This window comes from Pelobates fuscus, chromosome 13, assembly GCF_036172605.1.
Source record: "Pelobates fuscus isolate aPelFus1 chromosome 13, aPelFus1.pri, whole genome shotgun sequence".
Classification (NCBI taxonomy): domain Eukaryota; kingdom Metazoa; phylum Chordata; class Amphibia; order Anura; family Pelobatidae; genus Pelobates; species Pelobates fuscus.
The window spans coordinates 70,959,968-71,032,056 of record NC_086329.1 but is presented as its reverse complement, the minus strand read 5'-3'; the positions used below and the strand labels follow the sequence as shown (position 1 = coordinate 71,032,056).

Below are 72,089 nucleotides of genomic sequence, written 5' to 3'. Positions count from 1 at the left end.
TCCACTAAGGGATCTATAGAAGTTTGATATATCCGTTTTGAGCACTCCTGGCCACCGTACCAGCTCATCAAGCCCCCTCCCCCCTGTGCTCCGAGACAACCAATGAGGACTAAGGGCGGGCTTTTTAAACTTTACTTGCCTGGGGAGCAAGTTCCCCCTGACGAGCCTCTAATCCAGGCGAAACTCGCGTCGGGTTTACACCGACATCATCTTGACATTGTCGTCTACTTTCCGTCATTCCCCACTTAGACTCTATTCCTCCAAGTATCTGACGATCTGGTCTCAGCACTTGCCTTACTAAAGTTTATCTTGGCTGTTTAACAGCCCTATAGGCAGATAATAGACCGAGCGTGTTAGCTGAGGATACTACCTACCGATCATACTTAATAATCCTTTCAGAACTTAACGTTTGGGAATCTAACATATCGACCAAGTTAAATTGGAAAGTAACTATCATACCGATCTGGGTACTGATTCATCTAAACTATTCCACAGTATATGAATTGGAAAGTAATTATCATACCGATCTGGGTACTGATTCATCTAAACTATTCCACAGTATATGCAATATCTTTTACCTATTTACTATTGTGCCGCTCTATTGGCATACTCTCTTTACTATAACCAGTGCCCATGAAGGCACTATTCCTATTCTATGTCTTTCTAAATCTATTTATTGTGTCATATGAGCTATACTTGCTAATTTAAGCACTGTTAGCGCACTGATAGATCGTACGCTTAAATTGTATGTCACACAGGAGTAACAGATAACATCACGTATCGAGTATACTACCATTGCAAACTAGATACTGTGATTATATTGTACAATCTGATACATATAATCTTATCAAGCACGGTGAGTAAGAGACCACGCAGTAGACCTAATAAATAACTGTCCTTGCCAGGTGTTAATACCGCACGATCGTATATGCACTTAACACCCTTCCAGCACAGGAGTAACCAAGCACGCAACAGTTTTAACCAGTTGTAGTGCCCTGTCAGTACTAGCTAATTGCAATACTGACAGATATGTTACACTTTGTTTAGCCTTCCGATACTGTAATGTTTCTATCTGATTACACATTGACACTTGATACAATTTTGCGAATGAAGTAAACCAAACTCCAGCACAGGAGTAACCAAGCACGCAACGTTTTTATTCAGTTGTAGTGCTCTGTCAGTACCAGCAAATTGCAATACTGACAGATATGTTACACTTTGTTCAATCTTCCGATACTGTAATGTTTCTATCTGTTTACACATTGACACTTGATATTATTTTGTGAATGAAGTAAACCAATAGGTCTAGGATTTATTTCTCTAGTGACTCCTAGTGGCCAACAACTATAGTGTCACATTACGCCTAATGATCCAGTCAACAGATCTTATTTTCACTTATTAGTGATCCTGACTGGTCATCTACGATATTGCTATTATTACACTGTAGGAATTGGAATTAGCTTTACTTTTTTCTAGGCACCCTACACTTTATTTAGCCTAGTCTCCTCTTACCCACTCCCCCTCCCCTTCCCCTGATACCCTTTCCTCCCTTCCAACCACTTCGGTCTATCATATTGGACTAGACTAGTAGTTATGGATAGGGTGGAGTGATTATTCTTCTGTTTGTGCTCTAGTTTTTACACTATGTTTTTGTGTTATTAATAAAGTATTATTATTTTTCGACTACTCTCCTACCTTGGTTTGTATAGATATACCTACCTTGTTGAGTGACAGACGTCTCCTTCCTCTTCTCCGAGTTTCTTACTGTATCTACTCAATTATCTCCAAGCTAAAACTTATACATTTTTATACATTTTATAACTTTAAAACTATACATTCATCTTCACATATTAATAATCAGCATACTTGAAATATGAACATACTCAAAAATCATGCAAATCCTTCCATTATTTCAAAAGTTAGTCGCAAGTCCTTTGTGACCGACCGCAGGCACATTTTCATGCCCAAAACAGTTCCATGGATTTGGGCTGTGTGGTCGGTCTATTTTACAACGAGAAAATGACTAAGTCCCATTCGAACGAGCGTTCGCATCTTCGAACGGGACTTGGTCTCCAGCCGCGGTGTCGAAGTAGGTATGGGTCACCTGACCGCGTTCGAATAAGTTAAAATGGCCGCCGCCACGTGTTCGTTTGTCGAATGGCGGCCTTGTCGACGACTTCGGCACTTCGACTGCATTCGAAGTGCCAGTTTAAAAGTTGTAACACTACTCCAAAGTATTTAAAGGGCCAGGAACAGCATACAAAAATCCATTATGCCCAAATATAGTTTGTAAAGGGCAATACATCCCAGGGCCATAGTCGCAGGGCAGGAGGCTGGCAAACCGGCCCCTCCAAAAACCAGTGGCAAGGTTACTTTCGCCACAGTATGGCCGGTGCCGATTTGCAAAAATGCCAGCAATGCAAAGGCCGCTATTTTTTTTCTGTGCTGTGCTCTGTTCTCAGGTGATGTGGATCCAGTGGGGTAGCAGCAAGAGAAGTGCACCCTGTCCATCCAGGTATCCATACTAGGTACCAGTGTTTATTTTACTGTAAATGCATGTAATACTTTATTGCCGATTTGCAGTACATCCTGAGGGGAAAACGTATTCACATAGGATCCTCCTGCTGTCCTGCCTTTCAACTTTTTCTCCATCTCCCTGTTGTGCTACCTGGCTCCTCCTTCCCCATCCTTCTGCTTTCCTGCCTGGCTCCTCCTTACCCATTCTCTTGCTTTCCTGCCTGGCTCCTCCTTTTCCATCTTCCTGCTGTCCTGCCTGTCTCCTCCTTTTCCATCTTCCTGCTGTCCTGCCTGGCTCCTTTTTCCTCATCCTCCTGCTGTCTCATTTTTCCCCATCCTCCTGCTGTCTTGCCTGAATCCTTTTTCCCCATCCTCCTGCTGTCCTGCCTGGCTCCTTTTTCCCCATCCTCCTGCTGTCTTGCCTGAATCATTTTTCCCCATCCTCCTGCTGTCTTGCCTGGCTCCTCCTTTCCCATTCTCCTACTGTCTTGCCTGGCTCCTCCTTTCCCATTCTCCTGCTGTCTTGCCTGGCTCCTCCTTTCCCATTGTCCTGCCTGGCTCCTTCTTTTGGATCCTCCTGCTGTCATGCCTGGCTCCTCCTTCTAGATCCTCCTGCTGTCTTGTCTGGCTCCTGCTTCCCCATCCTCCTGCTGTCCTGTCTGGCTCCTCCTTTCTCATTCTCCTGCTGTCCTGCCTGGCTCCTCCTTTCCCCATTATCCTGCTGTCCTGCCTGTCTCCTCCTTCCCCATTATCCTGTTGTCCTGCATGTCTCATCCTTCCCCATACTCCTGCTATCATGTCTAGCTCCCAGTGGAGTCTCTAGGATTCATTTTTATGGGGGGCACATGGTGGTCCAGGGACAAAAGTAGGGGGGCACATTTAACCCCGCCCTCGCCGCAGTGTAACCCCGCCCCTGCCGCATGTTAAGCCCCACCCCCGACACAATGTGTTGTTGTTTTTTTAATAATCCCTGGTGGAGGATTTATTATTTTCCACCAGGGATTATTAAAAAAACAAACACATTTCCCTTGATACAGTGCCATAGTTGGCACTGTATCCATATACACACACAGACTGCGGAGTCCATACACACACAAAAGCTTCCTCACTAGCAGGCAGACACACACACAGACTGCTGAGTCCATACACAGACTGCTGAGTCCATACACAGACACACAGACTGCTGAGTCCATACACAGACACACAGACTGCTGAGTCCATACACAGACACACAGACTGCTGAGTCCATACACAGACACACAGACTGCTGAGTCCATACACAGACACACAGACTGCTGAGTCCATACACAGACACACAGACTGCTGGGTCCATACACAGACACACAGACTGCTGGGTCCATACACAGACACACAGACTGCTGAGTCCATACACAGACACACAGACTGCTGGGTCCATACACAGACACACAGACTGCTGGGTCCATACACAGACACACAGACTGCTGAGTCCATACACAGACACACAGACTGCTGAGTCCATACACAGACACACAGACTGCTGAGTCCATACACAGACACACAGACTGCTGAGTCCATACACAGACACACAGACTGCTGAGTCCATACACAGACACACAGACTGCTGAGTCCATACACAGACACACAGACTGCTGAGTCCATACACAGACACACAGACTGCTGAGTCCATACACAGACACACAGACTGCTGAGTCCATACACAGACACACAGACTGCTGAGTCCATACACAGACACACAGACTGCTGAGTCCATACACAGACACACAGACTGCTGAGTCCATACACAGACACACAGACTGCTGAGTCCATACACAGACACACAGACTGCTGAGTCCATACACAGACAGACTGCTGAGTCCATACACAGACAGACTGCTGAGTCCATACACAGACAGACTGCTGAGTCCATACACAGACAGACTGCTGAGTCCATACACAGACAGACTGCTGAGTCCATACACAGACAGACTGCTGAGTCCATACACAGACAGACTGCTGAGTCCATACACAGACAGACTGCTGAGTCCATACACACACACACACACACACAAACACAGACTGCTGAGTCCATACATACACACACACATACACACACACAAACACAGACTGCTGAGTCCATACACACACACACACAAACAGACTGCTGAGTCCATACACACACACACACACACACTGCTGAGTCCATACACACACACACACACACACACACACTGCTGAGTCCATACACACACACACACACACACACTGCTGAGTCCATACACACACACACACACACACACACAGACTGCTGAGTCCACACACACACACAAACAGACTGCTGAGTCCATACACACACACACACACACACACACACAGACTGCTGAGTCCATACATACATACACACACACACACACACACAAACACATACTGCTGAGTCCATACATACACACACACACACACACACACACATACTGCTGAGTACATACACACAGACTGCGGAGTCCATCCACAGACACACACACACACACAGACTGCGGAGTCCATCCACAGACACACACAGACACAGACTGCTGAGTCCACACACACAAACACACAACCTTTCTCACTAGCAGACAGACACACACACACACACACAGCAGCAAGGGTAGTTGCTTAACTGCGGGGGTGGGGCTTATGTGCAGGAGGCGGGGCTTGGTTTGAGGGCGGAGCTTGTCAGTGCCCCAGCATCTTTCCACAGACAATACCCAGCACTGCATTCCCTCGGACTGTAATAGACTGTTACAGTCCGAGGGAATAGAATTTAAACACATGGCCAGCAAGTTGCCCTTTTGGGGGGGCACAGCATGATGTAGGGATGCCCCACCCTAGCAACGCCACTGGTAGCTCCTCCTTTCAGTCCTCCTGCTGTCCTCCTTGAATCCTCTAGAGGAGGAATTAGAAAAGGGACAAAAGGTGAAGTTCATATGGAGAAATTTATGGTGTGGGTCAAAATATGGAGCAAGTTAAAGGTGTGTCTGTGTGGAGGGGATATGAGAAAAGGGGCAGAGGTTGGTGGGATATGAAGAAAGTGGAAGGCGTGTGTCTAATGAAAAGTCAGCTAATACGATTAAAATACTGTTGAATGTCTGATTATATAAGAGAAGTTGGGGGACGGGGGACTGAGAAAGGAGACACAAAGTTTGGAGAATATAGAAAAAGGTGAAGGTTTGAGGGCAGATTATGAGAAAAGGGACAAAAGGTGTGGGGTGAATATGGAGGAGGTTTCACCAAAATGGGTATAAATACCCTCTCCTAAAGTGGTCACAATTAATCAATTAGAATAAATGAAATAAAACAATTTAATTAAAACAACAGAAATCCAAATACTGATATACAGTCAAATATAAAAACCATGGTGTAAAGAAATAGTAATATATATATATATATATATATATATATATATATATATATATATAAAGGTATATAAAAATTATAAGAATAAACAAATCTTGGTTAAATTGCCCACCTTCTGTCCGGATTGGAGGAAACTGACTCTATTCCAACCAATCACGGACGTTTCTGTGGGGGAGTGTGAGGACCTCCGGCTGAAATGATTTATCCCTTATCAGTGACGTCAGCGCGCATGTGCGTGCGTTCATGCACGTGACGTCACTTCCGGGAATCTGAAAGTTCCGTATTCACCTCACTATTCAGTGGTATCTTTCTTCCAGGTCACATGGGATTTGATGTCATTTCCTGTGGCATGGAGTCTTTGTCCGATTTTCTTAATCCATAAAACGTCAAACCGCCATTTTGCTGAAGGGCATAGTGTTGGCAATGTTTATGTCCATGTTATTGTCCATGTTCTTTTTCTATTATTAACATAATATGCTCATATTTGAGCATTTTAAACAAAAAGAATGCAAACTGTTAGTAGCTGATAAATATATATTAAAAAGATCATTTATATTAGCCCCACTAAAAAACCAACAGAACATGTATTAAATGGTTCTCATCATGATGATTTATCACCACTAGGTGTGCTATGTCTATAATACTGGAAATGGCATCAATATTGGAAATATATAAAACAATAAGAATATGAAAGTATATCAATTCTTATTAAAAAATAAATAAATAGATAAAATAGAGAATATATATCTGTGTAAAAAATTCCTTTAAAAATATTTTTCAAACTTTTCAAAAATTCTTTCTTTAAAAAATATTTTTTTTAAAGTGTCTCGAAAAAATTCTTATAAAAAGTGGCATATTTCAAAATCATCATTAAGACCATAGTGTTCAAATTAAAAATCCATTTCATCTCTGTTTGTCCAATTAATTTAATGGGATCACCACCTCTCCAATTCCCAATTTCTTTTTGAATTCCCATAAATTCCATTAGATGTGGATTACTGTTATGATAGTTTTTAAAATGTAAAGATACACTATGTTGTAAAAACCCATTTCTGATGTTCCTAACATGTTCCTGAATTCTGGTGTTAAGGGTTCTAGTCGTCCTTCCTATATATATATGCTAGCCCACAGGGGCATGTAATCATAGAAATTACCTTGGTTGAGTGACAAGTGATGACCTGTTTAATTTTAAATTTAGTGTTCTTTTCTTGTGGATGGCAAAAATTTCTCACTACTCTTCTGCCATTTTTAGAATTTTTACAGGCTCCGCACATGCCACATCCATAAAAACCAAATTTTTCTTTAAAAAACTGATTTGTCAGTTTTCTTGATAATATATGGTTTTTAACTAAAGTGCTTTTAAGATTCAGGACACCTCTATATACTATATCTGGTGTCTCAGGGAGTATTGGATTCAGAACTGGATCATTCTTTAATATTGGCCAATATTTATATATGATCTTTGTGGCGAAACCAGCTTCGCCACTGTGAACTGGAGAGGCCTGGTTGCTAGCCTCCTGCCCGCTGACTATGGCCCCTGGACATGTTGCACTTTAAAAACTATATTTGGGCATGTAATAATTTATATTGCTGCTACTGGCCCTTTAAAATCAGCGATGGACATTTTGGGACTACTGTCCCTTTAAGACTGTGAAGCATATTCTATTGTACTGCCTGTATATTGTATATGTATTCATGTGTTAAGTTTAACCTGGGTGATATGTATGCAGCATTCATCTGATTGTTCGGTAGAATCACTCCGTTCATTATATTGAGTGAAACTACCGAACAACCAGACCACCCAGGAATAAGTGTGCCTCCAATTACAGTTTGCAACAATGTTGCAAACAGGTAATTGGCAATCCATGTAATGTATTCTTTGTCCTCTGGGTGGCCGCCATTCGGGAAACAAACACGTGGCGGCGGCCATCTTAAACTACCGAACAGCGGTGTTTTGCCGTCGAGTGTCTGGAACTGAAATCGGACACTTGACTAGGCAAACACCGCTGAGACCTCCATACTCCCAGAAATTCGTATAGAAACTACCGAATGACCCGCCGTTCGGTAGAAAGAAACATACGAACTAGGGGATTCATGCGAATCCCCCTTAGTCTCTATAACCCAAGTAATTCGTCTGTTTCATTCCCTTGTTTGTGACCGACCGCAGGGCCAAAATGCATGGAACTGTTTTCGGATACTTTACCCATGCGGTCGGTCAAATCTTTGGAACCTCATATCTCCCGAACCATTCATCCGAATGACCTGATTCTTGGATATGTTGTCCCCCTGAATAAGGGCTATCAGGGGATACCTGATTGGAGGTGTAGCATATGTATTTGGGGTACATCCAGGAATTGGGGAAAAGGGTGTACGGTATAATTATGTTAAGTGCTAATCTAAGGGGAGGAAATGTAGGGGAGGTACATCCATGTGATTGGTTAAATTCATCCTCTCCCTGGGAGTGTCCTGTATGTACTTGTTTGTAATAAAAGCCAGACTGGGTGTCCCAGTCCAGAGTTCTTGCTTAACCCTCAAAGCGATGTGTCGTCTCGGTCTTTGGGGGAATGGGATTGTAAGCTGACTGCCAAGAGTGTAAGCCGATGTCTGCTTTTCTTGTTCAGCTGTTCCAGTGTTCGTGTGGTTCCAGTCGGGAGAATGGTGTTTGCAGTAGCTGCCTGTGCATCTGGAAAGGGGGATATCGCCTAAACTGGGTTTTATCCTGTTGTAAGTGAAACGGTCCGTTACAATCTTTTTGAGGCGTCTGCTATTATAGTTAAAATCGCAAATAAATTGTAATTCCTGTGGTTCAAATCCCATGTGACCTGGAATAAAGATACCACTGAATAGTGAGGTGAATACGGAACTTTCAGATTCCCGGAAGTGACGTCACGCGCATGAACGCATGCACATGCCCGCTGACGTCACTGATAAGGGATAAATCATTTCAGCCGGAGGTCCTCACACTCCCCCACAGAAATGTCCGTGATTGGTTGGAATAGAGTCAGTTTCCTCCAATCCGGACAGAAGGTGGGCAATTTAACCAAGAGAGAAGCAGGAAGAAGTTACCAATTGATAAAGCCGGGAGGAATCGGCGAAACGCGTTTTGGACTGATACCAGTGTTATGTATGTATTTCATGATTTTAATAATCTGTAGAATAAAAGTTTTATTGCTAAACATACACCTGGTACATCTTCTATCCTGCTAAAGAGGGAAGGAGTCATCCCCTTAAAAGGACTCACGGGCTAACATACTCAGAGCCAGGTTACAGGCTCTGATCCAGGTGAGAAGCAACCTTCACCTTTATTTGTATATAATTATCATAAGGATTTCAACACCAGGGCGAGTTTTCCCTGTTTTCTCTTTGCTTCTTTTGAGGAACACACTGCATTCGGAGTAAAGAACACCCAAATATCTTACATACCCCTAAGAAAACTGCTGGGGAGTAAGTGACTACTACTGAGCGCTACGCACGTATATAGTACAGGAGGGACCCCATCTGTGATTGATTGGGAATCAATGGCCATTTTTATAAAAAGGGGATATCTACTAAACTGACATAGGGCTCTGACTATTTTATTTTTAAAGGGCGCTTGTTTTTAATGTTATGTAAGTGCAGAGCCTTTCTATAATGAGTTATATAGTATTTTAACTATATTTTATTTTGACTGTAGCAACAGATATATATAATTTTATATGGCCCAAGCTGTAAAGCATATTTAGCTAGCTATATAAAAAGATGGATAAGTGGATTTTTAGGAACTTGTATCTTCAAGTACTGGAGAACTAAGATACTAAAGCATCCTATCATAGTGGACCAAAGAAGCATCACTAGCCAATCCAGTATTTATCAAATACCGTCACAATCCAGTTCAGGTGCAGACAGGACACACATTGCATTGGTGGAGGAGAAAACATATATTATAGTGTTCTGTTATAAAGAGTGGTCGAAAGAACTAGAATTGGGGCAATCATCATGAAACCACTGGAATCAGCAGGCATATTCTAATGGTGACTCCTCCCTTTTTCCATTTTTGTACCACTCTTTAGAACAGACACTTTGATAAATCTCTCACATGTTGGGTTGCAACCTAACTGGTATTTTACTAGCACAGCCGGTATTTAAGGTTGTATGGCCGGTGCCAATATTGCAGAAATGCCAGCAATGCAAAGGCCGCTATTTTTTTTTCTGTGCTGTGCTCTGTTCTCAGTTGATGTGAATCCAGTGGGGGAGCAGCAAGAGAAGTGCACCCTGACCATCCAGGTATCCATACTAGGTACCTGTGTTTATTTAACTGTAAATGCATGTAATACTTTATTGCTGATTTGCAGTATGTAGCGGAGTGCTGGTCTTTCACAGACTATCTCTGCTGGTAATCCAAATAAGGCTCAGGAACAAGTAATAAAACCCAAGAGAATAATATCCACGGTTAGTAAAGTAATCCAAAGGTATCCCATACATTTCCCAATGACTGGACGACACACAGCATCAGGAACAGAACTGAGGTTTAATTTCACATTCCCTGCTTTTAAGCAATCATCCCATGCAATGGAGACACCCACAGTAATTATTACAGTAACCAATAAAATACATGTTACCTCCCACACATCTCCTCCCCTCAGCATGACACATAATCCACTTAATCAGTGTACATTATCTCTCCAGTTCCTGGATGTACCCCAAATACATAGGGTACACCCCTAAATATGATACCCCCCTGATAGCCCTGATCTGGGTGAGCAACATACTCAAAACATACTCACCCAGATCGGACCAGGGGTTCGGGAGTTATGGAGGAGTAAAGTTTTGACTGACCGCACAGGCAACAGTAGCCGAAAACAGTTCCATACGTTTTGGCCTTGCGGTCGGTCTCTGTTCGTGGGTATAAACGGATGAAAATACCGAATGAAATAGCTGTTGCTTGCCTTCATGTGAATCCCCTTGTTCGTATGAGTCTTTCTACCGAACGTCGGCTCGTTCGGTTGTTTCAGCACGAAGATATGGAAGTCTGGAGGTCTCAGTGGTGTTTGCTTAGTCAAGTGTCTGATTTGGGTTCCAGACACTCGACGACCAAACACAGCTGTTCGGGAGTTTAAGATGGCCGCCGCCACGTGTTCGTATCCCGAACGGCGGCCACCCATAGAACAAAGTACGGATTGCTAATTATGGGTTTGTAACATTGTTGCGAATGGTAATGGGGGTGGTATATCCTTGGGGGTGGTCTGATTGTTCGTTAGTTTCACTCGTATAATAAACTGAGTGATTTTACCGAACAATCGGACGAATGCTGCATACAATGTGAATACATAACATAAGCAATACACGAAAGCAGAGGCGGCTCTAATTAGGCGATTTAGGCGGCCGCCTAAGGCCTCGCGTTGATGGGGGCCTCGCGGCCGCCTAAATCACCTTAAAGCAGTGTGACAGGTCGGGTCCTCGGTCAGAGACCGAGGACCCGACACAGGAGGGGGCCCGGTGGCTTGCCCTTAATGCCGCCGGGTGCGAGGCCCCTCCAATGCCTGCCCGGGAGAGAGCCAGCCTCCGCCGAGTGCTGCAGACTGAGTGGGTCTCACGATCGCACCCAATCAGAGCGTTCCCGCGAGATCGAGACTAAACTTACCACGTGGTCTGCAGCTCTGCACCCAGCGGAGCTGCAGACCATAAGGGGAGCCCACCGGACCACCAGGGATACAGCCTGGCCGCCCACTGGACCACCAGGGAAAAAGTTAATCCTAAGGTATTTATGCCTCTGCTCCCCACCCGGCCCTCCTATCACCCTCTGCCCCAGCCACCCTACTTCCCCAGCCACCCCATCACCTTACCACCCTCTGCCACAGCCACCCCACCACCCTACTGCCCCAGCCACCCCACCACCCTCTGCCACAGCCACCCTACCACCACCAGGGCCGCCACCAGAAATTTTGGGGCCCCTAACTCAGCTCAGGGTCTGGGGCCCGCCTCCAATCCCGCCCACAGGGTCCGCCTCCAAATCCCGCCCACAGGAATACACACAGACACAAAAACACACACTGATACAAAAGGACACAGACACACACACACACACACAAAAATACATACTAACAGACACACATACTGAAACAGAAATACACGCATATAGGCATACGTACTGACACACACATACTGAGACATACACACATATACAGACACACAGGCATACATAGTGACAGATAGACACATACTAACATACATACATACAGACACACATGCATGAGGACTTACACACACATACACCGACATCACATACATACACACAGACATACATTAATTCATACTGGCATACATACATATAGACATACTGACATACTGACATACACACACAGACAGTCACAGACATTCTGACATACACACAGACATTCTGACATACATACAGACATACTAACATACACACAGACATACGTACAGACATTCTGACATACACACAGACATACTGACATACGTACAGACATACTGACATACAGACATTCTTACAGACATACTGACATACGTACAGACATACTGACATACGTACAGACATTCTGACATACACACAGACTTACTGACATACGTACAGACATACTGACATACGTACAGACATTCTGACATACGTACAGACATTCTAACATACATACAGACATTCTAACATACATACAGACATTCTAACATACACACAGACATTCTAACATACATACAGACATTCTAACATACACACAGACATTCTAACATACATACAGACATTCTAACATACACACAGACATTCTAACATACATACAGACATTCTAACATACACACATACATTCTAACATACACACAGACATTCTAACATACATACAGACATTCTGACATACACACAGTCATACTAACATACACACAGACATACTAACATACACACAGACATACTGACATACGTACAGACATTCTAACATACACACAGACATTCTAACATACATACAGACATTCTAACATACACACAGACATTCTAACATACACACAGACATTCTAACATACGCACAGACATTCTAACATACGCACAGACATCCTAACATACACACAGACATCCTAACATACACACAGACATCCTAACATACATACAGACATTCTAACATACATACAGACATTCTAACATACATACAGACATTCTAACATACATACAGACATTCTAACATACACACAGACATACTGACATACGTACAGACATTCTAACATACACACAGACATTCTAACATACATACATACATTCTAACATACATACAGACATTCTAACATACATACAGACATTCTAACATACTGACATACACACAGACATACTGACATACACACAGACATACTGACATACACACAGACATTCTAACATACACACAGACATTCTAACATACATACAGACATTCTAACATACATACAGACATTCTAACATACATACAGACATTCTAACATACACACAGACATCCTAACATACATACAGACATTCTAACATACACACAGACATACTGACATACGTACAGACATTCTAACATACACACAGACATTCTGACATACGTACAGACATTCTAACATACACACAGACATTCTAACATACATACAGACATTCTAACATACATACAGACATTCTAACACACACAGACATACTGACATACACACAGACATACTGACATACACACAGACATTCTGACATACACACAGACATTCTGACATACACACAGACATTCTGACATACACACAGACATACTGACATACACACAGACATACTGACATACACACAGACATTCTAACATACACACAGACATTCTAACATACATACAGACATTCTAACATACACACAGACATTCTAACATACACACAGACATTCTAACATACATACAGACATTCTAACATACACACAGACATCCTAACATACATACAGACATTCTAACATACACACAGACATACTGACATACGTACAGACATTCTAACATACACACAGACATTCTGACATACGTACAGACATTCTAACATACACACAGACATTCTAACATACACACAGACATTCTAACATACATACAGACATTCTAACATACATACAGACATTCTAACATACACACAGACATACTGACATACGTACAGACATTCTAACATACACACAGACATTCTGACATACGTACAGACATTCTAACATACACACAGACATTCTAACATACACACAGACATTCTAACATACATACAGACATTCTAACATACATACAGACATTCTAACACACAGACATACTGACATACACACAGACATACTGACATACACACAGACATTCTAACATACACACAGACATTCTAACATACACACAGACATTCTAACATACATACAGACATTCTAACATACATACAGACATTCTAACATACACACAGACATCCTAACATACATACAGACATTCTAACATACACACAGACATACTGACATACGTACAGACATTCTAACATACACACAGACATTCTAACATACATACAGACATTCTAACATACATACAGACATTCTAACATACATACAGACATTCTAACATACATACAGACATTCTAACACACACAGACATACTGACATACACACAGACATACTGACATACACACAGACATACTGACATACACACAGACATACTGACATACACACATACATTCTAACATACACACAGACATTCTGACATACACACAGACATACTGACATACACACAGACATTCTAACATACACACAGACATTCTAACATACATACAGACATTCTAACATACACACAGACATTCTAACATACACACAGACATCCTAACATACACACAGACATTCTAACATACACACAGACATTCTAACATACACACAGACATCCTAACATACACACAGACATCCTAACATACACACAGACATTCTAACATACATACAGACATTCTGACATACACACAGACATACATACACAAATACAGCTAATTTTTCTTACCTTTTTTTGCAGGTGGAAGGCTGTGGCTGATGGGAGTCGGCGTGGCTCCTGCGGGCTGCAGGCCTGTCCTTCTTGCCTCCCGCGCGGTGCTGAGGGGAGGGGAGGGGAGGGGAGGGGAGGGAGCTGGGAGGAAGTGACGGCCACTTCCTCCCAGCAGTACTTTGCGGTTGGGATTTTTTTTTAAGGGGCCCGGTCGCGCTATTGCACGGCCGCAGCGCTGACCGGGCCACTGAAGATACAGGGCCCATGGGGTGGCCCTAAGTGAGTGGGCCACCCGATGGGCCCCATCAGCATGCGCTACACGTGGGGCCCGGGCGGCCGGGCCCCCCAGGGCCGCCGGGCCCGTGACAACCGTTATGGTTGTCACCCCCTAATGGCGGCCCTGACCACCACTGCCCCAGCCACCCTCTGCCACAGTCACCCTACTGCCCCAGCCACCCCACCACCCTCCTGCCCCAGCCACCCCACCACCCTCCTGCCCCAGCCACCCTCTGACACAGCCACCCTACTGCCCCTGCCACCCTCTGCCACCGCCACCCTACCACCTTCTGCCCCAGCCACCCTCTGCCCCAGCCACCCTACCACCCTACTGTCCCAGCCACCCCACCACCCCTGCCCCAGCCACCCCACCACCCCTGCCCCAGCCACCCCACCACCCTCTGCCTCAGCCACCCTACCACCCTCTGCCACCCTACCACCCTCTGCCTCAGCCACCCTACCACCCTCCTGCCCCGCCACCCCACCACCCTACTGCCCCGGCCACCCTACTGCCCCAGCCACCCCACCACCCTCTGCCACAGCCACCCTCTGCCCCAGCCACCCTACCACCCCTGCCCCAGCCACCCTACCACCCTCTGCCACAGCCACCCTACTGCCCCAGCCACCCTACCACCCCTGCCCCATCCACCCTACTGCCCCAGCCACCCTACCACCCTCTGCCACAGCCACCCTACCACCCTGGCCCCAGCCACCCTACTACCCTCTGCCACAGCCACCCTCTGCCCTCTTACCACCCCACTACACTGTCACTGTCCTCCTACCACCCTCTGCCCCAGCCACCCTCTGCCAAAGCCACCCTACCATCCTCTGCCCCAGCCACCCTCTGCCCTCCTACCTTGCCACTACCCTGTCACTGTCCTACCACCCTACTGATGTAGAATTATTAAAAATCTTTATTGAACTTGTATTGAATTATTGTACTAACTCCATTTTAACCTCACACTGTGACAGACCCTCCATTTTGTCCTCATTACCTGACAGATTCTCCATTTTAAACTACATTACATGATAGAATTTCCCAGCAACATTTAATACAATGAACAGAGACTGTATTTTCTATAAAGACTTGACTAACCCAGGAATTGCTGAATCTCCTGTAGTTTGCAACATAGTATAATATGAAGGCCATGAGAACACTGTACTAATGAAATGTTCTATTCATAAGAGAACCTTGCACCTGATCACAAGACTGACATCACTAACCACGTAAAATGACGCCCAAGCCCCCCTTTCCACCGAGTAAACCTCATGCTAGGAAAGATGGCGCTTGAGCCATCCGTCCACACCCGTGTCCAGAACAATAGCACCTCTCGGTGGGTGGACACTTAGCTAACCACTTAGTTTTTGAGCCAATTAATCATATTGATGGGTGGACACTAACACAGACACTTAACAATTAATCCAATTAATGATGTTTATTTACTGATATCTCGATAATCAATGATGATGCAAAATCCCTCTTAAAAGGGCCTGCGAGCCCGCTCTTGCTTCACTTGCCAATAAATTTCCTCGAAGTTATTTTAACCTGAACTCCGTGTGTCAGTCTGAATTACTTCTGCGTATACGCAATCTAATTTCCTCTAATTTGGACAGGAACAGATAGACATTTAAACATCTTTGTTTATTTCTAAATTATACTATAACACTACCACCTCTGCCACAGCCACGCTCTGCCACAGGCACCCTACCACCCTCTGCCATAGCACCTTATACACACAATGCAACCCCTATTTTTAACTTTAACTGTTAGTGGGGGCCTCATGTTTGAGTTTCGCCTAAGGCCTCACAAAGTCTAGAGCTGCCACTGCACGAAAGCATATTAAACACACGGATTTTAAAGACAGCCTTAATGCGTTACACAGTACATCCTGAGGAGAAACTTATTCACATAGGATCCTCCTGCTCTTCTACTTGACTCCTACTTCCCATCCACCTGCTGCCCTGCCTTGCTCCACCTTTTCCATCCTCCTGCTGTACTGCCTGGTTCCTCCTTCTGGATCCTCCTGGTATTCTGACTGGCTCCTCCTTCTGGATCCTCCTGGTATTCTGACTGGCTCCTCCTTCACATCCATCTGCTGTCCTGCCATGCTCCTCCTTCCCATCCCCCTGATATCCTGCCTGACACCTCCTTTCCATCCTCCTGATATCCTACCTGGCTCTTTTTTCAGCATCCTCCTTCTGTAAGCTTTCAGCCACTTACCTTATTGGTCCGCTGATCTGCCGACATCAGGAACGGTTGGACCGCCGCTCCCATGCTGGGAAATGAGGCATTAAGCATCAGGGACGCCGGCCGCTATGCGCCCGCCCCTTTTAAAGAGGCGGCGCATGCGTACCAATGCCCTGAGGTTGGAAGAGCTCTAAACAAGAGTGCTCAAAGCACACATACCTTTTGGGAGCGTGGTTATGATAATCAGGCCCCCCATCATATAAAAGTCCAGTCTGCCCCAAAATCAGTGCCCTGTTGTGGTTCCTAGTGTATCTTGTGTCCTTTCAGAGCGTTCCTGTATTCTTTTGATCGTTCCTTTGTTGTTTGACCCGGCTTGCTCTTGACTATTCTGATTCTTGGTTTCTCTGACTCGGCTACGTTCCTCGCTATTGTGTATTTCTCTCTTCCCTTGACCTTGGCTTGTTTCTGGCATTTCTTGTAGTTTCTATTTTATCTGGCCATTCTAAGGAACGGTTTAAGGACTTTCTACCTGTCTCTGTTCCAGTGGTTTTCACTTTGCGTATTGGGTATTACCGTTACACGTGCCTGTTCTCCTTTTTCTCCATATTCCTTTTTCTTCCGGGCTCCTCTTTCCCCATCCTTCTGCTTTCCTGCCTGGCTCCTCCTTCCCCATCCTCTTGCTTTCCTGCCTGGCTCCTCCTTTCCCATCCTCCTGCTGTCCTGCCTAGCTCCTTTTTCCCCACCCTCCTGCTGTCCTGCCTAGCTCCTTTTTCCCCACCCTCCTGCTGTTTTGCCTGGCTCATTTTTCCCCATCCTCCTGCTGTCTCCTTTTTCCCCATCCTCTTGTTCTTTTGCCTGGCTCCTCCTTTCCCATTATCCTACTGTCCTGCCTTGCCCCTCCTTTTGGATCCCGCTGCTGTCCTGCCTGGCTCCTGCTTCCCCATCCTCCTGCTGTCTTGTCTGGCTCCTGCTTCCCCATCCTCCTGCTGTCTTGTCTGGCTCCTGCTTCCCCATCCTCCTGCTGTCTTGTCTGGCTCCTCCTTCCCCATTATCCTGCTTTTTTGCCTGTCTCCTCCTTCCCCATTATCCTGCTGTCCTGCCTGTCTCCTCCTTCCCCATTATCCTGCTTTTTTTGCCTGTCTCCTCCTTCCCCATTATCCTGATGTCTTGCCTGTCTCCCCCTTCCCAATTATCCTGCTGTCCTGCCTGTCTCCTCCTTCCCAATTATCCTTCTGTCCTGCCTGTCTCCTCCTTCCCCATACTCCTGCTATCATGTCTAGTTCCTCCTTTCAGTCCTCCTGCTGTCCTTCTTGAATCCTCTAGAAGAGAAATTAGAAAAGGGACAAAAGGTGAGAGGGGCATATGGAGAAATTTATGGTGTGGGGCAAAAAATGTGGCAAGTTAAAGGTTTGTGTGGAGGGGTTCCCCATCCTCCTGCTGTCTTGTCTGGCTCCTGCTTCCCCATCCTCCTGCTGTCTTGTCTGGCTCCTGCTTCCCCATCCTCCTGCTGTCTTGTCTGGCTCCTCCTTCCCCATTATCCTGCTTTTTTGCCTGTCTCCTCCTTCCCCATTATCCTGATGTCCTGCCTGTCTCCTCCTTCCCCATTATCCTGCTGTCCTGCCTGTCTCCTCCTTCCCCATTATCCTGCTTTTTTGCCTGTCTCCTCCTTCCCCATTATCCTGCTGTCCTGCCTGTCTCCTCCTTCCCCATTATCCTGCTGTCCTGCCTGTCTCCTCCTTCCCCATTATCCTGCTGTCCTGCCTGTCTCCTCCTTCCCCATTATCCTGCTGTCCTGCCTGTCTCCTCCTTCCCCATTATCCTGCTGTCCTGCCTGTCTCCTCCTTCCCCATTATCCTGCTGTCCTGCCTGTTTCCTCCTTCCCCATTATCCTGCTGTCCTGCCTGTCTCCTCCTTCCCCATTATCCTGCTGTCCTGCCTGTCTCCTCCTTCCCCATTATCCTGCTGTCCTGCCTGTCTCCTCCTTCCCCATTATCCTGATGTCTTGCCTGTCTCCTCCTTCCCAATTATCCTGCTGTCCTGCCTGTCTCCTCCTTCCCCATACTCCTGCTATCATGTCTAGCTCCTCCTTTCAGTCCTCCTGCTGTCCTTCTTGAATCCTCTAGAAGAGAAATTAGAAAAGGGACAAAAGGTGAGAGGGGCATATGGAGAAATTTATGGTGTGGGGCAAAAAATGTGGCAAGTTAAAGGTTTGTGTGGAGGGAATATGGGAAAAGGGGCAAAAGTTGGTAGGATATGAAGAAAGTGGAAGGCGTGTGTCTAATGTCTAATGTCCGCTAATACGATTAAAATGCTGGCTGTATACTGTTGTATGTCTGATTATATAAGAGAAGTAGGGGGACTGAGAAAGGGGACACAAAGTGGGGAGAATATTGAAAAAGGTGAAAGTTTGAGGGCAGATTATGAGAAAAGGGACAAAAGGTGTGGGGTGAATATGGAGGAGGTTTTGGGCAGAATGGGGAAAAAATGGAGGATAACACAATAAACGGGTGGTACGATACACAAAACGAGTTAAGACTAAAGATGGGATAAGAAACACAAAAGTGGTGTTAAGAGACACACAGGTGAAGATAGATAGATTTTTTTTTTCTAAAAGAGACTATCTAATGCACAGTTTACCAAACTTTGTGGTGCAACACATTAGTGTGTCGGCCACACAATTTGAGTGTGTCGCATAGAGGTGTCCGACAGGAAGGGGAGCACATTGCACAACGTTACCCTCCTGCTATCACTTCGTGTAGCATTGTCGAGCTTCTGTTTCCCCTACCTGGTCTGACAGGAATCGCTCACTGAGAGCACAGAACTGCGTGTCGGAAAAGGATGCATGTCTGAAAAGTGTGCCACCAACGTAAAAAGTTTGGAACGCTCTGCTCTAATACTGAGGTGGCCTCTGTTAATGTGCCCTGGAGAGGGGTCTCTCTATTATTATTATTATTGCTGGCATTTATAAAGTGCTGTGGGAGGTTTTGTGAGTGCAACCTGGTGCTGTGATGTGGAAAGTGCTGTGGGTGCAATATGATGATGTGGGAGCAATCTGGTGCTCTAGATGATGTTGTGCATGTTGCCTATTGCTGTGACCAAATGCAGATTCTACACTTTTATTTATAATTCAGTTATAGTGAATTAAAAGTATCCCAAAAAAATAGCTCAACTGGAAAAACTCTGCATTTCGGCTTTGTTTTGAGTTCAGCTTCTTTAACTTGAACATTTTAATTGACTTTAATTCTGACAATTCTTAATTTAGTGAATAACCCTGTCTGAGAAGCTTAGAGTGATGGGTGTGGACATACATTAGAAATACAGAATGAGATGGATTTGGTGGCTGCTGGTTCTAGGGTTGATATGTCTGTGGAGATCATGGCTGTAATGGGAGAAGATGGCGAGTGTTGTAGAAAAGGTTCTGGTTACGCTGTTACAGTTTTAGTGCGCAATAAGTATCGTTCTATCTACTGTCCTGATCAAATGGAACAAGCGCTATTTTTATTTATTAATGAACAAAGTTTGACATTTATACTCACTGAATATTTCCTTAGTAAGAAATAAATTGTATCTATTTTTCGATTTTAAGCGAGTTTTACCTAGATTTTAAAATAATAGCAACTTTCCTCTGAAAAAATATATATTTTAATAAGATAACTATCTTTGTATTCCTTTATTTCATGTAAATAAGTCAATAAAAATATCAACATTTCATTTCCATACAGGAAATTTCTTAGCGACTATTAAAAAATTACTATCCGCATTAAATAAAGGAACACAGAAAGAACACTAGTGCGGGTAAATACTACTATATACAGGCATACCCCACTTTGCATACACTCACTTTAAGTACACTTGCGAGTACAGACATACCCGCGAGTGTACGTAAAGGTGCCTCGCGAGTACAGACATTCCCACGCCTCTTCTGACCGAGAGTGAACAGGAAATGGAAGGTTCTATTCTCGCCCGGAGCAGCTCAGTTCAGTGTCTTTGGGCAAGAACTTTTCACACCTGACATGGCACAGGTTAATCATCTCAAATTTATAATGACTACTCGTAGCTGAATATATATATATATTTTTTTTTTCTGCCCCTACATTGTCCATATTTTGCAATTGGCGCCATCCAGTGAAAGGGTTTACTCTGCCATTTTTTATAACTATGACTTATGCATTAGCCACAATTCTGAGGATTCAAAGTAAAACCAGATTTTCTATGGGACTACGGTCTGGAGACTGGTTAGGCCACTCCAGGACCTTAATGTGCTTCTTTTTGAGCCACTCCTTTGTTGCCTTGTCTGTGTGTTTTGGGTCTTGCATGGAGCACCAGACCGAGGAAGACTGACAGTTATCTTGTGTTTCTTCCATTCGCGAATAATCGCACCAACTGTTGTTACCTTCTCACCAAGCTGCTTGGCGATGGTCTTGTAGCCCATTCCAGCCTTGTGTAGGTCTACAATCTTGTCCCTGACATCTTTGGACGGCTCTTTGGTCTTCACCATGGTGGAGAGTTTGGAATCTGATTGATTGCTTCTGTGGACAGGTGTCTTTAATACAGGTAACAAGCTGAGATTAGGAGCATTCCCTTTAAGAGAGTGCTCCTAATCTCATCTTGTTACCTTTATAAAAGACACCTTGGAGCCAGAAATCTTGCTGATTGATAGGGGATCAAATATTTATTTCACTCATTGACATGCAAATCAAAGTAAAACTTTTTTGACATGCGTTTTTCAGGACTTTTTTTTTTTTTTTTGTTCTGCCTCTCACTGTTAAAATACACATACCATTAGAATTATAGACGGATTATTTATTTGTCAGTGGACAAACTTTCAAAATCAGCAGGGGATTAAATTATTTTTTCCTTCACTGTATATATATGTGTGTGTGTGTTTAAACTTTACTTTCCACTGGGGAATGCAGTTTATTTATATTTTTAAGTATTTAGGGCATTTCCTCCTATACGGAGTATAGAAAGGCAGAGATATCTACAGATCATCTGATTGTTCGCTGTGACATCACTGTGACATCATCCTTGCTGAGCACAGTTCAGTCAGTACACACTGCTTAGACAGTAGTCACTGCTTAGCTGCTGTGGTGATCACGTGGCTAAAGATGGCAAATAGTAGAACCATTTTTTCCTGTTTTCCATGTGTATGCTGTGATGTAAGTAAAAGACTTGATTTTCTGTATAAGATTCCAGTTCTACATATAATTAACTGAGAGTTTTATTATGTTAACCAAATCCCCAGTGTAGTCCAGGATGGGGGATAAAGAGAATACAGATTGAACATGTTATCTGATTAGTAATGGGGAACACTGGGGAGGTTACACTCAGGTCTATCATTTTATTCTTTCTTCAATATTTAACCCTTTCATGGCTCCAGTTTTAATGTCCAAAGCACAGTGACAGCATATGGTTACTGTATCGGTTTTTGTGGTATGAATTCCTTGACCCTTATTCATTTCAGTTAGTGGTATGTCAAGTGAAAGTACTATATAGTATTGTTATTAGGATGCTTATACACACATATATCCTGTATATGTATATAAAAAATATATCCGGACTGAAAGACAGCATTGAGACACTAATACTAACAGCACAGGAACAGGCAATCTGCACCAGATCAATAGAAGCAGAGTCTACCACACCAGACAGGACCAGAGAGTCCTCGCAGACAATCCAGCACATAGTAACCACACTGAGAGCCACAAATAACTTGTGATCCTGTTCGTCTGGCAAAGAGACTTTTTCTGATTCTTTTAATTTCTGCCTTTTCAGGTCAGCGGAACACAAGTAATCGATGTTATCGAGCAAGGAGCAGGGGCACACCCAGGTACATTAAAACACCTTGTGTGTTTGTGTGTGTGTTATGTAAATATATAAATATATATTGGATACATATCACATATCCCATTAAAGTAACCAAATTACCCATCATTAACCTGCTTACACCATTTTTATATCCACTTTGTGACTTACTGTAGACTAGATGCTGCTATCATGACTGGCTTCAGCTATCGTGGTTTTACTTTTCGATGTCTGTCTTTCATTAACCTCGATTGAGTGATACTGTCTGCTGCCATTTGTAATTTTGATTTTATCTTATTAATTTGCAGATGGTCCCCAGATTCCAGTTGCTTCTGATAGTGATTCATGCTCCTCACCAGATGAGGACAAGTTAGCCACTTTTGAGAAACAACTCGAAGATGAGTTCAAAGTTAAGAGCGAAGCAGAAAAGCTGATAAAGGCGTATTCTACCGGCCGTTCCAAAGTATGTTGGACATATTTTATTTCATCTTAAAGATCAACTATATCTTTATTAATTTATATTTTAGAAAACTCCTTCCACTTTCTGCAATGTGTGACTTTTTCCCACTCATGATGGGTTCCTAGCTAATTTTAGTTGATAGCAGGCTGGGGATCCGGGAGCTGATGGACTCTTTCTGCTCCTGGATCGAACTGAAATTTAAAGACATCATTTTGTGGAGTTCTCCTATGGCTCTCTCTCAGCTGAAAAGTACAAGGCTCTTCCTTCCACTTTTTTAAGTGCAAAGATATACACAACTCTCTCGTTTTTTTTAATTAGTTTGATTCAATGTATTTACAGGACATATTGGGGGGTGAATGGATGGTAAAAGAGAAATAAGAAACAAAAACCATGGGTGAGAAAAAAAACATGGAAAGACATGATAGCAAAGGATATAAAGGATGTACAAGGAATAGGCAGCCATAAGTAAATACCATAAGAGTGAATGAAAGTAAAATACAGGATAAATTGAAACGTCCCAGAGAGCACATTCTGTCTAATTAGAAGGGGCTGGCATTTCAGATAAGGTAGGGATCAAGGTAAAGATTGGTAAACGAGTATTCCCTAACATCCTCTCCATCTACCATGATGTTGTCTTCAAATAGTTTGTTAATAGCGGAGGGGTACAATATGTTGATGTATAGTTTCCACATTTGCTAAATCCTTTTTGTTAGCTTTCCTTTTGCCGTTGTTGTAAATAGTGTGTCCGTTCTGAAAATGTGAAGTAATTTGGTGGTAAAGAGGGAAATATATTAAATCTCTAGGTGAAGACCAACAATAGAGGAGAAATGCAAGGAACATTACAGTGTTAGAAATACAAACCTGTATCCCTAATGCTGAGGTGCCCCTGTCCCTAGTCAAATACAAGAAACCAAGAGGGAGGCACTCATCTAAACATGCATACTTATAAGGGTGCTGCTGGGGCCAATTCATACAACATACAAGATCCAGCGCACTCACTAAACAATAATTTAAGTATTAACATGTAGCCGTTTTATTTAAAATCACCTTACCTAGTCAAAAATAATGGGGGATTAGTTACATTATATGATCATACGTTGCATAAGCCTGCCACAACTCCAATGTTTTTGCCTAGTTGAGGTGGATTAATCTCATAAGAGCATACATTAGGTTGCTAGATTAGGACCAGCCAAGAATGGGGTACATTGACGTTGTGGCAGGCTTATGCAATGTATGATCATATACTGTAACTAAATTCCCATTATTTTTGCCCAGGTTAGGTGTTTTTAAATAAAGCGACTACATTATATGAGCCTTGAGATTGCTATTTGGTGAATGGATGAGTGCGCTGGATCTTAGTCAAATACATGTCATCGTCCCCCTCCCCTCATGTGCAATACAAAATAATAGTAAAGTTTTGCTTACCTTTTCCACCTCTCTACATCCCGCAACATCAGTGAGGAAACGTGGCATTATTCTTGATGGTCCAATCCAATGTTCCTCCTGGGTTGCATTGGAGATCTGATGCTTTTCTATGAGCTTCCGTGACACATGACCGATTTTTACTTGTTGCTGTGGAAGCACCTCTAATCATTGTCAGTATGACAGCCTTTAAAGGTGAACTTAACCTAGCAATAACTTCTAAAAAAACCTGCAATGTTTTACATTGCAGGATTAAAAGGGAAAGGAACTCTGCACCCAGGCCATTTCACTGAGATTAAGCGCCTTGGTGACTTCATTGTCTCTTCAAAAGGGTTTTAAGGGACAGTGAAAATTAAACTTAGCTCATGTATACATGGCGGTGTGGGGTAATAAACCTAAACGTCCAGTCTTTGTTTATCTTAATTATCCATTTGATTTTTCTGCTTACAGGATCAGAAACATCTCAGTGATGCTCAGAAAATACTCCATGACAGCAAAAGAAAAATAGAAATTTTGCGCATGTTGATTCTCCAACATAAAGGTAAAGGTTCAGTGATGTCATATGTTCTGTGTATTGTGAATGTGGTTTGTGTTCTGCTCTCTTATAGAAAGCTAGGTTTATGGGGAAACATACAGCTCTTGGAAGTGTCAGACAAAGGGAATTCAGCTATGATTCAAATGTTATTTCTTGTATTATTTGCAAATAATGGAATCTCCCAAGAATATTGCACTAACGCGTTTCGACCGTTATGGTCTTTATCAAAGTGCTGTAGTGTGAAACAAATTTAGCGTTTAAATACATTAAAAAAGGCGCGCATTGTGATTTCTTCGCCTGTTTTTATATATTCCGTGATATGACATATTCTTATATATATGTAATCCTTTTCAATAATTTTTACTGTGTTAAAATTAGTAAAATATTTTATTCCAATAAGCTTCCCCACCAAAGTTCCGAATAGCAGTACAAAGCATGGATAAATATGTATAAAATGGATGTTCTTTACACTGTTTATTTACATTATGGACATGGTACAAAAGATATTTGAGAAAAACTCATTGATGCTGACCGGAACCAGAGTTTCGCTGGAACGCAAAGGGAACATGACCGCTGACCCGGAAATGCCCTGTGACACGCAACGTGACCGGAAGCCGGAAATTAAATGACGAGGAGTAACAGCCGGAAACCGGAAGTAAACCGGCGAAGAAATCACAATGCGCGCCTTTTTTAATGTATTTAAACGCTAAATTTGTTTCACACTACAGCACTTTGATAAAGACTATAACGGTCGAAACGCGTTAGTGCAATATTCTTGGGAGATTCCATTATATGCTATGCTATGCAAATAAAGTTTGTTCCTGTACTTCCTGACTTGGTTTTCATCAATTGACACAAGGGGATTCTGACAGAGATAAACTTAACCTGCCTTTCCAGCATTGCGGTCTCCAGGAAATTATAAAAAGGCGCTTATAGTCTGAGCCGCTATTTAAGGCTCAGCACCACGTGAGTGGTCAATTTTATATTTATTTCATTTCATTCATTTTATACAGGCTATACTATGTCCTTTATTTTATATTTTTAGGACATCCAAGACATATGGTAATATTGCCTGTTTAATATATTTTATCTATTTTATATTTGGTGTATAATTACTTGCTCTCACCATACTATTTACGATATTGCTTTATACACTTTCTGTGTGATTTGGAGTGACTCACACTTGGTGATTTGAGCACCTTTTACCAATATTCCTCCTTTTTTACTGTGTTTTATTATAACAGGCTATTTACCCAAGATTATTTTGACACTTTTAACGTAGCGATTTCATCGCCAATCTCTGCTAAATATTGGAGTAAAAGTGTTTTTTTTCTCTATTTTGGCATATACACCAATAACAACGGTTTTGTAATGTGTATTTCGTAAAGCTAGTGTGTGCTATTGTGTTCAGCTACATCTGCTGAGTATAACGATACCCCCATTGTATGCCTTTGGCACTATTCTGTGAATCTACAATGCCATATAAGAGACAAGGCTATTTCAGTTTCTATAATTAGAATTTTCATATAATGATTTGACGGGCCTATGTCTCATTTTGGAGTATTATAGCAGTTTGACTGTTTAAATAACCCCACAAAGGGCTTTCATTTGATAAAGCAGATACCCCAGGGTATTTTATATGGCGTATATTGTGCCCTAACTTGTCACCATTTTTTTACGAATTTATGCCAATGTTTGTGGTGAAAGGAAAAAAAAAATTTCTTACACTTGATATGTGTCACTGTCATAATATCCCCAAAAGTATGCTCAGTTACATCTTCTGAGTAAACCAATATGCCCAATGTATGACCTAGACACTATTTTGTGATGTTACAGTGCTGTAAACGAGACGTGACAAGTTCAGGTTTTTAAGTGTGAATTTTCATGGTGTTTTGATGTGTCCGTGTCCCACTTTGGAGCTCTTTAGCAGGCAAGCTAGCCTAACACCGAATTCACCAATTCCCCACTATTTTCCGCCCACCCCAGCTAGCTAAATATATAATTTTAAAATATTTTAATGAATTAATAGAATAAATATAACCCCTGAGGATTCAAAAAGATAAAAATTAACCCTCAGGGTTTAAAAAAATAAAAAGCTGATGACTGTAAAATGTAGTCCCTGCCAATTGACAACTGTAGTCAGTGATCAATTGGCATGAAAGGGGTTAATTATATTAAAGCAGGTGAAAGGGGGTGGGATTTAACTTAAAAACTTTTATTTACAGGGAGAAGCAGATCATCACTGATCCGTCTCCATGCACTTCACACTGGCCGCGGAAGAGTCAGAGGCTGTCAGAGCGATCACAGCTGCAGGGACAGTGCGATCGGGGGCTCCCAGTCTGCGTTGAATACCGAGACAGACCAGAGGAGCGTTAACCCCGCGATTGCGGTGATCCAGGGTTAACTTTAATAAATTACAGAACTTTTCCATCAAGGTTCCTTTAGGCAATGACAAGCTTGATGGGAAATTTCTGTCTGTGGTCGGAAAGCGGTTAAAATGTTTTGTGTTTGAAACAGTGCACTGAGACATATAGAAATATGTAGAGAAACCTTATAGAAATTACCCGTTTAATACTGTGACACCTGAAACTACCATGTCGATTTCCTTTTTACCATTAATATAATAAAATTTAATAATTTGTGTCCTAGAAACACCTACAATAAGTCCATTGGAGAAACGCATTGAGGAGTTGAGCCACCGATTTGCGATCGAGCGTGCCGTGGCTGAAGGAGCCAAACATGCCATCCAGAAATTGGATGGAAAGCCGCTTGTTGAGGTCAGTTACAAAGTGTATTCTCTTAACCATTTCATCCCCAGAATGAATAATGGGCCTCCAATGTCTGTCAAGGGGTTGGAAGTTGCAGTTTATTGGCATTAGCCAAGTAGCCATGGTATAGTATTATGACTTATAAAGCGCCAACAGAATCTGCTTTATGAATAATTTATATTCTCTCTTCTGAGACCTTAATTGTTTGAAGTCTTTATTGGTCCATTTGTTCTGTATTTTATTCTGTCTCTATGGTGCTTTATTTAAAATTCTCCCAATTGTTTAATTCCCATTAGTTTTATTAAAAGCCAATAGCATAATATCAATCTATGGAAATCTATGCTAACTAGTTTTTTCTTTTCCATTCAGCATTTAAGTTAAATACGGGTTTTTTTCAATAAACTGATTTGTAGGAAATAAAAATCTGAATTACCAAACTGAAACAAACCTAGATAAGCTCTGACTAAAGCCGAGATGGAATTTCTCCAGATCACTATTTTTAGTTTAAATATTTGCAGTTCAGATTTCAGACTTTAGTGATTAATCCTGAGTTTTATACATTGAACATGATGTGGAATTATAACACCCTTTATAAATACAGTGAAAGTATGAGCCACACTTGTAGGACTTGTGTGTCTAACCTTGAACATCAGCTCATGTTAGACAGCAGCTTCCAGATATTTTTGCCAGCAGATAATGTCTGTCGTTCTGTTGATCCTTTATCTTTTTTTTTCACTTTTTAACAGGCACAATCAATACTACAGGCGTCAAATGAAAAGCTGGACCTCCTTAAATATTCCTTGCAGGAACGAGTGAAAGAACTTCCTGATGGCCACCATAGGAAGAGTATAACCACCGAGGAACTGTCCCTTGGTTCAGTCAAATCCAAGTCCATAGCACTAACCGGTAAGTTGTTTTGTCTCTGAAAGATCTGGGAATAAACGAAACAAGAATATTTAACATTGAAATATCCGAGCATGTTTCCATCTGTGTGAAGTCTGACTGGAGGAAACTCACAGTTAGCCTACTGATATTCCAGCAGGATTTATTCTATGTGACGTGTATGCAAGTTTAAATGTGACCGGTGACATTTTAAATGATAACAATATGTAACTCTTAGCATCATTCTTCCAAATGTACTGAGCTAGCTTTCTGCATAACTTTTTATTGAGTGAATTAATAGCATAAACTAAGTAAACAAGTTAAGCATTACACGTTGAGGAATATTTTACTAATGGGAAATTAGATAAATGACTTTACTTACTCGGTCTAAGACACAGTTTATAATCATCTGAATATGTGAAAATGACATGTTACTGAGAATTTGCACTTTTTTGGTATTCTCATGAATTCAGTTTTACTTTTTTTTTTTTTTATTATCTTAGAGTCCCACTAAGTGTAAAGGTTAATCCAGACGTGGACTCCTTGTTCACTTTGCATAGAGGGGTTCCAACTTGTATAGCGTGGACTTGTTGCATTTTGGTTCTGAATTACTCCTGTGAGTGTTTAGAAATATCTAATAATGCAAATAGTATACGTTTCCTCTCTAATGGCACCAGTGAGATAAACCTTGTCTGACTACCAAGCAGGGACTAACTGAAGTTACTGAGTTTTTATCTGTTTGTAAGTTCAGTTTTGGTTGATTTATATTCTGATAAAGATGTAAAAGCTGCCTAATCATTTCATATTCTGTGTGTGCTACTTAGACCAAACACAAAGTTTTCTTTAACATCAATGTGAAAGTCTTATAGCCATTGTTACAATATTTATTCTGATTGTTTGACAGGTACTCTGAAAGTGCGAGTAAAGGGCTGTCACGGTATTCTGGAGAATGTACCTGGCAGACTAAAGGACCCGTCAGATGTTCTCCCTGGCAGGAGTCCACGTCGAGGAAGATTCTTATTAATGAACCGGATCAGAAGAAACAACCGTGGCAGCAATCAGAACATCCAAGAGACTTTTGACTTTTCTAGTACAGTGATTTTTATCTTATTAATCCCGTTATGTGTACAGTGACGCTCAATAACAGTGCTCAATATCTGGGGTATCGAACCTTTCCCTGCTACAATTGTTAAACTACATATCCCACCATTTACTGACAGAATTTATAATCATAGTCCAGTAACATTTGACTGGTCATGGTTAGACAAGGTCTGTATAGGAATCTTGGATCCTTTAACTCTGCAATGTTCCTGTTTGGGGAGAATGGAGGCGAAATACAAATATTATTATCTAATAGGATTCTCCGTCCTTCACAAAGACCCTGCCAATCAATCACAATACTGAAAGTGTTGTCAAGGAGATCAGTTTTACAAAACATATTTCCAGATATCCCTCCACAATTGCCTTTTTCCACCAAATTATTTTACAAATTCTGAATGAAGTGACTCTAAACTTTAAAAGTGAAGGAAACATTTACCAAAGATTCTTCAAGCTGGGAATCCTATCTGTCAACTTTATATCCTCCTCTAAACAAGTTACAAGTTGCCTTTGAAACATCCTCCTGGTCCATGGGGAGAATACTGGCTCACAACACCCCTTACATTATCGTCTTATCTAATCAGTAGACGAGATCTCGACTACTTTACTCATTGATGATTTCATTGTTTCTTTGGGATTGCGGCTTTACCATTCTGAGACTTGAACACAGCTCACAGCCTGACTTTCAATTTTATGCTCTGGACTTTCCTGATTATTTGTTAATGCAATGTTTTGGGTTAGTTTTCTCATCCATTTAATTGCCATTAAATATTATTAATACATGTATCTAACAATGACATTGTGATATATAACAGTACATTATTATGTAATCCTGTACATTCATAATAAATGCTAATAGTATTAAACAAATACAATATTACACAAACGTTACTGTATAGTAGAAAACATGGAATAGTGTGACAAAAAATATATAAATAAGATAGGCCCACCTCTCAGATCACCAGTAAAATCCTTGACATAATGTCATACCCAGGGGTGTATAACACAGGAGGGTCTATGTAGCAAACCTCATAGGAAACTGTAGCACTTCAATATATGTGGAGTATAAACTGCAAGAAAGCCTCCTTAATTCAGTGTGCCAAAACAAGGCTGCAGGGTGTTACCTCCTTAATCCAGTGTGCCAAAACAAGGCTGCAGCATGGTACCTCCTTAATCTAGTGGGCCAAAACAAGGCTGCAGGATGGTACCTCCTTAATCCAGTGTGCCAAAACAAGACTGCAGGATGGTACCTCCTTAATCCAGTGTGCCAAAACAAGGCTGCAGGATGATACCTCCTTAATCCAGTGTGCCAAAACAAGGCTGCAGGATGGGACCTCCTTAATCCAGTGTGCCAAAACAAGGCTGCAGGATGGTACCTCCTTAATCTAGTGTGCCAAAACAAGGCTGCAGGATGGTACCTCCTTAATCCAGTGTGCCAAAACAAGGCTGCAGGATGATACCTCCTTAATCTAGTGTGCCAAAACAAGGCTGCAGGATGGGACCTCCTTAATCCAGTGTGCCAAAACAAGGCTGCAGGATGGTACCTCCTTAATCTAGTGTACCAAAACAAGGCTGCAGCATGGTACCTCCTTAATCCAGTGTGCCAAAACAAGGCTGCAGGATGGTACCTCCTTAATCTAGTGTGCCAAAACAAGGCTGCAGCATGGTACCTCCTTAATCCAGTGTGCCAAAACAAGGCTGCAGGGTGTTACCTCCTTAATCTAGTGTGCCAAAACAAGGCTGCAGGATGATACCTCCTTAATCCAGTGTGCCAAAACAAGGCTGCAGGATGGGACCTCCTTAATCTAGTGTGCCAAAACAAGGCTGCAGGATGGTACCTCCTTAATCTAGTGTGCCAAAACAAGGCTGCAGGATGATACCTCCTTAATCCAGTGTGCCAAAACAAGGCTGCAGGATGATACCTCCTTAATCCAGTGTGCCAAAACAAGGCTGCAGGATGGGACCTCCTTAATCTAGTGTGCCAAAACAAGGCTGCAGGATGGTACCTCCTTAATCCAGTGTGCCAAAACAAGGCTGCAGGATGGTACCTCCTTAATCCAGTGTGCCAAAACAAGGCTGCAGGATGATACTTCCTTAATCCAGTGTGCCAAAACAAGGCTGCAGGATGATACTTCCTTAATCTAGTGTGCCAAAACAAGGCTGCAGGATGGTACCTCCTTAATCTAGTGTGCCAAAACAAGGCTGCAGGATGGTACCTCCTTAATCCAGTGTGCCAAAACAAGGCTGCAGGATGATACTTCCTTAATCCAGTGTGCCAAAACAAGGCTGCAGGATGATACTTCCTTAATCTAGTGTGCCAAAACAAGGCTGCAGGATGGTACCTCCTTAATCTAGTGTGCCAAAACAAGGCTGCAGGGTGTTACCTCCTTAATCCAGTGTGCCAAAACAAGGCTGCAGCATGGGACCTCCTTAATCCAGTGTGCCAAAACAAGGCTGCATGATGGTACCTCCTTAATCCAGTGTGCCAAAACAAGGCTGCAGGATGGTTCCTCCTTAATCCAGTGGGCCAAAACAAGGCTGCAGGATGGTACATCCTTAATCCAGTGTACCAAAACAAGGCTGCAGCATGGTACCTCCTTAATCTAGTGTGCCAAAACAAGGCTGCAGGATGGTACCTCCTTAATCCAGTGTGCCAAAACAAGGCTGCAGCATGGGACCTCCTTAATCCAGTGTGCCAAAACAAGGCTGCATGATGGTACCTCCTTAATCCAGTGTGCCAAAACAAGGCTGCAGGATGGTTCCTCCTTAATCCAGTGTGCCAAAACAAGGCTGCAGGATGGTACCTCCTTAATCCAGTGTGCCAAAACAAGGCTGCAGCATGGTACCTCCTTAATCCAGTGTGCCAAAACAAGGCTGCATGATGGTACCTCCTTAATATAGTGTGCCAAAACAAGGCTGCAGGATGGTACCTCCTTAATCCAGTGTGCCAAAACAAGGCTGCAGCATGGTACCTCCTTAATCTAGTGTGCCAAAACAAGGCTGCAGCATGGTACCTCCTTAATCCAGTGTGCCAAAACAAGGCTGCATGATGGTACCTCCTTAATATAGTGTGCCAAAACAAGGCTGCAGGATGGTACCTCCTTAATCCAGTGTGCCAAAACAAGGCTGCAGCATGGTACCTCCTTAATCTAGTGTGCCAAAACAAGGCTGCAGCATGGTACCTCCTTAATCCAGTGTGCCAAAACAAGGCTGCAGCATGGTACCTCCTTAATCCAGTGTGCCAAAACAAGGCTGCATGATGGTACCTCCTTAATCCAGTGTGCCAAAACAAGGCTGCAGGATGGTTCCTCCTTAATCCAGTGTGCCAAAACAAGGCTGCGGGATGGTACCTCCTTAATCCAGTGTGCCAAAACAAGGCTGCAGCATGGTACCTCCTTAATCCAGTGTGCCAAAACAAGGCTGCATGATGGTACCTCCTTAATCCAGTGTGCCAAAACAAGGCTGCAGGATGATACCTCCTTAATCCAGTGTGCCAAAACAAGGCTGCAGCATGGTACCTCCTTAATCCAGTGTGCCAAAACAAGGCTGCATGATGGTACCTCCTTAATATAGTGTGCCAAAACAAGGCTGCAGGATGGTACCTCCTTAATCCAGTGTGCCAAAACAAGGCTGCAGCATGGTACCTCCTTAATCTAGTGTGCCAAAACAAGGCTGCAGCATGGTACCTCCTTAATCCAGTGTGCCAAAACAAGGCTGCAGCATGGTACCTCCTTAATCCAGTGTGCCAAACCAAGACTGCAGCATGGGACCTCTTCCATTGTGCCAAACCGAGGCTGCAGTGGGAAACCTCCTAGTCCCACATTGTTGTCATGCTGTAGGTTTCCACGTGTTAGCGTAGTGAGACTATTCAGAATCAGGGAAATCCATTAGATATCTCAGTCTTGAGATTTACAAAAAAAATGGCGCTGCTCCAAAGTAAAAAACCAAGTAGACCGTTTTAGTCAGCCAACAATCTGTACAGGTGTTGCAATGTATAGCAAAGTAGTTTTAAAAAGAAAAAGAAGCTTTATACATTGCAACACCTGTTCAGATCGTTTGATGGCCATTGTTCCATAATAAGACATTTTTAACATTACTCTATACAGCAGCTCACAAACTACATTTTAAGTTGGTAGACGGGCCTTATGCCCTACAATGGCCTTATTTATCGTAAACTCACTTACCTGATTCTATTGGATTGGTTACACAAATTATTTATTGAAGACACCTCTGTAAAACAATTCTTCCAAATCTGTGGCCAATATGTATTTACAATAAACATCGCTATCCAAATGAAAATCAAAACCACAATATCGATCTATATCCTGTTCAAAATTTGTAGCAGGTCAACACCAAACTACTCTACCCACATATAAACTTGGACTCACTCATCGTACAAACTCCATTCTTTACATTATTTGTTAGACAAAAAAGACCGACAGCAGGAACATCATTTTCAACATGTTTTTAGTGAATTGGTTCTAGTGTTATTTCACATATATCTCTTTGCTTATATTCAGACTGTATTACCTGGCTGACTATAAAGTTGTCTAGTTTTTTATTTTCTTTTGCTTTTTTTACAGAATACAGGAGATTAGACTCCTTTGATGAAAGCAAACCTCTAGAGCTTTGTGTAAAGCTAATAGATGAACCTTTATATTGTCTATGTATTGACCAAAGCTACGTAGAAATGTTCTTTAAATTAAAATACTCTTAACCTTTTAAGTTGAGTTCCTGAAATTTCCTTACAGGTGAAGTCCGTACTCAGCTGAAGATCGATCATATTCCAGTGGGTTCAACAAGTTGGAAAACTGTTTCTAACCCATCCTGGAATAAGACATTTAAACTGGATTTAGATAAGGTACATATGGCATGCGTGTATTATTTTTTTTTTAGCTTGAATTCATTTTTGGCCCCAGGTAGAATTAATACGTTATAAATCTTCAAATCCTGTAAAGAGTTGTCTAATTGAACTCCTTTTTCTAAACCTTTTAGGACCTTAATGTGTCAGACAGTTAAAATGTAGAGTTGTTGAACATTGGGTTAGTTTATCTTTCTCTAGATATTGTTAAAGGATTTTTTAAACAATCTGTGATATATTGCATATTTTAGAAAACATTTGCCACCTTGACTTTTTATAACTTTTTAGTTAAAGGCATTCTGTCAAGCATTAACTAACCACGTTGTTTAATTGCTTATTTTCCCCAATAAACAAGCTTGCCATGTGGATAGAAAATTTATAGGTGCAAACTGATTTTATGTTTACATACCCACCACTTCTGGGTCTGCTTAATGCTCTGTACACCTGACCTGGAATGAACTGCGATTAATCTCTCAAAGTTAGCAAGTCCTGCTGTGTCAAGCACACACATGGAAGACTAGTAGTGTGGCTAGTAATAGGGCAAAGAATATAACACTTTAAACAAATTTATATCTATTCATTTACTAACCTCAATATATTGATGAAAAATAATTTTGTTTTTTTTTAATGTGAAAATGGTAACATGTGGTTTAAATGTGTGGAAATGGTTCCTTACGAAAACATGATTGGCCCAAAACTTTTTTTGTTTAAATAACTATTGTTCATTTAATTTTTACATAGTCTCGGGAGCTAGAAATATCCTTATATTGGCATGATCAGAGATCACTGTGTGCCACAAAGACTCTGAAGTTGGAAGAATTCCTGTTGAACCCCAAACAGGAACTGTGTCTACAACTGGAACCACAGGGCACCCTTTTCATCAAGGTGAGAACCAATCTCTGGCCACGATAAATTTATAGTTATATTTTAATGTAATAATACAGAAAACAAAAGAATGATTACGTTACACAACTTTACAATTAAAAGATAGTGGATTTTCACACTTAGTGAATAAGTGTATAAATATAAATCAAACTGTACTGAAGTGTAAACTGAAATGCACAACTTAGGTAACAATAGGTGATTTGAAAGCATTCCTTAAGTCAGCAATAGTAGTAACTTGGATTTTTAGCTTAAAGGGACTCTGTTTTCAATTCATGCAATTTGCCATTTATTGAATAAACCTTTGTATATACGTCATATTACCTACATTACCACTTATAGCATCTTTAGCAATCTTTGACTTTTTTAGATAAAGGACACTATATTAAGTTATAGACTGTCTAAATAAAGGGCTTCACTTATTGTGATTAGCTGTAGAAGAACAGATTTGAAGCTGTTTACTTTTCCATTTGTGTGTCTGTTTTTATGTTGGTTTGGCAAAATAAGATATTATCATTTACTTCCTGCAGTTAACTCTTTCACCTTGTTTTGGAATAGGTGACGTTTTCCAGTCCTTTCACCCAGAAAAGGCCAAAGCTTCAAACAATTAAGAAATTAATCTCCTCAAAACAAGGTAAGTGTATGTTTAACATGCCTCGTATTAAATAGCAAACTGCCCATGGGCCTTTAAAGGCATCTATCAGGCAGAAATGATTATTGATTGGTTACTGACAAGCGGCGAACCCTTGTACCCCAGTACTAGCCCCCAGTGTGATAGAACACATCAAGCTTGTCAAGCAGTGTGAATGCACTCAGTAACCAGTGTGGGGTTTCACATTTCATTATCTTACAGGTAGAGAAACTGATACATATACATCCATTCTAACAACCATACTGCAGGATGTACATCTTATAACATATACAGTATACACAGATTAAATTACTTATACCTACCTGAAGATCATCATTTTCACTGGATGCCATTCCCATTAACGACATTGGTATTATTGGTTATTGTAATATTATAAACCATAACTCACAATTAATACATTCAAATAAAGTTCTAGGCTTGGAGATTGTGTTCCTTCTTTTTTTTCTTATGCTTTTACTTTAGAGTTTTTGGATTATGATGTAAGCAATTAATCCATTATTGATCTCTGTGTATCATATACAATACTCAAGTTATGTTCTGTGCTACTTTTATAGAGGAGACCACCGAACCAGCTCCACTGGAGGATGCAGCTATTGATGCTCATTCGCTGCCAGAATCGGATACTGAGAGCGTGGATTCATCGGCGCCGGCTGTGGATACTGAAACGGAAAAGACCATCCAGCCAGCTCCAGAAGAAGATGTTGTTACTGACAATCCTATATTGCCAGTAGCCACTGAGAGCATGCGCCCATTAACACCTGATGCTGATACCATTACAGAAGAGACCTTCCAACCACCTCCAGTGGAAGCTACAACTATTGACAATGTACCAGTAGTGGACACTGAGAATGTGGATTCAACACTACCAGCTATCAACACCATTAGTACAGAAACTATCCAACCACCTCCAGTGGAAGCTAGAATTTTTGACAATGCTCCACTGCCAGTAGCAGTAGAGGACTCTGTGAGCATGGAACCATTACCACCAGCTATTGTAAGCTTGCTAGAAATGACAATCCAACCAGCTCTAGAAGTTGATTTAGTTACTGACCCTACTCCATTGCCAGTAAAGGACACGGACAGCGTGGAGCCATCGGTGCCAGCTGTTGATGAAATTACAGAAAAGACAATTCAACCAGCTCCAGAGGAGGATGCAGCTATTAATCCTCAATCACTACCAGTAGAGGACTCTGAGAGCATGAAGCCATTGCTGCCAGCTGACGATGAAGATACAGAAAAGACAATCCAACCACCTCCAGAGGAGGATGCAGCTATTAATCCTCAATCACTACCAGTAGAGGACTCTGAGAGCATGAAGCCATTGCTGCCAGCTGACGATGAAGATACAGAAAAGATAATCCAACCAGCTCCAGAGCAGGCTGTAGTAATTGACACGCCTCAAGTGTCAGCAGTGGACAATAAGAAAGTGGAATCATCACCACCTGGTGCTGCTACTGATATGGAAAAAAACATCCAAACATCAACAGAGAAAGATGCAGTTATTGATATTGATAACATTGCAGAAGAAACCACTGGACCACCAAAGGGTTTAGTTCGTGACGCTGTTCCATTGGCAGAAGCAGATGTGGAAAATCCATCATCATCATCTGGGTATTGAGATATTCATCTTTCTCATCAATGCTGTTAACGTATACTGTGTGTTATAGTAGAATTTTGTTTTGGGTCTTTGTTTTTTCATGGGGGAGGGGACTGTATGTAATTTTAAATATATTTAAAACGTGTTCTTTTCTTTGCAGTATTCAGCAAGGAGCTCGGCTGAGCATTCAGGATTTTGATTGTCTCTGTGTGCTGGGAAGAGGAGCATTTGGAAAGGTGGGTTATGGTGTGAATTCCACTTTCAATATAAAAGGTGTCAAGATAAATGCTAGGTAACAATATATATATATATATATGTATTTTGCATTTCAGGTTCTGCTTGTTGAGTACAAGCGTACAAAGAGCAAATTTGCTTTAAAAGCCCAAAAAAAACAAGACATAACTGGAACTAAAAGAGTCCCAAGGTCAGTAAATGGAGGGTACTTATCATCCTAATTTTTTGATTATTTTTTTGGATGGTGATACTATTTGTCAGTTTTTATTTGTGTGCAAGAGTTGCCTTTAAAAAAGTGATTAATTGGGGGCAAGGCCTATGCCTCATGGTAGCTGGTTGCCATTTAAAATAAGAAAAACTACCACAACAAGAGGACTTAGTCTTAAAGTAGAGCGACAAAAGTTTAAAAATAAAATCAGAAAGTATTATTTTGTTGAGAGAGTAGTGGATGCATGGAATAGCCTTCCAACTGCGGTGGTAAAGGTTAACACAGTAAAGGAGTTTAAGCATACATGGGATAGGCATAATCCTATCCTAGCCATACGATAAGGCCAGGGACTAATAAAAGTATTTAGAAAATTGGGCTGACTAGATGGGCCGAATGGTTCTTATTGGTCACATTCCATGTTTCTATTTGCATCTTGACAGTGCTCCTCACAATACTCCTATTTTAAGCCTATTCTTGAGGCAATCTGCATTCACAATCAACACATTCGGTGCCCTACCAGCTGCTAACACTGAATGGTACGGTCCGGTTTTTAGAGGTGCCGATGCCTTTATCTCCGGCGGAGCCGATGAGGCTTAGTGAAGGCACCAGGCAGGAGAGGCGGCCAGTCTTCTGACCTGTGAAGCACAACTCTCTTGCAAAGACCTACTGTGTCCCCCCTGGGCTGGTGGGGGTTATCCCGGTCCCCACTGCGCTACCTGTCACCTGTCTGGAATCGTACAGCAGTGTATTGGAACGCAACTCTGAATGCAGGATGGTGGAGGTACTCTCCCATCAGGGGCATGCTGTAAATATGACAGAGTAGCCCTGGAGTGACCCCGTTGAGCACTCTATGATAATATTGGAAGCTATCTTTAACGACTTCTGGCCTAAGCTAACAGCCCGAGAAAAACTGTCCCGGCTGAATTCCCGATCTCGAGATCAGAGGCGACAGACGCGAGATGGTGACAGGACCCTGTGGGCATTACTCAACCGCAAGCAACTGCTCCTCGTTTCCACGATACTCCTGGGCTGAAGGTCAATAAGGGCTTACTCACCTTGCATCAACCACACCAGCAATCAGCGATAAACCATACCACTCTTCTGCTGTCCCTTAGATGGGAAGGACTTCAACTTTGTCATTTCTCAAGCCCGTGGATCAGGGATCCAGGCCTACACAAAGGCCTGGGGCTATGGAGTTGCCTTGCCTCACCGTTCTATTACAGCTATTCTTCATATCCAGAGACTGGGAATTGGCTAAACATGGGACTCACTACAGCATATAGCCATTACACCTCCTGTATGAGCTTTGCTGGGATTCCTGAAGGACTCCAACTCCCATTCTGCCTTCAGCTGTTCAGTCAAAAAATGTTATCATTGACTTTACTTTAGTCTTACATTTTTTTTTGTATTTTTTTTTCGTATAATTTATGTTGTGTGGATGAGACACTCTGGTAGAGCTTTTAGATGCAGTAGTACTCCTCTGGGTAATGGCTTAGCATGTGATTTAGCATTCTTACCCTATGTTACTTCATCAGTTGTCACCGTGTCTGGACAAGCTACTCGTTAGCAAGCCTCTATCTTAATATATACCCAGACATGACTCTAGCTTGTTATTACTATATTCTAAAAATGTGCGTTTACTCTACATGCCATGCTGAAGCTTTATACAATTTCTTATTGCTAGGCTTGTAAATGTTGTCGTGGCACTACAAGTATGAATGTTATTATTTGCACAGCAAAAAAAAAAAGTGATTAGTTGAATTATTCCATTTTTATTTCCAAGGCTTATATGTGAAAAGGAAATCCTACAGACTGTGAGCGAAGTACAGCATCCTTTCCTTGTTAACATGTTGGCAAGTTTCCAGACTCAGGGTCATTTTTGTTTTTTAATGGAGTATGCCGCTGGTGGGGACTTAATGACCGATATTAGGAACAACAACTTTCAGCCATTTTCCACAACCAGAGCTGTGTAAGTAACAATAGTTTTGGGATTATGGAAACGGATTGTCGCAGTTTGGTTGGTAAAGGGTGCTGACTGCAGCAGCAATCACCGTAAGTAGGAAATTAATACCCATATAAATACAAAGCAATGAGGAAAGATAACAAGTATGTTAGCTACACGAAAACAAGTGGGTAACACAAATGCAAAACAAGAGAAAAGGGAAATTTAATATGAGGAAACTGGAGGCCTCTGGGTCTCTGACCTTCTGGACACAGGATCTCCAGGAGCAGGACACAGGGAGCAACTCCTGAACAAATCCAATGAATTGACACAGAAAGGGCTGGGCTACACTAAATAGGGAGAACATCATCCTAAGGAAAGGCCTGCTGGGGACAGTCAGATCTCTTCAGTCTGAGGACAGCAGCCTGCAACAGCACCACAGAAAGGTGTTGGCAGTATGAGGTACTGCACCAAACTGCAGAGATCAGAAAACCAGGCAATATTCATGGACTCGTGACACCAAGCTAGACATCCTAACCAAATTTAATAAAGGGACACTATAGTCACCAGAACAACTGCAGATTATTGTATCTGTTCTGGTGAGTAGAATCATTCCCTTCAGGCTTTTTGCAGTAAACACGGTCTTTTCATGGAAAATGCAGTGTTTACATTACAGCCTAGTGATAACTTCACTGGCCACTCCTAAGATGGCAGCTGGAAGTGCTTCATGGGAAAGTGCTGTACAGTGTACAGTGCCTCTGCATGGAGACAATGAACTTTCCTCATAGAGATGCATTGATTCAATGCATCTCTATGAAGAGATGCTGATTGACCAGGGCTGTGATTGGCTTGTGCTGGCCCTGATCTGCCTCTTTGACAGTCTCAGCCAATCCTATGGGAAAACTATGTCAGCCAAGCAGGCAGATCAGGGTCAGAGGCAGCTGCAGACTTGAATACAAGTATGATGTTACTCTATTTAGAGAGACCATGGGGCTAGATGGTGGATTTAACACTATAGGGTCAGGAATACAGGGTTGTGTTCCTGACCCTATAGTGTTCCTTTAAGGTGGACTAGAAATTTGAAAACAAAATCAAAAACAGATTAAGCTGACTGTTAATACAGAAGATACAAGACATTGCAGGAAATATATCTGAGCACAGATTGACACATGATTGGTGGAATCAAAATTTTCAATGGTACAAAAACTTCATTTCCTTCCCTAAAATGAAACTAACTTATTCTCTTTTCTACAGGTTTTATGCGGCGTGTTGTGTGCTCGGCCTGGATTTCTTGCATCAAAACGATATTGTTCACAGGTAAGTGTACAGGAAAAAATAAAGTTGAACATACATAGTGAACAAAGAGCTGTGTGTTGCAGGCGCTTAGGTAGTGATTATGGTAAATTGCAAAACGCTACAACACTCTGGTGGGAGTCCCTTTCACCCACCACAAATTTGTATAGTAAAATAGAAAGGGAAAAACGCTAACAGCAGTTCACCTTAGGAGTGGATCATTCAATAAATTTGTTATACACCTACCCTTAGAAGGGTGACTTGATGCTGTCTTAACAAAATTGCGTGTAGTACGTCCAATTCAGGTAAAAGATTTTATATCTTCTGTATTTATGTGTATATGTACCTGAATTGGACACAATTTTGTAAAGACAGCATCAAGTCACCCTTCTAAGGGTAGGTGTATAACAAATGTATACATACATAGTGTCCCCATAAATATTATCTGTGTTATTTTAATGTATTGTGATCAAAATGCTGTGTCTGTGGTTTGATTGATTAGTTATGTTATTATGTTAACTGTTTGTCTTATAATAGTTAAGTCTTTAAATCTAATCTTTAAAAAGGCTAAAAAAAAAAACCATGTAATTCAAGTGCCTCTAGTGATATTGAAAAAAATAAAAACTATTTTTCTGTATTTTAAATCCAGAGATCTCAAATTGGAAAACATTGTAATTGACATAGATGGATTTGCCAAAATTACAGACTTTGGTCTTAGTAAACAAGGTAAAAATTAGTTTATATTAAACAAAAGTCATTTCTCACAAAGTTGCAGAATTTTACTTTACCTTCAGATAACATCCAACTGCAAACCGAATTAAAAGTATGTATGAAACACAAACCGTTACTCACTAAAGTCCGATTGGCTTCGTACTTAATGGGGCAAACCCATCTGACTGAAATTTGTCAGAAATGCAGCGAAATTTTCCAAAATTCTTTCCCCTAGGCATTTATAGAAACCAGAATGAAAATAGTTAAAGCCTTGGCAACTGCAAGGGTTAATTATGTTGCAGTTGGTCAAAATATATAAATAAAAACCCTGTGGGGACCATTAAGATCCCCATATGACTATAAGGAAGTTTAAAACCTCCCCCTTCCCTTAACTGCCATAGGGACTGTTTAAAACTAGTGACTGGGCAGCCAATGTCCATAGTAAATAATTGGGAGCACATAGTCCCTTGTATCCCCACCTGTAGGCATTTGGTGGGGGGCTAAAAATCAATAATGCAGGTCGACAGTTGGTGGAAGGCTACTCATTTTATACTGGGAGAACCTAATGTCCCCACCACATTCATTAGTGCTGGGTAGGGGCTCTAAATATTTAAAGGAGCGCTAAAGGATCAGGAACACAAACATGTATTCCTGACCCTATAGTGTTAAAACCACCATCTAGCCCCCCTGGGCCCCTCATGCCTCCCTAAATATAGCACAATCTTACTTGTATTCAAGCCTGAAGCTGTAGCTGTGCATATGCTGTTTGTCTCAGACTAGCAAGCTGCCTGCTGGCATCATCAGAAGTTGTTGCCAGAGCCAATCACAATGCTTCACAATAGGATTGGTTGAGACTGTCAAGGAGGCAGATCTGGGGCAGAGCCAGCACAATTCAAACACAGCCCTGGCCAATCAGCATCTCCTCATTGAGATTAATTGAACCCATGCATTTCTATGAGGAAAGCTTAGTGTCTGCATGTAGAGGGAGAAGACACTGAATGTTTGGATGCATTTTAGGCAGCCATGACCTAGAAATGATCTCTAACAGCTATCGGAGGAGAGGTCAGTGAAGTTATCATTAGTCTGTAATGCAAACACTGCATTTTCTCTGAAAAGACAGTATTTACAGCAAAAAGCCTTAAGGTATTGATTCTATTCACCAGAACAAATTCAATAAGCTGTAGTTGTTCTGGTGACTATAGTGTCCCTTTAAACAATGGGGGTTGAACATGCCATTGTCCAACCCTCCCCCAAAATTGATTGTCACTATTGGGTCCCCAATCCCCTCTTTTACAATGAATTACACCTACCAACCCCTTTCATTATAATAAAATTGGGAGGGAGGCATTAAAACTAATATCTTTGAAAGAAAATAAATTATACTTCTCTTCTGAAGTCTTTTTTTCTTGTAAATCTTATCTTCAGCCCCAAAAAGGCTACTTTAGTATCCATCATCCTGCAATGTAACACTTACAAATCCCAATTGCAAAAACCTGCCCACAAAATTATAAACCTGACACAACTTAAATAAATCTTTCTTTGTCCTGCGAGGGCTAGTGCAATATAAAGCTTTAAAGTGGGAATTGCCTTTATAAAGGCTTTCCCACACATTGAATTCTCATTAGAGCACTCTGATTGGTTGGCTTGTCAGCCACAGATTCGTAAACACCATGTAAAACTTTATACAAAATTACAGAGAGAATCTGCAGCTGCAATGCACCAACTCCTTGCAGCAATATTCTAATATCACTTATAACATATACTGTATATCAGCAACATCTATCTGTATCATACAATAGAAACAGAGTGTTGGGAAAAGTGAAAATCTGGTGCTGCTATCACCTATGTGCACCACTCAACACATATACAAGTGAAACAAAGTGAAATATAAAATGGTGAGAGCACTCTAAAATATTTAAAATTACCAATACTTCATAGGGCTTATTCCTGTCTACTGGGAATCTGATGTTGTACCATCTGATGTTGTCTTAGTCTTTTGTTATAAGTTAAAGTCTCAGATCTGTCTTGTAGCGTTGGCCGGCAGCACAGGGCTCACCGCGGTACTGGAACTTGAATTTCAGGTTCCGGTTTCCGGCGGGACTGAAAGGAAGTGTCAACATCTATCAGTATATTTACCGATGCACATTTATCTTTTCTCTTTTTCTGAGGGATGGGATATGGAGAACAAGACAGAACATATTGTGGCACCCTGCATTACATGGCACCGGAAATGGTTTGCGGTAAACCATACACAACATCTATTGACTGGTGGAGTCTCGGTGCAGTTATTTATATAATGCTGTGTGGAATGGTAAGAATAGCTAATTTTTACCAATTTGTAGGATTCCTCGTTTATAAACCAAAAATACCTTGTGTGATGTCAAACAGTCCATTGATAATAGTGATAGCATTTCAAACTGTAGACTGGTAGGGGTTAAAGGGAAACCTGAGCACCATAACTACTACAGCTCATTATACTGTGTATCTAAATATCAGAACCCAATAACTCCCTCTTCACTTTATCCAAACTTATTTTAACCCTATAGAAAAAAAAAACAAAAAACAGATGTATGGTACAAACAGGCGCTGTGTAGATGTAACGATAAGTGCTGCTAATCTCCACAGTGAAAACAATCAGTAAATTTTACAAATATATTCAGACATAAAAACTAAACTAAGTGGACAACGCACTTGTGTGATATCAATCTATGAAATAAACATTTAGCACAATAGTGAGCACTAGTGGTGTGTAAGGGTAAAAAAATAAGGAATATACCATGTATATGATATCCCAAATGTCTCTGTAAGGGGAAATACTCCAAATAGTGTAATACAGTTTGAACATAAAATAAATATAAAAAATAATGTTATTGTTGCATTACACTTAATGAGCCTATGTGCAACTGGCTCAGGTAATTCAACATATGTGGGATGGAAATATCCCTGGAGTCAACTGTCTTGCAGGTTCACCTGGTGTCTGGACGATCGTTGGGTGACTTTCTCAGCAAACACTCTTGCTTGTGCTCTTGCCCTGCTTCCCCGCTCTCCCTGACAGGGCTTGTACGAACACTGGCTCCAGTGCTTTGTTGACCTTCCTCCCCTCTCTGTGTCCCCCGACATGCCCATGTCCTTATTTATTTATCCGCACACACCACTAGAATGTTAACTATTGTGGTGAATGTTTTTTTTCTAGATTCATATCACACAAGTGTGCTGTCCACTTTGTTTAATTTTAACCCTATAATACTCTCTCAGTTTATTTATATTATATTTATTGGTTCTGCTTTGGCAAACCATTTACATTAGACATTACCCACCGTAGATCCCATGCCAACCCTGCACTTTTTCTAACTGTAGTTTTTCTATTAGTATCCCTTCTCAGGTAACAGAAGAGAGGTGAGGTATAATATTGTCTATTCAACGCCGCACTATCCGAGGTTCCTGACTGCAGAAGCACGATCAATATTAAGAAGTGTAAGTTGCCAACACATAGTGCTTTCTAATTTAGATAGATTGAGTTAGCTCGTTCTTGGACCCTCCAGGATTAAAGTTCCTGCTTCTAAGCAGTACTACTCTTATGGCTTATCATGCTATAATGATTCCATTGTGTGTGAATGTGGGCTCGGGCAGTTTGATTTGTAAGGCTCTGGAAACACAGCTGGTCCTGTGTGAATATTCGGTGTGTTAGATTGTAACAGAGAACAACAAGCAGTCACAAACACATGGATCTAGTTACAGAATAAAACAGGTTAGAATTCCATGTGGTGAATGAAATAATAAGCATGACTAATACCATCGATCAGGGCAGAGCTATGTCCGGGCACCAGAACACGATGCCATGGCGATATGGTGCCTTCTGTTCATTGAGCTCTGTACTAACGTATACAGCCTGAGCTCATAAAATAAGATTTTACAGAACCTGCAAGAAAATGCCTTTAATTCTCAGTTTTTTTTCAGTTAAAATAACATTTTCCATTTTTCTAAATTTTCTTTTACAGCTTTTGCATAAAGATCCCAAAGTCCGTCTAGGAGCCAGCGAGAATGATGCCTGGGATCTGAAGAGCCACCCTTTTTTTAAAGTATGTCAAATAGAAAGACACATTCTAGCAGCTAAATAAATATTAGGTTTTAGTTGAGATTTTTAACCAAATATACAATATTTCTGGAGTTCATGTACCGTATTTAACGGCGTATAACACGCACTTTTTCTCCCTGAAAATAGGGGGAAAATCGTGGGTGCGTGTTATACGCCGATATCCCATAATTACTTACCTGTCTTGAAGCGTGGGCCGGTGTTCAGCGCGCACCGCGGTACTGGAACTTCAATTTCAGGTTCCGGATTCCGGCGGGACTGAAAGGAAGTGTGCACATTGTGTGCACACTTCCTTTCAGTCCCGCCGGAAACCAGTACCTGAAATTGAAGTTCCAGTACCGCGGTGTACGCTGTGAAGCCGGCCCACGCTTCAAGACAGGTAAGTAAATATGGGACAAGAGGGAAAGTGCACTAGGGGATACTATGCGGGGGGGGGGGGGGGGGGGAGAATACTATGGGGGGGGGGAGAATAATATGGAAAGGGGGGGGACACTATGGGATGAGGGGGGGAAGAATACTATGGAAAGGGGAGGGAACACTATGGGATGAGGGGGGGAACACTATGGGAGGGGGTGGAGAATACTATGGGAGGGGGGGAGAATACTATGGAAAGGGGGGGGAACACTATGGGATGAGGGGGGAACACTATGGGAGGGGGGGGGGAATACTATGGGAGGGGGGGGAGAATACTATGGGAGGGGGGGAGCACTATGGGATGAAGGGGGGGAAATTTCCTGGAATTTCCTTCTGAAAATAAGGTGCGTGTTATACGCCGATAAATACGGTATTTTATATTTAATCATTCAGGGATCATAGGAAAATTATACCCAGCATCTCCTTGTCCCTATGGAAAAGCCACCCCTATTTTCATATCTAGTATTCTATATTCTTAGTTTACTGATTGTATAAGAGTACACACTACTTATCTTCCTCATCCTTTTCCCTTAAACTTTTTGAATTTTTAACAGCAAATAGACTGGTTCGCATTATTGTTTAAGAGTGTCATTCCGCCATGCGTACCATCCATCGAGGGACCAGACGACGTCCGCTACTTTAATAGAATGTACACATCATGCGCCCCCATTCTGACACCGCCAGGCGAGTCTGAGTCACTATCTGATGTAGAGCTGGAGCTATTCAAAGATTTTGACTGGGTTTCCGATAGGATTTAAAGCTGGAGATAGACATGGATGGACTTCGCTGGAATCATCATATTAGCATTGTTATTTATTCCAATAAAAGTATTATTATTTCCAATTGATTCAGTATCTAATTGTGGATAATGTGCATAATAGATGGCATGAAGATCAATTGATTAATAGAAATAAAGATAGAGGAAAAGTAAGAAAGAAAATAGAAAAAAGTCAGCAAATGTTAAAAGGGAACATGCCTTCCTGGAAAGGGTGTTTGTATGAGTCTCATACATTGCGAACAGTAATCAAAAATTGGATCAATTTCACTATACACTAATCAGCCACAACAATTAAACCACTGACTGGTGAAGTGAATAACATTGATTATATCATTAAAATGGCACCTTGTCAAGGGGTGGAAATTATTGGGCAGCAAGTGAACCGTCCGTTCTTGAATTGACTTGTTCCCCTCTCCATTCGGTTATCCATCTCCCCCCACCCCCTGTTTCCTGAATAATGACGAGAGTCTCTCTTTTTTACCCCCCGACCATCCCCTGGCTTGTTAACTTCAAAGAACTAATTAGCTCAAGTGCTTTCCCTTGGTGGCTGCGATTTGTTTAACTGAACACACGTGCTCTAGTGAATGGCCATTTTGTCTCCCTAACGCAGGCAGTGGTACATGGTTGTCGAGCGTCTGAAACCCCTTTTCGGAGACGCGTCCCCACACACTTTGTGTGTCTTTTTCCCCTTTCCCAGCCCTCTGTGCACCTCTAACCCCCTCCAAACCCTCTGTGTGCCCTTTGGTTTGTGGTTTTCTCCTCCAGATTTTGGGTTACTACCTGTAGGATTTTGTACCTTATAACTACACATCGGCTATATATTTTTCAGCATGTCATAGTTCCATTAGAGTGTAGTCGGGAGTCATATCCTTCAGGGTGTCTGGGTAACTTGGGGGTAAACGTGCATGCTGTGTGCACGATCCAGATTGAATTACACTTTTCATGCTTCCATTCACTGTATAATATTGAGCTCTCCTCTATAACACTACTATCGATATAGTGTTGCCACTGAAGCACAAGAGGTTAACACTAGTTGCAACATTTTGTGGTTCTCTGTGGATACAGGTAGACTTATATTAACTACCTCCTGTGTAGAGACAAATTTGCTCCTACTTTAAGACTTTTAGTGGACATGCCACTCTACTAATACCCTAGCAACTAATAAACGATTTTCCCTATATGATTTAGCACTGGAAATATGAGAGGGCATTGTCTTTAAGTTCTTGTTTCAATATGTTGTTCCTACATTTTTAATTGTTATTTGTTTTTTTTTGTAAACTTATATTAAACGTAAGCTCTTTAATTAAACAAGGCTATCCAACATCCTTTGGGAACAACTTTCTGTAATTATAATTAGGCTTAGGCCCTTTTAGTTGGATGGTCCATTATCAAGGGACCCATACCTTTTTCGTCTCTCTATTATGTACCTCTAACAATAATAATAATCATCATGACAAAAACTTTACGTTGTCCAGGAACACTGTTGCTTGGCCATTTGACAACGCAGTAGGTCAGATTTGGCTACCTGTGGCACACAAGGTTACCTACCCAAATGGGCCAGATGGGAAGATCATAGGCTTTCAACGTCTGAACAATTCTCTCTCATACTACCCGAAATAGAAAATGTTATTTGTCATATTGTGTTTTTAACAAGGCTGGGTAGTAGGAGAACGACGAGGCACGCAGTGAGGCAACGAACCTCATACCTCATACGCATTCGGTATTCCAGATGTTTTGGAATACACCTCCCATAATGCTGGCAAAGATGTAATTTACAGCATCTGGACTGCCTAAGGTTACCTACCTCTGATCACAGTACACAATGTTGATATCGCCATGCAAACAGGAGAAACTTATCACATGACAGGTGCCACTTCAATAATCCACCCTGGACGCGAGCCTCAAACATGGGCTTCTTCATTCCTCTTTATGTACTTCGTGCCCCATAGGAGAACATGCTTGTCAAAGTTGTGACATACACACAAATATAATGGTTAGAGTAAAATGGCATAACAGACACAGTGCATGCAGACTTGCGTGCCACATATTTACAGCAGACAGACACAAAGATTGTGAGAGACACACCGTATTAAATATAAGAATTGGGAGTACTATACATACATAATGCACAAAGACACGGAGATTACAGAATTCAGTGACAGACGGATTTGGTTGCAGATGTGGGACAGTCCCTCTGGCTGGGGTGCAGTTTCTCATCCACCCCTGCTGAGTGACTAGATGGCTGGGCTTTTGTAGCAAAAAGCAGGCCATGGCGTCTGAGATCTCTGAAATAAATGTTTTGTAGTCAAATTAGGGCTGTACACATCTAACACACAGGCCCCACATACTGCACAGCCCCCTATTTAGTACACTGCCCTCCCCCCCCCACATCTAACACACAACCACCCATCCCCACAACTAACGCACAGCACCCTAATAGACTGCCTCCTACATCTAACGCACAGCCCCCTAATACAAAGCCCACCATGTACTGCACAGACCCCCCCAATATACTGCACAGACCCCCCAAATATACAGCACAGACACCCCCAATATACAGCACAGACACCCCCAATATACAGCACAGACCCCCCAATATACAGCACAGACCACCCAATATACAGCACAGACCACCCCCATACTGCACACCCCCCCATAATTTTAGAATTAGAAGACCACCTCACACTGCACAGACCACCCCACACTGCACAAACCCTGCCATACCGCACAACCCCTCCATACTACACAGACCCCCCCAATACTGCACAACCCCCCCATACTGCACAGACCACCCCATACTGCACAGACCCCCCCCCATACAGCACAAACCCTCCCCATACTACACAGACCACCCCAATACTGCATAGACCCCCCCATACTGCACAGACCCCCCCATACTACACAGACCACCTCACACTGCACAACCCCCCCCCCCCATACTGCACAGACCCCCCTCCCCCGGATGGCTGAGTGTTGGGAGCGAGACTGACCTGATAGATGTCAGGATGCACTTGAGGATCGGACACAGCGCATGCGCACTAAGGGGTAGGAGATTTTTCAGAAGCACAAATGGCCATCAGATATCTATACCCCTAAGTGCGCACGCGCTGTGTCCGCAGGCAAGCCACAGCTGATTTTGTGCGCGCGTGCGCAGTATGGGGTATAGAGATTTGACAGTGAAAGGGACCATCAGACCTCCCTACCCCCATACTGCGCACGTGCGGTGTCTGTGCGCGAGGCTGTCCTTGCTGGGTAGGCGCGTCTGCAGTGTGGGGCAGGGAGATTGGATAAATGCTCGTCTCTCCCTGGACGCTGGTGCGCACGTGCGGTGTATCCCGCTCTGTGTGCATGACGGGAGTACTTAGCCGGCGTGCACACTGGCCCGTTACATCCCCTACCGCACACCCCCTCTTGTTGGTCCAGGCACAGTGTGTCCCGGTGGACGACTGCTTGGTTTTTCACATGCGCAATGGGCGGCCTCTTCTCCCCGTACTGTGGCTGAAAATTTCACCTACCTGACCTTCTACGCCTCCTCCTCCTCCTCCAGCTGGGAAACGTCACTTCCGGTATAGAATTCTGACAAGTTATAGTGAAATGATAGAACACCGGTCTATTTTCCATGTTAAAGTCAGTTCAAACAGACGAACGCCAACCATTCGAATTGTCGAATGAACTGTTGAATGGTGTTAGAATTGTCGAACGGCATTCAAATTGTCGAATGCATTGAAGTCTGGAGAAGGTAAAACTTCAGCTGAATTAAAATGGTCGCCGCCACATGTTCGTTTGTCGAATGGCGGCCTAAAAACTGAAACGGGGGTGTTAGTTAATGAAGACCAGGAAAAGGCAGCAATTTCAATTAACCGTTTAATAATCAGAGATTAGAGTTGAAACCTATTATTCACTTATACAAAGTGTAATACCACAGGGTATTTTTACAGGACTGTGTATATTTATACTTCTTAAGCATCTGGAGTCCGATTTAGGTATTGTTGCTTTGTCTCTTTCAGTTCTAATTGCTTGTGGTACCCTGCAGTGAGCAACTTGTTTTTTTTGGTGTTTGTGGCTTTCCCAAGTGTTTTCGTAAATATATTTTTATTGTATATTTTTCATCATTACTTCGAAAAGCAGTGTGGACTCGCAGGTCCCATATGAATGTTGCGATTTCGTTCAATTAGGAGGATTATTGAGTATCTTAATACAGTGTGGTGACACACAGGTCACATATGAGAGCATATATCTGAAATATAGTGGACTCGCAGGTCCTAATAGAGGTTTATCTTCTCATGAGGAGATTAGGTCTTCTCAGGTGGGGTACACTGTTGTGTTTTTTGTTTAGGATTATCTCGTTGTAATATGCTTTCGCAGTATGGATCGTGTGGGTTACGTAGGTCCTATGTTGGGTTTGCATATAAAGGTATTAGTGATGTGTATGAAATATCCATATGGGCACATATGTCGGTGGTTCCTAAGGGCTCCGAGGTTCCGATCCCTTAATTTGTGCTCCTTTGTAAACTGCATTCTGCGCAGTGTATTTTTGGGTAAACAGTAATTGATATGTAGGTGTAGCTCTCGTGACAAGGTTGTCTTGTAGTCGTGGGTGGTTGGAGCGAGTGGCGTTTGTTTTCAGTGTGTGATGGGCTCCCAGGTCCATCCCAGTTATGTTGTTCTCCCTCCTCTCCTTCATGTGTCTTATGTCCTAGCTTTGTGTAATTCAGTCAGCTGAGTTGTTTGTATGTGCGATGTGGGGTTCTGTACCAGAATGTCAATAGCTTATAGTTCATTTCTTGGTATTTTGAACTAATCGTAGATTTGTGATGAAAGATGAGAATTTTGTCCCATTGTGCGTCGGTGAAGACTTGGTCGGTGATGTTTTCCCATTTTTCTTTATTTTCTTCGTGTTGCCTGCTGACCATCCGTGATTAGGTATTGGTAGAGCGTCGCCGTTGGTTTCTGGATTGGTGTTTTTTTGTCGCAGATGTCCTCAAACCACGTGAGGGTTCTGTGCACCTCTTGTTTGTTCAGTAGTGTGTGATAGAAATGTGTCAGCTGGGAGTATCTGAATCTGCGCATGGGCGTTGGTGGACCTTCCATCAGTTGTTCCAGGGGGGTCAGTCCAGTGGTGGTTAGCGAGTGGGATGAAGTCCGCCCCTTGTAGAAAGTCCCAGGCCTTGATCGGTAGTCCTCCTCCTAGTGTTTGGTTGTGCGTTAGCGTGGTCATCGGGCTGGGTGTTGGGGAGATGGTCGCTGTATTCCTCATTGTTGACCATCATGTTCGGAGGGTTTGGCTCGCCGGGGAGGGTGCGCTGGGATAGTTGTTTCGTGGCGTTTTCTGATTCCATAGGGATGCGAAAATGGATCGGCCGCATGATTCCTTGTCCAAGGTAACCCACTGTTTGTATCTTGGGTTAGTGTGCCACTCCAGTATCCGTTGTAGGGCTGTCGCTTGGTGGTACTTGCGTAAGTCTGGGAGTGCCAGCCCGCCTTGTCTCCTGGTCTTGCATAGTATTTCATATCTTAGTCATGGTCTGCATCCTCTCCAGACGTAGGTCAGGAATGCGGTTTTTAGTGTTGCGAAGAAGGTCATCGGCAATGCCACTGGGATGGTATGGAACAAATATAGGTCTGGTATATTCATTTTGATGACCGCTATGCGGCCGAACCACGATATGTGTGGGTAATTCCATGTTCGGAGATCATGTTGGATGCGCGTGAGGAGTGGAAGGAAGTTTTTCTGGTAGGTGGTGTTGGGGTGCGCCATCACCCATATCCCCAGGTATCTCATTTGGGTTTGGCACCACCGGAACGGGAAGGTCAAGGCTATATCTCTGTGTTCCCCCGTCGGGTCCGTGATGTTGAGCAGTTCGCATTTGCTTAGGTTAAGTTTGAGGCCCGAGAGGTGCCCGTATTTTTCAAGTTCGTCCATTAGGCAAGGTAAGGTGAGTCTTGGGCGTGTAATGAAGAATAACATGTCGTCAGCGTACGCTGCAACCTTGTGGGTGGCGGTTTTCCCAGTGTAGCCTGAGATATTAATATTTCGTCGGATTGCCTCCAACAGGGGTTCCAATGTTGCGAACAATAGCGGGGATTGGGGGCAGCCCTGCCTCGTACCGTTTCGAATTGGGAAGGACTCCGTCAGGGCTCCGTTGACGCGTACCGCCGCCGTCGGGGTGCTGTAGATCGCTCCGATCCATTTCTGTATGTTGACGTTAAACCCCAAGAGACGTATCACCGTTTTCAAGAATGTCCAGTCTACTCGGTCGAATGCCTTTTCGGCGTCCGTGGATAGAAGGAGTGGGGATCTGTTTTGTCTCGCTAAATGTTGTATAGCGAGGACTCTCAGGGTGCTGTCTCGAGCCTCTCGCTCCGGTATGAACCCTGTTTGATCGGGGTGCACTAGTGTAGGCATCAGGTTGTTAAGTCGGGTGGCTAATATTTTGGTGAAGAGTTTTGTGAAGGCAGCAATTTTAAATAACTATTTCTCCTCCGTATATATTAAGGGAGAACCCATGGCAATAGATGTGCAAATGATTGCTACTAAAAACTTGCAGAATAATTGTAATTGGTTAACTCAAGACAAGGTGGGAGGTAGAGGGGCACTAGAGGGTCCTCCAGTGCCAGGAAAACAGATATGTTTTCCTGGCACTGGAGAATCCCTTTAACTATAAACCTTATAAGTTAAGTTTTATAATCACTATATGTTACAGTGAAATGGCTTCACCTCGATATTACTTACTAATTGCATCTCCTGGGAGACACCTGCTGGTAGTTTTTGTCTTGGTTTTTTTCACTTTTTCTTTAGCATTGTTTCTTTTTACTACCTACCAATTAAAGGGCCACTATAGTGCCAGGAAAACATACTCGTTTTCCTGGCACTATAGTGCTCTGAGGATGCCCCTGCCGCGTTGGATGGAGAGCAAGGGGTTAAATCTTACCTTTTTTTTCCAGCGCCAGGGTCCCTCGGCGCGGGGAACTCTACTCCTCCTTTCCCCGTCATCGGCTGAATGCGCATTCTTTTTTTTTTGTAAATATGATTTTTATTATTTTCAAATAATTTTTCTGCATATGTTAAGTTGCTTGTCGAGACTCGCAGGTCTCCATGAAAATTTTCAATAGGTAGTATCATCGGTTGCATAAATTCACAATATATCAAGGGCACATGCGCCTCTGTGTAGTAGGGACTCGCAGGACCCTTTATGAAATACATATAAACTTTTACAACATTTGGTTCACTTTAGAACTTTAGAATGTGTATGCTCCGAATTCTCAACCCTGATTTGTCTCAGTTTCTTAAATCGGTTAACGCATTTGCCCTCATTAGTCGGTGTATCTCCTGTCCTATGTGTTATGTCTGTGTGTGTGTGTGTGTGTGTGTATCTGTGTTGTTTGGCCCTCACCTGAAATGATGCGTGTGGCGGATCCTGAGACTGCCGGTGTCCAAGCTCCCTCCGTTCCGAGGCCCTGTTTTTTGGTATTCGTTTCTTACGTGTTTCGTTTCTCTTCCTAGGTAGGAGTTATGTGTCTCCTATTCTCTGCTCTGGCAGAGGTCTGATTTACCTGTCGTATGTGTGTCCTATCCCCTCCTTACAGTGTGTCCCATCTGTCTGGAGGACGTCCCAGGTTTAATCCATTCTTTGGTAGTATGTGTGGGGTCATTATGTATATGGGTTCTCACCTTTCTATCTAGGTGGGGGTCGGGGTCCCAGTCTCAGCATTTTGGAGTAGTGGTGGGGTATCCCTGTGTTGGGGATTCTTTCCCTCCTGCGGTCAGTATTCGTACGGCCCTTGCACTTTAAGAGTCTGGTAGAGATATAATCATCTCTTGGAAACCTGGCGTGGTAGAATTTAGTATCCAGTGTGTCCATGTATTGAGGTATTTTTGGAAGGTGTCATTTGCTGTGTTATGGAGTTCCTCAAGGGATCTGAGTACCTCCATTTGTGTGAACCATATCTTGAGGGGAGGAGTGACTGGTTGCTTCCAGAATTGAGGTATCAGTGCCTTAGCTACATTTAGAATGCGGATAGTGAGCGATCTTTTGTATGCGTTCTTAGCGATCTGTGTGTGATGTAGCAGCATCGCTGCCGGGGTGAAAGGAGGCGGGTCGTCTGTGTGTTGGCAAATGATTTGGTGTATGGTTTTCCAGTAAGAGGTAATCTTTTTGCATTCCCACCATATATGTAGGAGAGTGCCCTGTTCCTTTTCGCATCTCCAGCATAGTGGGGATTGTGTCGGGATTCGTGTGTGTAGTGTTGCGGGAGTGTAGTACCAGTAGGTCAATATCTTGTACGCCGTTTCCTGTGTTTTGCTATAGCTTGAACAGTGGTGTGTGAGGTAGCAAATTTTTTCCCAGTCATCTTTATCTATTGTGTGGCCTAGTGTTGCCTCCCATTTCCCCATAAATCGTGGTTGTTCTACTGGCGTATGTGTTAGTAGTAGGGTGTATAAGACGGATATTCCATGTGTCAATGGGTGGGGGTCTATGCAGAGATTCTCAAAAGTGGTGGTTGCCCTTGTAAGTATGGGACCCTGAGGGAGGGAGGTTATGTAGCTCCTTATTTGCCCGTATTTGAGGTGTGTTAAGAAGGTGTGTTCCGACTGTCCCCGTAAGTCGTCTATGGTCTTGGGGCCTCTAGGTGTGAGTACGTGTATGAGTCTGGGTAGAGGATCTTGGATTAAGTCCTTGAATGCTCTCGGGTCTGTTCCGGGGGGGAAGTCGGGGTTATAAGTGAGAGGTAGTAGGGGGGTGGGATAGGTGGTGAGACCGTGTTTCCCTTTGGCATGGTTCCATTCCCATAGGGTCGCTTTTGTGTATGGGGAGCGTGTTGTGTGCCCTGTCGATATGTCAGGTGGCAGCCACGGCAGCACTGCGATCGGGATTCCCGCCTCATGTTCCTCCACCTGTTTCCATAATTTTTGTGTACCTGTCTTGGTCCATTCTACTATCCGTAGAAAGTGGCATGCCCTGTAGTACAGAGTGAAGTCCGGCAATGCCAGCCCACCTCTGTCCTTTGGCTGTGTTAGGAGGGCATGGTTGACCCTGGGTTTTTTCCCATTCCACACGTAGTGAATTATGGCTGTGCGTAGTGTGGCAAAATATGTGCGTGGGATCTGTATTGGGATTGCTTGAAACAGGTAGAGCAGGCGCGGTAGGAAATTCATCTTTACCACCTGAATGCGGCCTAACCATGATATATGGGGGTGCGCCCATTCCTGCATCTCTGTGCTCATTTTCATTAGTAAGTCAGTAAAGTTTACTTTAAATAGGTCCCCTGCCTTCCTTGTCAACCAAACTCCTAAGTATTTTAGCTTCTGAGTCGCCCATTGGATCGAGTGGTGTTGGCGCAGGGCATCCGCCCATCGGTCAGGGATGCTTACGTTTAGTATGAATGATTTGTTCAGATTGATTTTTAGATTAGAAAGTCGCCCGTATTCCTGCAATGTTTTGAGTATATTTGGGAGTGAGATTTCGGGGTTAGTCACGTAGAATAGTAGGTCGTCGGCATATGCCGCAACCTTGTGGTGGATCGGTCCCGTCCTCATCCCCGTTATGTCCGGATTGTTTCTAATGGCCACCAGTAGTGGCTCCAGGGCTAGGACGAAGAGGATCGGTGACAGGGGGCATCCCTGGCGCGTACCATTTAATATATCAAATGGTTCCGAAGGGGCTCCATTTACAATCACCTGCGCGGATGGTTGCGCATACAGAGCTTCTATCCAGCCCCTGATGCCCGCACCCAGGCCTATGTGGGCGAGGGTCCGGAATAAGTATTTCCAGCCCACCCTGTCGAAGGCCTTCTCCGCGTCCGTGGATAGCAGGAGAAGGCCACCGGCAGTGCGCGCGCCTCTATGCATCAATGTAAGGGTGCGCATGGTGTTTTCTCGCGCCTCCCTCCCATGTACAAACCCCACCTGGTCTGGGTGTATCAGAGTGGGTATATGTGATTGTAGTCTATTCGCTAATATCTTAGTCAAGAGTTTGAGGTCGCTGTTTATTAGGGAAATAGGGCGGTAACTTCCGCAGTGTTCCCTATCCTTTCCTTCCTTTGGGATAATAGTGATGTGCGCTGCCAGGGATTGCTTGGGGAGTGGGTGATCCTCTTTTATGGCGTTAAACGTCAATATGAGTGGGGCATATAGTATGTCAGCGTACGTCTTGTAATAGCATAGTGGTAAGCCATCTGGGCCCGGGCTTTTGCCCGTTTTCGTCTGTTTCACTGCTGTGGTCAGTTCGTCTAATGTTATCTCCCTGTCTAGTAGGTCGGCCGTATCCCTGTCTATCTTAGGCGTCGAGTGGAGTGTCAGGTATGCATCGATGGAATCCGTCAATCTTGCGTCTGCCTGGTGTGTGTGTGGCCCGTGCAGTGCGTATAGGTTAGCGTAGTATGCCCTGATTGTGTCCTGTATCTTGCAAGGTAGTCTGTGTAATGTGTTCTTATCATCCCGTATGCGGTCAATGTACGTCTGTTGTCTGCGTTTGGCTAACATCCGTGCCAGTAGCCTACCACTTTTGTTGCCATGTAGTGCGAAAAAGGCGGTATGTCGCAGCGCATCTCTGTGATATTTTGTCTGGAGCATCTTGGTCAGGTCCCTGCGTAGTGTGAGTAGTTGACTTTGCGATTCGGGTGTCTGGTTGACTTTGTTCAGGTTATCGATCTCCCTAATTTTTGTCAGAGTGTCTGCCATGGCTGCCTCCCTTTGTCTCTTTAGTTTAGCGCTTTTTTGAATAAAGTGGCCCCGAATCACACTCTTGTGTGCTTCCCACATGATCGTCGGGGATGTTTGGGATGGGGTGTTTGTGGCAAAATAGTCACGGAGAGCCGTGTCGATTTCCGCCTTTACCTCCGGTACTGAGAGCAAGTGTTCGTTGAGTCGCCACTTAGAGACTTTGGGTCTGTAGAGTGGGGATTTTATCGTGAGTGTCACGGGGGCATGATCCGACCAGGTGGCCGTGCCGTGTTCTACTCTTAGGGCGAGTGGGAGATGGTATTGGGTCATAAAGAAATAATCTATTCTGGTATAGGAATTGTGTGGGTGGGAGTAGAACGTATAATCCCTCTCGTCAGGGTGGTGGGCTCTCCAACTGTCTACTAGTGTGTATTTGGATATGAGGCGTTTGAGCGTGTTCAGGTGTTGTATGGGTATGTGTGATGTGCCCGTGGACGTGTCCCATTTAGGGTCTAGGGCAATGTTGAAGTCCCCTCCAACTATCAGTGTACCCTCCGCAAACCCCTGTATCTTGCGGAGTATTCCTGCCAGGAATTTGTGATGCCTCTGGTTGGGGGCATATATGTTGGCGAAGGTATATGTCTGATCCGCTATCGTTCCCTTGAGGAGAACATATCTCCCCTCCCTGTCCGTCTGTAGGCCCAGTTCCTGAAACGGGATTCCTCTGTGTATCAAAATTGCTGTTCCCCTGGCCTTCCCCCCGTGATAGTCGCTATAGTAGCCTGTGGGATAATGGTGATTATGTAGCTTCGGTCTTGCCCCCTCTTTGAAGTGCGTCTCTTGGATAAATACTACGGATGCCCTAGCGGCGTGAAAATCTTTCAGGGCTGTTGACCTCTTTTCAGGTTTATTCAGGCCTCTCGCATTTACGGTTATAAGTGTGAGGTTGGCCGGGGTCAACGACATTTTGCGCTATGTCTATCCGGTCCGCAGACCCGGCAGTCCCAGGCCGGAAGCTAAATTGAGTGTGTGTAGTGTTTGAGGTGTTTGTGAGTGTACAGTGTGGGGTGTCCGCCGTCTGTTCGGCGTTAGGGTGTTAGCGTCTCGGTGGTCGCGGGGGCTCTCGGCCGCCCCTAGGTGTTAAACTTCGACCCCTTGTGAGTGACGCCTGTCCCTCGTGGGTGTGGCTGGAAGGCCTAGGCCTCAACGTGTGTATGGAAGTGTCCTAGTCTCTCGCTCCGCGAGTCTCCCTCTGGTGTGACCTAGTGTCCCTCACCTAGTCCCTAGGTGTCCCCTTTGTGGCTCTGTACGATCATGTATGCTTCTCGTGTCCTCGCCAGTGTACAAATGTGACAGTAGCAACGTATATCAAATAACATAATAATTAACATAATGGAAAACAGTAACAGTGTAAATAACAACATGCATTGTCAGTTATTAGCCTTATGCCCTCTTAGGTTATCATCTGCATTCTAATTCCTCCGTTCACCTATGGAGGCATCTATGTGTTGCTTGTCGACCCGTCCCCCACCCCCTGGGATTCCCATTTCCCCCCATCCCTACCCATCGGTTCCCCTTTCTATCTGTTGAGATTCAGGCATATAAAAATACCTCCCGGCTCCTGTGTAACCATCTTATCTTTGAGCCCTTGGGTGGCTGTTTCCCTCTCACCCCCTCCCCTCCCATCACAATGAAGCAGCCCCTCAACTCGTATCCTATTTAGAGATCGTACCCTGCTTGGAGCCCAATTCAGACTGTGTGCATGTGCCAGGGGTCTGAGCGAGGTGGGCCCCCGTCCCTCCAGCCTGCTCCTGTCCAGGTCATCACAAGGCCTTCATGGGGGGGGGACGGTTGCCCATCCCAGTCTTCCCTCCCTTCTCGCCTCCCCTATAGCTGGCCCTTGAATATCTTCGAGCCCTTGTTATCCGTCCCTCCCACCCTCCTCCCCATGTCCCCACGTTGTGGCATTCATAGGGTAGTTAGCAGTTTGTAAGCAGGGTTACACATGAGCATTAAAAGTCTCTCAGGCCTGTCGGCCAGTAAAGTGGGATACTTGCGATTAGAGGTGTGAGTCATGGTGCCCATAGCAAAATGTCTTTGCGCCATAGTCCTTGGGTCTGTAACTTGCGAGAGTAGGCCATTTGTCTGCATGTAAAAGGTGCCCTCCCGTGTGACGGGTTACCCCCAGTCTGTGTAGGTCATGCTGAAGTTCTTCTCGGTCTGTGCGAGTCCGTTGGCGGGGGGGGATGGAGTCCAGCAAGGTGGAGTTTGTTCCCAGTAGGGGGGGTCGAGTCGATTTAAGTCCTGATAATGGCTGGCTGTACCCCTTTTCAGAGGCCACGTGGGCCGGTCGCTTGTTGTCGAGTGATCCTTGGGGGTTGGTTACTTGCCGTTTGTGGTTTCGGGCCCTGGGTGGGTGTATAGAGGACTAGGGGATCTGGCCATTGCAGAGGGGCTGGTGTGATCTGGAGTTCTCTCCCCAGTTCCTCTATATCGGCATAGTCCTTTATCATGTATGGGCCTCTATGCGTGTGAACCTGTAATCCGGTCGGGAAGCACCAGCGGTACTTGATCCTATTGGCCTGTAGTTGTCTAGTAAACGGACGTAAAGCTCTACGATAGGCAAGGGTGGTAGGAGAGAGATCCGGGTATAGTTGGACCTCTGTGTTGCCCAATAATATTCTGTCGGATTCCCTGGCTTTGCGTAAAATTTCCTCTTTTAAGTGATAGTCCGTGAGGCAGCATATGGCATCTCTTGGCAGGCTCCCGGGAGGGCCTTTAGGTCTCAGTGCCCGATGTGCTCTCACCATGTGGATAGGTTCTTGCTGGGCGCGGCCCAGTATATTGTTAAAGAGACCCATGAGGGTTTCCTGTATTGGGGCAACTTCATCAGCATCTTCAGGGACCCCCCTGACTCTAATATTCTGTCGTCTTCCTCGGTTATCGAGGTCCTCCAAATGATGTGCCATTTGCTGGAGTCGCTGGGTGGAGAGTTGTATGGCGTCCGTGTTGGCAGACTGCGCCGCCTGCATGTGGTCGCAGTCCGCTTCAATCTGGGAGACCCTTTGACTTAGGCCGCAAAACTCCTCCCGCATGGCCTGTAGTTCCGCAGTGATGGATGCCCGGAGGCTGTTGTTTGCCTCTGTCAGGTCTGCCTTGGTAGGTAAATTGCGGAGGATGGATAGCCATTCCGGGTTCGGCTCTGAGGGGTGATGTAGTGGTTTCTCTACTTGTGTGTCATCCCCACTCCATATCGGTGTCGGGAGGGTCTCTCCCGTGACTAACGGGTCAGTGGAGGCCTGTGTTTCTCCATCGGCTTGATTTGTCAGGAATCGCCGCATGGAGGGGTTCGATGTTCCCCTCGGGGTGTCTGCGGGCTTCGAGGCTTGTGTTGCCTTCTGTGATTTGCCCATTTTCGAGGCAATTGGGTGCTACTGGCGAGGATTTGCTATGAGCCTTGCGGGGAGCTCCGGGTTCACGCCGCCATCTTCCTCGGCTTCCAGGCCACGCCCCCCCTGAATGCGCATTCTTAATGCTTTCCTATGGACGCTGGCGTCTTCTTATATAGTTACATAGCTGAAAAGAGACTTGTGTCCATCAAGTTCAGCCTTCCTCACATTTGTTTTTTGCTGTTGATCCAAAAGAAGTAAAAAAAAACCAGTTTGAAGCACAATTTTGCAACAAGTTAGGAAAAAAATTATTGACCCCAGAATGGCAATCAGATTTATCCTTGGATCAAGCAGTTATTACCCTACATTTAAAGATGATATCATTGAATATTCTGTTTTTGCAAGTATGCATCTAGTAGTTGTTTGAATATCTGTATGGACTCTGATAAAACCACTTCTTCAGGCAGATAATTCCACATCCTTATTGTTCTTACAGTGAAAAAATCTTTCCTTTGCCTTAGACGAAATAGTATTTTTTCCAGTCTAAACGCATGACCTCGTGTCCTATGTAAAGTCCGGTTTGTGAATAGATTTCCACACAATGGTTTGTATTGGCCCCAAATATATTTGTATATTGTTATCATATCCCCTCTCAGGCGACGTTTTTCTAAACGAAATAGGTTTAAATTTGTTAACCTTTCTTCATAGCTGATATGTTCCATTCCTTTTATTAATTTTGTAGCCCGCCTCTGCACTTTTTCTAGTGCCATAATATCCTTCTTTAGAACAGGTGCCCAAAATTGCACAGCATATTCAATATGTGGTCTTACCAGTGATTTATAAAGAGGCAAAATTATATTCTTGCCCCGAGAATGAATGCCCTTTTTCATGCATGACAATACCTTACTGGCCTTGGCCACTGCTGATTAACATTGCACATTGTTGCATAGTTTGTCGTCTATAACAATTCACAAGTCCTTTTCGTGTTCTCCCTAATTCGCTTCCATTAAGGGTATACGTTGCTTGTGTATTCTTTACGCCGAAGTGCATAACTTTGCATTTTTCAACATTAAATTTCATCTGCCATTTGAGTGCCCAGTCCCCCAGTCTATCTAAATCCCTCTGCAGCAAAGTAATATCTTGCTCACATTGTATTATTTTACAGAGTTTTGTGTCATCTGCAAACACCGAAACATGACTTTCAACGCTGTCTTGAAGATCATTTATAAACATGTTAAATAGAAGGGGTCCCAGAACAGACCCCTGAAGGACACCACTTGCCACCTCTGTCCAGCTTGAAAATTTACCATTAATGACAACTCTTTGTACTGTGTTTTTAAGCCAATGTTCTACCCAAGAACAAGCATTTTCATCTAGACCGATTTCCTTGAGTTTGAACACTAATCTATTATGTGGAACTGTATCAAATGCCTTGGCAAAATCCAAATAGATCATATCCACTGCAACACCCTGATCTATACTTCTACTTACTTCTGAGTAGAACGCAATCAAGTTAGTTTGACATGACCTGTGCTTCATAAAACCGTGCTGATTTTTGATGATAAACATGTTCTTCTCAAGGAATTCTTGAATATTATCCCTTAATAACCTTTCAAATATTTTCCCAGCCACAGAAGTTAAGCTCACATGTCTATAATTTCCAGGCAAGGATTTTGAACACTTTTTGAATATAGGAACCACATCTGCCTTCCTCCAATCCTCCGGAACACTTCCTGAAAGAAAAGAATCTTGAAAGATTAAAAACAGAGGTTCACTTATTTCTACACTTAGTTCCTTAAGTACCCGTGGATGGATACCGTCAGGCCCTGGAGCTTTGTTTATATTAACTTTCTTTAGTTGCTGCAGCACCTTGTCTTGAGTTAACCAATTACAATTATTCTGCAAGTTTTTAGTAGCAATCATTTACACATCTATAGCCATGGGTTCTTCCTTAATATATACGGAGGAGAAAAGGTTATTTAAAATTCCTGCCTTTTCCTTGTCTTAATTAACTAACATCCCCGTTTCAGTTTTTAGTGTACCTACACTTTCATTCTTGTTTTTTTTTTTAGAATTTATGTACTTAACCCCTTAAGGACCAAACTTCTGGAATAAAAGGGAATCATGACATGTCACACATGTCATGTGTCTTTAAGGGGTTAAAAAAAATGCTCTGGGGTTGGTTTTGCTCTCTTTAGCGATCATTTTTTCATTTTGACGTTTAGCAAATCTAATTGCCCTTTTGCACGCATTATTTGCTTCCTTATATCTTTTATAAGATGCATCTGATTTGTCCGATTTAAATGCTTTAAATGCCCTTTTCTTATTTTTAATCTCTTGTTTTACTTCTCTACTAAGCCACATTTGTTTTTAATAGTACGGCATGGGGAGCGAACCTGGTCACATACCATAGGTATATAGATGACCTTTTTTTTATATGGAAGGGAACTTTAAGTGATCTGAAATTTTTTTTAATTAGTATTAATAATAACAACTGGGGTATTGAACTAAATAGCCAATTTAGTACTAAGAGTATTAATTTCTTAGATTTGGAGATATATACAGAAGGGGATACCCTTAAAACAAAAAAAATTCTTTAAAAAAGTGGACGCTAATAGCTATGTTTTATATAACAGCGGACACTATACGCCTTGGTTAGACAATATACCAAAAGGACAACTACAAAGGATCCGTAGAAATTGCACTGATGATAATATTTTTAAAGAACAAGCTAAGATAGTTTTAGACAAATTTGCACAAAAGAAATACCCTGACACATTACTTAAAAAAGCATTTGAAGAGACCAATACATTAAATCAGCATGAATTAATTTCCAAATGTAATACAAATAAAAGATCTGATAATTCAACTTTAATGCCTTTGGTCCTAGATTTTAATAATGATAATAAAAAAGTGAAATCTATTATAAACAGACACTGGCACCTTCTTAAAAAAGATAAAGAGCTATTGAAAGTGATCCCTGACAAACCTTTTATTACTTTTAGAGGAGCACCAAGTTTTAAACGTATGCTAACTTTTAACCACCCTAAAGTTGAAGTAACTACTACTTTTTTAAAAAATAATAAAAATGGCTTCTATTCATGTGGGAAATGTGCGGGATGCAAATGCAGTAAAAATAGAACTATTAAAGGCATTAGCAAATTTAAAACAAAGCAAAAAGAAGAGGATTTCCAAATAAATGATTTCATAACTTGTTTTAGTAAAAATCTTATATATCTTTTAATTTGTCCGTGCGGATTGCAATATGTGGGCCGGACTATTCGCCCTTTACACAAAAGAGTGTATGAACATATATACAATATAAAAAGGGGTTTTGAACAACACAGCGTTTCAGCTCATTTTAAAAGATACCATAAACAAGATCCTAGTGGCTTAACATTTCTAGGGATTCAGATAGTTAAAAAATCTTGGAGAGGTGGCGATTATATTGCAGACATTGGGAAGGAAGAAATGAAATGGGTGCATAAATTAGGTACCTTAGAGCCCAATGGACTTAACATAGAATTTGATTTATATAATTTCTTATGATGAGTCCTTTCTGTCTGGTACTATTCTAATGTTTCTTCTGTTTTTTAAATAGATTTTAAATATACATTTTTTCATTTTTGGTCTATATTATTATGTGTTTGTTTTGTAATTCTCTATTAAGTAACATCTATCTCTCTCTTTTTTTATCCCTCTTGAAGTAGGATATTTTTATCTGTATATGCATATTTGAACCCATTATTTTCTTTTGATCCAATGATATTATCAGTTTACATTTCATATAGTGGACGTTTTTGCATTAAGAGACATTTCCATAAAGAGACATTTAGGCGATATGCCCTTGAGTTCACGGACTTGTTTTTATTATTGGGACTAATTATGTGCATTTAAAAAGAAACCACGCCCACAGTGATGGGTATATTATGTGAGTGACGGCAACCACCTGAACGTGATCTGAGGAAGCCGCCAAGGCGAAACGCGTCATCACGTTTTTTGGACGCACGACGTCAGTACGTGCTACTAGCACCTCCCATTCCCGGAAGCATTCTAACACTGTAAAGACCGCAAGTGCATGCCGCGAGTCCAAAGTGTGTGGAGATCTATCGAAGCTTTCCAGGGAGAGGGGTGATTAATTTTATATTGTTTTGAACCAATAAAGTGCTTTTTTTGATTCTGGTGCCGTCCTGCTTGTTTTAAAGCACACCATCCGACTTCTACAGAATCCTACAGAAAGGATTTCAAAGCATCATAAGCTAGAGCAGACTTTCTTCTGCTCTGCCATTGTGAGTTGCCAATCTATTTGTTATTTTGATTTATATTCATCATATGGATTTACACTATATTGTCTTTTTATTCCCTTTATTTATATGTGGAGCGTTTTAAAAATTACTCCTTCATCTGCAGCTGTTTCAATATTGTGAGGAGTAAGTTGTTCCTTTGGTTATATTTCACTAAAGCACAAATTCACTCAATATATAACGTTGGAATTAATATATTTGCACTTTAAGTATATAACCTATTGTATTTGCACTTTATTCATTATCCTTTTATTAAATTTATGTACAGACTGATTTAAAATAGTTAAATTAGCACTTAAAGGCACAGCGCACTTTTTTCTGCACATACTATTTGAGTGGTTTTAGAGTTATTTTCACTTCTATTAGTGCTTGCTAGCCTTTGTTGTGATATTTTAATTACTTTCATTAATTGTATAGCGCCATTTTTTTTACTTGATTTTTTTGTACTGTTCCACATTTGTTTTAATTTGTTTCTTTTATATTTATTTCCCAATGGTACATACTGAGAAATGTACATTTCTAATATTTGTTGGAAGATGATCCATTGATCCTCAGTGTTGTTTTTTCACTAGTTTATGCCAGTCAATATATTGTAATGCTGCTCTTAATTTATTGAAATTGGCCTTTTTAAAATTATATGTTTTAGTATACCACATGTGCTTTTGTTTTTTTGAGTTTATATGAAAATCACTGTGAGAAGCGCGGAAGCGCCTCTAGCGGCTGTCAATGAGACAGCCACTAGAGGCTGGATTAACCCATTTGTAAACATAGCAGTTTCTCTGAAACTGCTATGTTTACAGCAGAAAGGGTTAATCCTAGATGGACCTGGCACCCAGACCACTTCATTAAGCTGAAGTGGTCTGGGTGCCTATAGTGGTCCTTTAAATTAATTAGGGGTTACACCCTGTTTTCTCCCCATTACCACCACTGTGTCTCTTTTGATCACATAGGTTCTATTCTGGATTTAGTAGTGAGTGCAGAGCCTTTATATAGTATTTTAACTATATTTTATTTCGACTGTAGCAACAGATATACATAATTTTATATGGCCCAAGCTGTAAAGCATATTTAGCTAGCTATATAGAAAGATGGATAAGTGGATTTTTAGGAACTTGTATCTTCAAGTAATCGAGAACTAAGACACTAAAGCATCCTATCATAGGGGACCAAGGAAGCATCACTAGCCAATCCATTATATTTAGGATTTATCAAATATCGTCACAATCCAGTTCAGGTGCAGACAGGACACACACTGCATTGGTGGAGAAAACATATATCATAGTGTTCTGTTATAAAGAGTGGTCAAAAGAACTAGAATTGGGGCAATCATCATGAAACCACTGGAACCAGCAGGCATATTCTAATGGTGACTCCTCCCTTTTTCCATTTTTGTACCACTCTTTAGAACAGACACTTTGATAAATCTCTCACATGTAGGGTTGCCACCTAACTGGTACTTTACTAGCACAGCCGGTATTTAAGGTTGTATGGCCGGTGCCGATATTGCAGAAATGCCAGCAATGCAAAGGCCGCTATTTTTTTTTCTGTGCTGTGCTCTGTTCTCAGGTGATGTGGATCCAGTGGGGGAGCAGCAAGAGAAGTGCAACCTGACCATCCAGGTATGCATACTGGGTACTGGTGTTATTTTTCTGTAAATGCATGTAATACTTTATCGCTGATTTGTAGTACATCCTGAGGGGAAAACGTATTCACATAGGATCCTCCTGCTCTTCTGTTTGGCTCCTACTTTCATTCCTCCTGCTGTCCTCACTGGCTCCTCCTTCACATCCACCTGCTGTCCTCACTGGCTCCTCCTTCACATCCACCTGATGTCTTGCCTGACTTCTCCTTCTCACCGTCCTGCTGTCCTGACTGGCTTCTCCTTCCCACCCTCCTGCTTTCCTCACTGGCTTCTACTTCACATCCTCCTTATAACCTGCCTGGCTCCTCCTTCCCTGTCCTATTGATATATCCTGTCTGGCTCCTCCTTCCCTGTCCTCCTGATATATCTTGTCTGGCTCCTCCTTCCCTGTCCTCCTGCTGCCCTGCCTGGCCCCTCCTTCCCCATCCACCTGCTGCACTGCCTGGCCCCTCCTTCCCCATCCACCTGCTGCACTGCCTTGCTCCTCCTTCCCCATCCTCCTGCTTACCTGCCTGGCTTCTCCTTCCCCATCCTCCTACTGTCCTGCCTTGCTCCTCCTTCCCATCCTCCTGATATCCTGCCTGACTCATTTTCCCCATCCTCCTGCTTTCCTGCCTGACTCCTTTTTCGCCGTCCTCCTGCGGTCCTGACAGGCATCTCCTTTACCATCCTCCTGCTGTCCTGCCTGGCTCCTCCTTCCCTATCCTCCTGCTGTCCTGCCTTGCTCCTCCTTCCCATCCTCCTGCTGTCCTGCCTGACTCCTCCATTCCATCCTCCTGATATCCTGCCTGGCTCCTTTTCCCCCATCCTCCTGCTTTCCTGCCTGACTCCTTTTTCTCCATCCTCCTACTGTCATGACAGGTATCTCCTTTACCATCCTTCTGCTGTCCTGCCTGGCTTCTCCTTCCCCATCCTCTTGCTTTTCTGCCTGGCTCCTCCTTCCCCATCCTCCTGATTTCCTGCCTGGCTCCTCATTTCCCATCCTCCTGCTGTCCTGCCTGGCTCCTCTTTCCCCATCCTCCTTCTGTCCTGCCAGGCTCCTCTTTCCCAATCCTCCTGCTGTCCTGCCTGGCTCCTTTTCCCCCCATGCTCCTGCGGTCTTGCCTGAATCCTTTTTCCCCATCATTCTGCTGTTCTGCCTGGCTCCTCCTTTCCCATCCTCCTGCTGTCCTGCCTGGCTTCTTTTTCCCCATGCTCCTGCTGTCTTGCCTGAATCCACTTTCCCCATCCTCCTGCTGTCCTGCCTGGTTCCTTTTTCCCCATCCTCATGCGGTCTTGCCTGGCTCCTCCTTTCCCATTGTCCTGCTGTCCTGCCTGTCTCCTTCTACCCCATCCTTCTGCTGTCCTGCCTGGCTCCTCCTTCCGGATCCTCCTGCTGTCATGCTTGGCTCCTCCTTCCCCATACTCCTGCTGTCCTTCGTGGATCCTCCATAGGAAGTATTAGAAAAGGGACAAAAGGTGAGGGGGCATATGGAGCAATTTATGGTGTGGTGCAAAATATGGAGCAAGTTAAAGGTGTGTGTTAAGGGGATATGGGAAAAGGGGCAGAAGTTGGTGGGATATGAAGAAAGTGGTAGGTGTGTGTCTAATGAAACGACCGCAAATACGATTAAAATGCTGGCTGTATACTGTTGTATGTCTGATTATAATAGAGAAGTTAGGGGACACAAAGTGGGAAGAATATAGAAAAAGGTGAATGTTTGTGGGCAGAATGGGGAAAGAAATGGAGGATAACATACACTAAATGGGTGGTAAGATACAAGTTAAGACATTAGAAAAATAGGATAAGAAACACAAAAGTGGAGTTAAGAGACACACAGGTGAAGATGGATTTTTTTTATAAAAGACTCTAATGCACAGCTTTCTGAATTTTGTGGTGCAACACATGTGTCGGCCACACTGTTTGAATGTGTCGCACAGAGGTGTCCGACAGAAAGGGGAGCACATTGCACAGCGTTACCCTCCTGCTATCGCTTCATGTAGTGTGGCCGAGCTTCTGTTTCCCCCTACCCGGTCTAGCAGGAAGTGCTCACTGAGAGCACAGAACTGCTTCCTATCAGACTGGGTAGGAGAAACAGAAGCTCATCTACGAGTGGTCCACCTGCTCGGCCACTCTACATGGAGTGAGGTGAGTTTGAGCACGCATAGGGAAGGGGAAAGACAAGGGCACAAGGGGCAAGGGAGGACTAAAAAAGGGCATAGGAGGGGTGGGGGACAGAACAAGGGCTCAGGAGAGGGGATCTGAAGAAGGGCAAATAGAAGAGAAGAAATAAAACGCTGTCTCGACCATCACCGTGTCGGAAATGGATACATGTCTGAAAAAGTGTGTCACCAATGTGAAAAGTTTGGAAAGCTCTGCTCTAATACTGAGATGGCCTCTGTTAGTGAGACCCCTCTCTGGGGCACATTATTATTATTTCTGGCATTTATAAAGTGCTGTGGGAGGTTGTGAGTGCAACCTGGTGCTGTGATGTGAAAAGTCCTGTGGGTGCAATATGATGATGTGGGTGCAATCTGGTGCTCTAGCTGATGTTGTGCATGTTGCCTATTGCTGTGGCCAAATGCAGATTCTACACTTTTATTTATAATATATTGTGAATTAAAAGTATAACAAAAAATAACTCAAGGGGGCGGGGCCGGGCCGCCGAGCCGAGCGGTCGCAGGGGAGAGCAGCTCCTGCTTAACATGCCCCATCCACGCTATAAACTGTGGCTTTCTCGGACCCAGACGACCAAGCACTGTGACCTGCAATGAAGAGGGGCTACCGGAGCCGGGGAGAGGCTTGCTCCCGGAGCTCAAGTCCCCCGGAGGAGGATTACCTGCAGCAACCAGCGGGATCCGGCCTGGCGGTGAGTGGAACGGCCGCCGCTTCACTATCCTGCCCCACGGAGCCCGTCATGCACAAGGCACAACGGCGGACCCGGTCCTGTTCCCCCCCCCCCCTCCGGACCGGGGGGGTTATCCCGGTCCTAGTTCCAAGCCTACACTCGGAGGCATTACTGGACCACCATGCAAACCCAGAGCCAAGATGGCGGAGGCCACGGGTGCTGGGTCCGACCTGCAGAGTCTAAGGCTGTTTACAGATTCCACCTGGCATGGAACACAAAGCAGCACACATATGACGGCCCACACTGTAACGAAGGACTCAAGCCCGGAGACACTCCAGGCACAAAGCACCGAAGACCCTGCACGCTGAACTACTCACGAGGACGACACCGCCCACGAGACCGCTCGCCCTTCTTCTGGGCTGGGTGCTCACACAGAGGAACCCCTCTGAAGCCTGCCATACACCCTGGGGGAAGAATGGGATCGGAACCCAGGGCCCTCGATCCTGCTGAAGGGATCAAGGGCACGAGCGCCTACAAAGGACACAGCGCCACCACAACACTGGGGAAACTTGAAGACTAGCAATATCCACCTCGAGACGCAACAGCAGGCCCGGTTGAGTGTACAGACGGGCAGGGGATAAGTAACGGACACGCTAGCTACTACCACGCGGACTTACAAGTGCTTAACCTGGACTTGGGCCAAAATCTTTGAAACAGCCGGTCGAAACATCTATGTAAGCTACTTTGATCAGCATGGTTGACTAACCACACACACCACGGGGTGCAGCTAGCAGGACCTATGCTCACCGGGACGTAGCGGGCATGTTACACTGGGCAACATGCAGCACCAAGCGGGGCATAATTAACCTAAGCAATTACTGTGTATATTGGGACTCCTGCATAAATTTTCTAATTGTGATTAGTTCAGTGTGAATATACTTCAGCCCACACTAAACGGCGAAACCTTAATTTTGCTGATTCTGTTGTCCCTCTCATGACCCCTTGTGATAGGCAGGATTCAGCAAGGGTTAGCCTGTACAATATAAAATGTTCCTGTCTTAACGCTTCAGCCCTACTACTGTCCTCTAGGTGCAGCTATAAGGGCCTAAGGGGTGATGTTAACCACCTCACATCTAAGCATGTGCCCAGCAAATCATACACAGTATATAATGTCTGCATGCTCCCCCTGTTTTTCCTTCTCTGCCTCCTAGCCACTTAATCTTTAGCCTCCGCATAGCTCAAAGTCTGGTAATGATGCTGTTAGTAATAATACTAATGTTATACAAACGAGATCGCATTCAACTTAATTAAACGGACCCTTATTGTTTAGCTTGATTAGCTTGCTTTA

The 72,089-nt window shown here is 43.2% G+C and overlaps 1 protein-coding gene across 1 annotated transcript; it reads left to right on the top strand.

Moving 5' to 3' along the window:
• The first annotated feature begins 20,607 nt into the window (after positions 1–20,607).
• LOC134582610 (serine/threonine-protein kinase N2-like) lies at positions 20,608–47,895 on the top strand. Its single transcript, XM_063439276.1, has 19 exons — positions 20,608–20,661; positions 23,056–23,110; positions 23,394–23,548; positions 25,418–25,508; positions 28,152–28,279; positions 29,017–29,176; positions 29,391–29,406; positions 30,022–30,242; positions 35,002–35,111; positions 35,853–35,996; positions 36,552–36,627; positions 37,200–38,256; positions 38,403–38,534; positions 40,468–40,653; positions 41,881–41,943; positions 42,569–42,645; positions 44,799–44,941; positions 46,629–46,709; positions 47,692–47,895. The coding sequence occupies exons 1-19, from the start codon at positions 20,608–20,610 to the stop codon at positions 47,893–47,895; spliced, it is 3,153 nt and encodes a 1,050-aa protein (XP_063295346.1).
• The last annotated feature ends 24,194 nt before the right edge of the window (positions 47,896–72,089 follow it).

Bases quoted from the DNA above. Each gene is read 5' to 3' on its own strand.
- LOC134582610 (XM_063439276.1), top strand. From the start codon at position 20,608: ATGGATTTGGTGGCTGCTGGTTCTAGGGTTGATATGTCTGTGGAGATC. The intron at 20,662-23,055 runs GTAATGGGAGAA...CTGCCTTTTCAG, and splicing joins TGTCTGTGGAGATCATGGCT to GTCAGCGGAACACAAGTAAT. The intron at 38,535-40,467 runs GTAACAATATAT...TTTATTTCCAAG, and splicing joins GGTGTCAAGATAAATGCTAG to GCTTATATGTGAAAAGGAAA.